This window comes from Cyanistes caeruleus, chromosome 14, assembly GCF_971803275.1.
Source record: "Cyanistes caeruleus chromosome 14, bCyaCae1.hap1.1, whole genome shotgun sequence".
NCBI classification, from domain to species: Eukaryota; Metazoa; Chordata; class Aves; order Passeriformes; family Paridae; genus Cyanistes; species Cyanistes caeruleus.
The window spans coordinates 6887040-6959128 of NC_141714.1; the positions used below are offsets into that span (position 1 = coordinate 6887040).

Below are 72089 nucleotides of genomic sequence, written 5' to 3' on the forward strand. Positions count from 1 at the left end.
GGCTGTTAGCTTGATTATATCTTAATATTGAACCATCCCTAAATTGCTGGTTAAATAAAGCCAGACAACACACAGATAAACCTCAGGGGTTTTTATTTATATAATGTATATAATTAAGATAACACAGAATCTGAAGGAGCTGTAAGAATACAAGTCTATGTAAATAATGAAATCAGATCTATGCAAATAACTGACCTGGGGCATGAAGAAGAAGTCTCTGGTTAATTTAAATGAACTGTTTGACTGGAGACACCTTTATTTGGAGAGTTTTAACGCTTCCTTAAACTTTCATGTATGAATCAACTTTATTTTAAACAAAATAAAAATCACAAAACTTTATTGATCTGACAATATTTTCACCCAAAACTCTTTAGAGTTGATCTGAATTTTAATTTTTCATTCCTTCCTCCTTACAAACCATTTATATGCTCTGGTATCTTACTCATTCACTGGAAAACTACATGCTGCTGGAATGAGAGGTGGAGTATCATGAGCTCAGTGTTTCTCACTCACATGAAAACACTGTGGACTGTAATGTGCACATGAGCTGAGTCAGTGCTCAAGGGTAGGACAGGGAAAATGTGATTTAGTCCCAGAGAGAAGCCTGGCTGACACAGACACAGCACTTGTAGGAAGGTCTTACCTGACCCTCAGTTGCAGAACCTGACAAGCGCAGCTGATGTATGCTGAGTAAAAGAGAATAATTTCAAAAATCATTATTTTGAGATTGCTTGGGATTGTAAAGTCTAGGATTTGTCTGCAGTACTAAAACTCAACAATGCACAAGCTGCATTGGCAGGATAGAAAAACAGGTAGCCTGATCTTTTTACTTATGAGACTACTCAGAAATCATGAATGCTTGATAGAATATGGAGCACTTATAATGTAAGTGCTGTATCAAACTGTTTCTTTGGGCAAAAATACCTTCTCAGTCTGAGACACTTGCCATATATTCATATGCTGCTACCTACAGAATCTCTCCTGGTTTTCTATTTTGTCCTTTTGCTGAAGTGGTGACCTTCAACACAGCTAAACAAGTCAAATCTCTTTATCTGAGAGTATTCCAACTTTGATACATCTACACATCCCAGGAATATGAGCCTTTCATGGGAAAAGTTAAGAAATATATTAGTCCATCATTGAAGAAGCCCTGAGGAATGGTTATTGTGTGAAAGTGTGTCTGCCATTTCTGATTTAGCAGTTAATTACCTATGTTTGGAAATTTTCAAAGGTTTACTGCCATAAAAGGCTACACCAGGTTGTTGGTTTTAAACTGCCTAGAAGGAAAATTCACAGTTTTAGAACTCATCCAGGCAATTATTTAGTTTCAATTGGTCAGGTAATAAGTAGCAGTAGTGATAACCAACACAGGCCACCCCCAGCACTGTGCCTCTGTGGTTCTGCTGTCTGTCTCTGCATGTGCTAAGTGATCTCTCTCCAAGGGCATGGAGCACTGCCTTGGCTTAGAGGAAGCTCAGCTAACCTTACTCCTTTTAGTAGGAGTGCTACAATCCTTCAGAAACCTGGGGAATCCCACTAACAAAATTCACTCTGAAGTCTTTTCTGGGTGCTCCAAAAACAGGCTGCTCACACAGGGAGGGAGAACCCAGAAATGTCCTTCCTCTGCCTCCCCCTTGACATCTAAGGGCTTATGAGGTAGAGGTCTGCATCTATCACTGCTGAAGGAATGGCAGGATTTATCCATTGCATCCTGAATGCAGTATTTATCTTAGTACAATTAACACTCTGTTCCTTGCAAGCACGTAGAAAAGAATAAAACAATGAACAACTCATCCTATCTGCCTCAGCCCCTCAAAGCAAACTTACACAGACAAAGGAGAGTTGCTTAGCTGTGCTTAGGGCAGCTGGAAGAAGTTGTGGGTTTTCTGTAAACAAAACCTGCCTCTGAAGAGAAGCAATGTTTGGATCACTAAATACTAAAGTGCAAAATATTTCTCATTCTCTGTAGGTACTCCACAAAAAAGAGTATTTTTCAATGAAAGAGATAGTGGATTAAAAAAAAAAAAAAAAAAAGATAAGGAATGAAAGAAGTAAAGTAAATAACGAAATTCCCATGCTTAACTTTTGCAGACAAAGATAAGCATCTGAGAGTTTTCAGGGATATATATTTTCTATGGGCTGTGTTAAAAAACATTAAATGCAGAGTCTTTTATGGTTATACCAATGTTTGGAAGAAGCACAAGGCATTATTTAAGAATAACTGGATTTGAGAGGCTTGTGAACATTGCTGATTGAGACACAAAGAAACATTGATATATTTTCCTTAGACTTTATTAGCTCTATTGCAGATGTGATGAACTTGCGATAGAGCAAAGGGAGATCTTTCATTTCTAGGAAAAAAATGTGTCTGTAATTTATAGCAGTTTTTCTCAAAAAGGTTGTAGATTTTTCTCAGGTTAAAATCCACTTTCCCTTCCATGGGAATTCTTTGGTGCTTCTGTGGTTTGGTGTGTGACTGTTTACACTTCTGTTCACTCTTCTGCTTTTTTGAGAGATGTAAACCTAATAATATTAATTTGCATTCAGGATATCTTTTTCCTACTTCCACAACCACCTACTGGAATCCTACGCAACAATGGTTTTCACTTTGGTGGGAAGATCACTGAGGCCCTAAATGAAAAATCAGAGATTTTGATTCCCCTATTCTTCATTCCTGTTCTAATAATCTTGTATCCTTAGCTTTTTAATTGCTTCTCAGTTCTGTTCCACACCATTGAAACTTCCTATAGAACTAATTTCAAAGTACATGAGGGCTGATCCCTGAGCTGAGATGCTGTTGCACCTCTGAATCATGCATTGTTTTAATTTATACAACAGAACTAGCTCTGTTAGGGATTAGGGGAGAGAATAGCAAACAAACAATGCATTTCATCTTTCCAAGGAGCCTGAATCTATATTAATTCATATTCTACATTAATGGAGCCTGCACCATTAATGAGTGGCAATTCCATACAGTGATTTTCTTGAATGTGCACATCACTAGCTCTTTCAGGTAACAAAACAGAAAAGGAAGGATCACACAGTGATGCTCATTAGCTCTTCTCAAAGCAAAATGCCTGTGGGACAAGCACTTGTGGAGGTGTTAACACCTGAAACTAAACAAGCACAGGTAGCTGGGCTTCCAGGTCAAGTCATGTCAAGTTCTGTCAGGGCAAGGTGCTGTAGCAGACATAAACTGAATTTCAAGGTGGAAAAATTGCTAAAAATTCCTAAAAGCCTGAAGTTTGTCTTACAGGAATAATTCCTTTTGTTCCTTTTTCCTAGCTTTTTACCATTCCAGTGGTGTTTCTCTGAATAATGTGTTTTAAAGAAATTTGTCGTGAGATAGTAAAAGTAGCACATATAGTCCAGGGGAAAAAGAAAAAAAAAAGTAAAAATAATAAGGCATGTCTTGCAGGACATTTAGTTATTTAGTTCCTGGAGGATCTAAGAAAGCAAGGAAATCATTTTCTCCTGATAAAGTATATTACAAAAACTTACAACACGCACTCAAAGTCCACTAAATTTAAAGTCTGAGAAGGAGAAATGAGTTTTAGAGGGTACAGGTAATACCTACCTAAACAAAATCTGCTTTTCAGCCTACCCAATTTGCTCCTGAGCTACTGAGAAAAAACCAAACCTAAACTTGTATTGTGCTGGCTACCAGGGCTTCTGTTCACAGACCAGACCTGCACACAGCAGAAATATTGGGAAGGCTCTGAGTGGGGTTGTATCTGCTTTGCTGCCATTTACCAGCTCCCAGGTAAAGCACTACACACTCCACAGTCTGCTTCTTCATGCCTGCTTGATTTCCATCCTGCAGTGGTGCTGTTTTTCACTGGACTCTTCCTCATGGGCACACAGTCATTGGACTCACACTGCTGAGACAGATGACTCCTTATGTTTATCTGAATGTCTTTTCCATTAAAAATGAAGGGAACATGTACTCACCTGTCTAAAATCTCTCAGTAAATATGGATTGTTATGAAAGTAACAGCTTTTCAGGATGTGTTGACAGCTGTGCATCAAACACCAGGAACAATGGAAGCACAGAGCTAACACAGTCTGTGGCCCAGCCTGGTGTGCAGTGAGGAGCCAGCACAGCACAGGTTTGGCACAGGTTGCATTAAATAAACAAGTTGGGTTGAATTCGATGTGTTGCCTCAGAATTGCTCCTTGACACAACTGCCCAACTACAGATACTCTCTAGCTGAGCTATGCTAGGAATTTCAATCCAAAGCCCAGTGTTATCAGGTAGATTCAGATTCATTTAGTTATACACAGAAAATCTATTGATACTGAGGAATCTGATCTCAGGTTTGCCTGGTTTTGATTTGCTCAAATCACACTCTGAGCAGTGTGGCCTGACCTAACAACTGACCCCACTTTCAGCAAGAGGTTGGATTAGATGAGTTGCTGAGATCCTTCCTGCCTGAAATACCTTGTGGTTCTATGCTACTGGGGTTTGAGGGATCAAAATTATTTATGAATTCCAGTTAAATTCAGTAAATAATTTTGCTTGGAAAACAGAAAAAAAACATTTTTCAGTTTATGTTAATACTAGATTTTTAAAATTGTATTTTTTTAAAACTTAAATTGCTTCACTCCTATATTTTCTAAATGACAGATCTTATTGCAAAACATATTCTTTCTATTTGCATGTTTTTCTCAGTGACATTCAGTAATTTCTTCAGGATGTTGCTTTATTGCTTTGAGTAAGGTCTTTGCATTTCACAGTAGCAACCTGAAACCAGCAGCTCTTCTCTCCCAGGCTGCTGAGAGAGAATGTAAAGGAAGCCCTTGTGACATGACAGAAGCAGCAAGATATTATTTTCTGTTTAAACTCTTAGGAAGTGCTTTGAATGAAACATAGATTGATCTTCTTAAGTTCAAAAAGCAATTCTTAGCTACATATCAACCCTGGAATGTTTTTTTCTGCCAGTCTGAGGTTAGCAGCAAACAACAAAAAATTAATAACATTTTTACAAAGCCTTATGCAACCTCATTGTCCTCTAAATAAAAACCCTGCTTTCTGTTTTGCTATTCAAAAGCATCTAAATTACTTTTCTGAGACTTGGAATTAATTCACCCTAGTTCAGCCTCAAATGATAGGATTTTAAGAAAACTAGAAGGATTCAAGTGAAAGAATGGACAAATACTTTATTGCAGATTTCTTGAAGACAAAAAATATACTTCCCAAATCAATGGGGCACTCAAGCTCCAAGCAAGAGCACACTCCTGACTGGCACATATATTAAAAACTGATAAATATTATCATTGAAATATCTGCTTGTGTTTTTAAGGTCTATAGCAGACTTGCATCTTTTCCTTATAATGGAAGAAAATATATGTTACAGAGATTCTTTTTGGTGTCTAAGTAAAAGTGTCCTAGGAATTGTTAGTGTGACTTATTCCTTATGAATTATCACTTAACAGAAGACTGTAGATTACTTAGAAAAAGATGGGAAAATACTCCAAATAATATCATAAATAGGTACCATCAAAGCTAGCTTTGGGTTTCTATCTTGTAGAGCTAATTACACAAGCAGATGTAAATCTTTAGTAAATTCTCTGAAATCTGATAGAACTATTCATCTTGGTATGATTTAGAAAAGTCCATTTCTTGAAGTACACATTTCTCCTTTTTTCACCTGGGGAAGTTTCTCACCTACATGTAGAAAGATGCTACTTTATTCTGAAAAAAATCTATTTTTTATTTGAAGATTTCTTTGGCAGAAGAGAAACTCAGTTGTAGATCTGCTCTTAGAATCCTCTGGGAAATAAAAGAACAGAATATGCTGAAGGGTGGTTGGGGGGAAGGAAAGGAAATGTCTTCAGATATGTGTCACTATATTATTCTGATCTATAGAACCTTTTCAGAGTCTAATGCAATGCAATTTATTTTAGGTGGCACAGCACCCCCAAAAGGCACAATTCTGAACTGAGAGTTGTCAAAACTGGGAGAAGAAGCATTAAGAGCCTAGCAGGGAACTGCTTCTGGCACGTGCTTATATAAAAATCCATTGGCTGTGAATAATACTGGCTTTGGAAGGTAGAGAGAAGTGTGCAATAAAAGTTGAAACACTGCAGTGATTTTTGGTGCTCTTTTCACACATCTCTGTGTGTAGTCATTTTAGGAGAAGACTGCAATTCATGTAAATAACTGTTGTAACAAATAAAAGGATTAATGCTACTAAACAGAGTTTTTCTGAATTCTAGAGGTGCCTAAATACCAAAGCCTGCTGGTATTAGGAAGGGAATTAGAAAGAGGTTCTTTTCAATAATCACCTAGCCCTTCAGTGAATAATCAGAAGGAGCAATGCACACTATTTAAAATTAATAGCCTTAGCTCTCTTTCCTTGGAAGAAACTAAAACGCAGCAGGAAAATCAGGATGATATGCAATTTGTATGCATAAAACCATGCACATAAAGGCTGGATAAACATCTTTAGCTTGGATCACCCTGAAGTCCACAATTCTCCTCCTGCCTTGGAAAAAAGAACTGCACATTTGTTACGCATGGTGTGCAGTCAATCTCTAGGACCTATTTAACTTCATATTTCTGAACACGTTGCTACTTTCTGCCTTCTAGGGCAAGCTCAAAAATTCATGCAGTAGAAGATATTTTGGATTTGCAGATAAGCAAGTCATTTAGTGCCTGAAACATCTCTGCATTATAGGTCAATAGGAACTCTTTAGTCAGCTTTTTCCATTTTCTGTGTACAGAGGAAATTTCAAAACATGTCACTCAGCCCAAGAAACGAGCTGATGTTCAGACTAGTTATTTTTGAACATGTGTCTTCACAAACAGAATATCTAACAGACTTCTTAATTTCCAATGCCACTCATTGGCTTTAAATCTACAGCACCATCTAGCAACAAGACCAGTTTTGCTGTCAGTCTTGCTACCTGCTATGTTGTACCACACTACCTACAACCTGCAGTACCTGATGTCAGCCTGTGTGTTTAAACCAGAAGCAGCTGCAATTATACTTTAAGCAAACTCAGGGGGTTTTGATCTAGTGGATGAGAATGGCTACACTGCATCTGTTTTCCTGCCTACCACACGTGAGCTGAGGAGCTCTCAGTTTTTATACGTCTCTGATTTGATTCCACACAAACAGGAAGTCCTGCATTTTTAACAAGGGTGTCGATGTAGAACTTAGAGCTACATGGCAAAACAGTAACAGTAGGTGAGTTCTAGCCCTCACTTTCCAGTATATACTTTAGGTTAGCCATGAGAGAGTCCTCTTGGACTGCTCAAATTAATATGCCCGTACTGTAATCATTGTGTCACTGCCAATAACTACCTGAAATTGGAGCCTAGGGTGTTGAGAGCACCTTAAAATTTTGACTCCACATGCCCCAAACTTGTCCTCATTATTCATTACAAACTTCAAAACAGAAACACAAACTTATCAGTGTCTTTGTCTACCTATGTCCTTCTGTTCAGAAAACACCAAGTACTGCCTGAGTGAACACAATGTGGAAAGCATTGTAGTTTGCAGTTTTCATTCTTTTCCATTTGTCTTTGCTTATGAAACTATTACTTCTACTCAACCATTTCCACCAGTACCATGCTTAGCCTCAAAGTCTCTAAATGCCTTGCTGTCTGAAACACTTTAAGTTCTACAACTGTGAATAGTGATAAAATATAAATAAAGATTTTTAAAAACGATAAAATAGTGATAAAAGATTTTCTATTGTCTGACTCCTTTAGCAGATCCTTTTTATTCCCCCCACGTTTTGTTGTAACTTAACAGACTTACATCAGAACTCCTTTCCAAGTTATGGCAGAAATTTAATAGATGCAGAAATCATGTAGTTTACATTGCATATGCCCTACACTCTTTCTCTAAAATCATTTTGCCTACTCCTATTGTTTGGAGCGAGGACAAGCTAACTTTACTATGCCAACCAAGTGAGCTCCCACTCTAGGCTCTCTCTGATGCAATAAGGCAGCACATGTAGGCAGAGGAAACTGCAGGGAATGTCTGAGAAGCTGGTTGCCAGAAAACAGAAAACAAAAAAATAAAGGCAATATATTTTGCAGATAAGTTTGAAATAACTCTGAAATAGAAAATAGAAAATCTAATAGAGAAGGAATTATGGAATGATAGTCCAAAGAAAGCATCAGAAATCAAGACCCTGACAAAGAGATCTGGGAAGTCAATATGTTAAACCTGAATTATTTGCTGAATACTTCATTTTCTTACAGAATTCTAGATGCAGTCCAGTAATGATAATTTCTATTTCTTTGATTTTTCCAATTATTTCATTTCTTTGGCTTTTACATTCTTTCTACCAAGCAGAGCTTGTTTTATCCTGAACTCATCTTTGTCTTTCATAAGCCACAAGATGCACTCAGAAAACCAAGTTGGTATTGGGTGCAGTGAGTTATTCTGGAGTTCCAGGCACAGCAAACGACCACCACCCACACCCACCCAGTCTCCTGTGTGCTCCACAGGAGTGACAGCAGCCTGAAGCCTTTGGGTGGGATCAAGCAGATCAACCAACACTGTCTTTAAAACCAATGAATTTCAGCTACAGATACAGTCTGCAAAGTGCAGTCTCAAACTTTATGGCTCTCAAAGCCAGCTGCAATGACAACTTACAATAAAAATAAAGAAATCTTGATTATTTCTTCCAATGGTAAAATCTAAAAATAAGTAATATAAAAAACCCAGGCTTTTTTAGTGTATGTAAAACTCCAACAACACAGGCTACCTGCAACAATGCTATTAACATAACCATTCTTATTAGCACACATTTACCACAGGAAACAAGATGTTATTGTTTCTAATCTCGAACATATTGAATAATATTTTCAACAAGATAATTCCAAACACATTTCCTGTTGTTGCTATTTTATTACATTTCCTACAGATAATGCTTACAAAATTATCTCACTTATTGTTATTAGTGTAGCCTCTGGCTTAGGAGACAAACTCTAATAAAACGAAAAATTCTATTTTACATTTTTAAGTCCTAGAAGGGATAAAACCTTCCTGTGTTTAGCCTGTATTATCAAAGCCCACAGTGGAAAATGACCAAAAATCCATAAATTAATCCAACTTCTAAAAAAAACTGCCAAACCTCCAAGTAACCTATCAAACAGGATGAAATACCTTCAGCAATGCTTCCAATGAAGTTATAATTATTCATAATTATAAATATAATTAATTATATATATGAAAATGCAAACTAATGTAAGCTGTTGTTTTATAGTACTGAGCAGAAAGAAAATTTAATCCTGTTTTCTAGCTGAAAAAGCTTTTCTTTTTCTCTTTGCACAAGAATAGCTAGTCAAGCAAGCAGTTCTGGGTGATGGCAAACAACAGTAACGCAAATGCTGGGAAAATTGTATTTTTAGTCTTCTGTGTAATAGCTGGAGAGTTAAAAATGAGTACTTATTATTCTTTTATTAAGACTATCATCTGATAAGCACCTATTTTCCAAGAGACCAAGAGTACAGGTTAGGAACAAGGCTTCATGTTTTGACAGACACACTGTTGTAAGTTTAATCAGTTTGGATAAGTTCTTAATGGTGATTAATTTGATATAGACCAAGCAGAGTGAAGTTTTCAGGGAGCTCAGATTTTTATAAACATATGTATTTCCCTAATAATAGCTACTGAAAAACATCCTACTGATTTTCTTCCATCTATATAGATTCATATCCTGAAAACAAAAACTCTCCCCCAAACCCTAACATCTAAGTTTTGTTATTTTTATGTGGTAAATTTGGAGTATTTTTCTATCTTTTTTTCCTTGGTGCCTTTCTAGTTTTCATCAAAATCACTGAGATTTGTTGTCATGTCTGTAGAGACCAAAGAAGATGTGTAGTTGTTGAGAGGAGTGAATGGTTTGCAGAGCATGAGCTTTAGGCTCTGAGAGAGCTGGAAATGTCTCTCACTGGTAGGAGGACCCACAATGTTAGTCTGATCACTGTTTACTTAATTTAGACTGGAAACAGACTTAAAAGACAGATTTCACTTGTGGTTCCTTCTCTGTCTTCCTAATGCTCTATGTAATTATTATCTAAACATAGACCCTCACTTTTGTCCTTGGATAATTTTTGGTCAGTTCTGATACACAATTTTGTCAACCACAGAGGCACAAACAGCCTCTCAATCACTTTTTTTCATTAAACAGAATTTCTGAATGACTTATTAATAACTCCTTTTCATGTTGGGAAGCTGTTAAAGTTAAAATCAAAGCAAGTGAACCCATCAGCAATAGCTAATTATTACATACCCAAGCAGTGCTGATGTTTGCCAGACCTGTTTCACACACAACATTGTTGGGTCTACTCTGCTCTGTTGGAATGCATGAAATAGAAACCTCTGAGCCCCTCAGAGAGAGAAAAGAATGCAAGGATTGAATTAATTTAATTATTAATTATAATAATTATAATATTATATTATATATTATTATATAATATATTGATATTATAATAATTATATTAATATTAGTATAATTAATATTAATATATTAATAAAATATATTAAGCCACAGACATGAAGTAGGAGTGTAAGGTTTAGTTTTAAGTAGAAATATATCTTAAGTGCCTTAAGAGACTGTGTTAGCTAGTAAAAAGCCCTAAAGCCTAGTTTAAAGCTCAGAAGTGTTACCTTTTACAAACTTAACTTTGCTCCAGCCATAAGGAAACCATAGTAAGAACACTGCTTGCATTTCTAGACAGAACAGAGAGAATCATTCATGTAAACAGATAAACCTATATGCATAGATTTGGGGTAAGAACTGACACTACTTTTGTACATAAGAATTAAGTTCAGGTTGATGTAGAAAGAGAGTTTTAGAATTGTGTTTTTAGCTGTTTGGATGATTTATGAATAAAATCCCCTTGTATACATAAGGAACTCTTCACCTTCGAGACTGATAAATTCATGCAATAAATAACTTTACAACAACCAACAACTGCTCTTGTATCTTTGAAGACCCAAGACCCAGGCAAAAACTTGACACTGCTCCTACTCAGGTAACAAACAAAACTGTTCTTGACTTTACTAGGAATCATTCTTAGTTGATATTTGTCTTACTGGAGTGCTTAATTAAGACAGACCTCAGGGATAAGTCAGAAGGATGCTGTGCTCAGGCTCCCCACGCCTGCTGTCCTCCAGCAGGACCACATTTGGTGATTTTTCCTGCTGTCTTCCCCAGTACTCTTTCAGGACATGGAGAAAGGAGAATGGGGAAACAGACTCTGCCAGTGCTCTTTTCAGTGAGTATCATGACTTTTTCACTCCATACAGCTTCACCATCAACAAACTATTGGCTTATACAGCTGCTTGACCACCAGTCAAGCAAGCCAATTCTTTTCATTTACAGAATCAGATTTTCATCTCTTTCAGTGGTATCTTCTCTTTGGCCTTTCATCCTCCTCTCAATTGCATCATCCAGAGTTCTTTCTGTCTTGTCTGTAAAACTCTTATGATCATTTTGGTAATAGAGTCATATTCCCTAATTCTTTAGCCCAGAGGCTGAGATTTATTTATTATCTGTCCAATAAATGAAAAATAGTTGAGAAACTACCTGATGAGCAATATTGTTTCATTTCCTCTCCTCAAATAACCGGAGTCCTTCTATTCTTCCTCGGGCTGTTGTAAAGCACAAAATAAGTTTCCAGTGGGCCAAAAGCTTTGACTACCTTCATTTTCTTCACTTTTATGAGTGACATAACTAAAGGCTTTGATGGATTTATTATAGGAAGTTTTTGGTTCTTATGAATTTTGGTAAAACAATTTGTGTTTACACCACTTGGAAGCTGTTTTACATGAAACTGCCATACTACTTCATTAAGACAAATTCCTTCAGGGAGTAGGATGCCTATCATCATAATGTCATATAAGAACAATGGGTTTCTTGTGATTCTGACTGATAATGCTTGTCTCTTCCTGGGAAATGTTAGACAGCCATTTCAGATACATTTTTCTTTTGTTCAAGAGATGCTTTTCTCAGCAGTTGGTTAACTGTGTCTTCTGTTATTTTATCCTTCCACGTTCAGCAGCTACTTTTCAGCAACACCTTACATCCCTATGAATCCTGTGTGGCAGAACCTGTGTCCAGACTCCAATCTTTCTTTGGTATAGCTTCCAACTCTGACATCTGCTGCAATGTGCTCAGCAGATGAGTTTTAACAAGGCACTGAAAGAGTCAATAAAGAAGAAAAATAGTGCCTCTTAAGCTTTATTTTTAACCTCAGATGTGGCATCTTAATATTTAATGAAAACCAGACATGGATATCACTTCTTGTTCCATCAAATAGCATGAATATCTGAACATGCCTGAAATGCAGAATTACTGCACTATTACAGAATCACAGAATAATTTATATTGGAAGGCATGTCTGAAGGTCATGAAGTGCAACTTTTTTCTTAGCTGGGCGGCTTAGATCCTGCAGACTGAAGCAGAAGATGGCAGGAGGAACCTTGACCTCACTGGAACAGCAGGAAAGCTCTGGGGTACTTGTGCTCTGCAAAGCCCTGCACCAAACTCACCTTGCCACAGGACTTTAGTATTGGTGGTGAGGTGTGGCTGGGGAGGCTAGAGTAAGAAAATAACCTGTGCTTCCTAGTGGTGACGTTTTGTATGACACCAACCCAAGCGTTTTTCTCTCAGACCAGGGCATGCCAAGCTGCCCATGCTCTCAGCAACACAAAATCAGCCCCTGCAGCTGTTGCAGAGGCACACCACCACTGCAAGAGGAACCCCATCTTTCACTCGCTGAAATCTGAAGTTTCCCTTCCACAGTTAAAACATTCCTTTCACTAGCTCCCAGGCTCAGCAATTTTTCTTATTCCAAGAGATTCAGAGAGCACTCATAAAATAAATACACTAGTCTTGTTTTCCATCTCTCTGAAAAATGTTACATGCACAAAATGAAAGCTGATGCATCGAGTGAATCACACCTCTTCAAAATGCAAATCAATAATCACAACTGACATCAAAACATTGGAGTTCTGCCAAATCTTTTGTAAAGGTGTGAATTGTTAATCTAACATTTAGTACAGGACTAGATGTTTTGACAATGATATTAACAAAAGCAGAAGATGTATAAGGGAGGAGACAAATGAGTTCTGACAAAACCCTACTTTGGCAACTTTCCTTTCAGTATCGTGATGGTTTTGCTGAAAATCTCATTTGATTTACTTAACTGATACATTATTGAAGTGGAGCTTTTCCAAGAGTACAGCAGCAAAGTTGTTCCTGTTGAATGAGAAAATTTAGTTGACTTTTCATTACGACCCAAGAGAGCAAAACCTCACTCTCCACTTTCAGTATATATTATTTTCTTTGAAAGGCTCTGAGAATGAAAAAGAACTCTAAGCTGAAAGGAACAGGACCATTAAATAAGTAAAACAAATAAATAAGTAAAATAGGTTTAGTCCAGTTAAATGGTTTACAAGGGAACTTCAGGATTTGACACATGTACTGCACAAGACTTTGACAGTCTTTTGAGGGCCTAAAAGTAACAGAAGAACACTCTAGGTCATGATATGTAAGAAAGCTCTCAAAATTAAAATACATTCAGCATTAAAAAAAAAATCTTTTATAAGAGTCTAAATTTACTATTAAGAAAAACAAAAATTAAAGGTATTATAGGTTCTTAGTGATTAATTTGTTTCAAGTATTTCTCCTGGGTTAGGAGAGTCCCAGGTGAGTCCCAAGGCGGTCCGGAGGCAGTGTTTAAGGAGCTAGCCTTGTTTCAGAAGCGCGGTGAAACGCAGTGAGCGCCCCAGGAGCCCGGGAGCGCCCCCAGCCCTGTCCTGGGGGGCCCTCGTGTGGCCGCAGGCCGGTAGTGCAGCGGCAGCCCCCGCGGGGACACAGCCGTGCCCCCCGCGGCTCAGGAGGGACACACACACACACACACACACACACCGGCTCCACACGGCGGGCTGCTTCAGAGACACGGGGAACGGAACAGGTGAAAGCATAGCTACGTCCAGGATATACGAATATACCTATGAAGGGTATGTCAAACGCTGTATTCCGAACTAGTCAAGAATAAAACGTTAGCTACTGGGACAAAAAGCTATGTCAGCCAAAAAAAAAGAAAAACAAACAAACAAACAAACAAATCCCCGAGCAAAACCAACTACAACAAAAAGCATGTTGCACGGTAATTTTTTCTTTTGCTTGGTTTTTGTTTTGTTTGTTTTTTTCATACAATTCATCTGTTGCCACAGAATAGGATTACAGCATTGTTTTCTATAACAACTTAGTGGGAAAAAACAGATCATTTAAGTTATATATGCTTCTAATAGGAAGTTAAATATCACAGTCTGTCAGAAGTATGACATTTCATATTGTATTTCCATAGCAGTTCCCATCAGGGTCAATACAAATAACGTTAAGGCCATATAAATGTACTGGCATATACAGCCTGTGAAATACAGACTTACTGCTTCTCGACATCACTGAGAATTCTGCTATGGATTAGAAAGAGTCTTGTGATATTTTCAGACTAATTTCAACTAAAAGTGCCGTATATTCAAGAAGATTAGCAGTCATCAACCTTCATAAATTACTTCAGACTGAAGCCTCCTGCTCCAGCACACAGCAAAACAAGGGCCTGATGGTCACCCAATGGATTTATGGTGAGTGCTAGAAAAACATGCCCGTGTTCTGTGTTACACACTCAGATAAATATTCTAGAAATGTCAATCTATTTGACTGAAAAATTTCTAGTTTAGATTGACTAGAAATGTAGACTCTCTAAACTCACCAGTTTCATCTTCCACATCGTTGTTGATTGTGTTGATTGTGCAGACTCAACTTAGGGAAATGAATACTTGAATGTATTACCAATCAAAATCAGACCAGGAAAATGAGAAGTAAAAAAATCCTAAAAACACCTTTCCCCCCACCCCTCTTTCCTACACTGGCTTTAACTTTATTCCAAATTCTCTACCGCCTGCCTCCAAAGATGCCAAGGAACAGGGAACAGGGGTTACGGTCAGGTCATCATTTAATATTTCTGTTGCTGGTCTACCATCAGGAGAACTTCCTCCCCTGCTCCAGCATGGGTTACCTCCTATGGGAGACAGCACTCCAAGAGCTTCTCCAACATGAGTCCTTCCCACAGGGTCAAGTATTGCAGGCACAGGCAGCCCCAGCGTGGGTCCTCTGTGGGGTCACAAGTCCTGCTGTCAAACATGCTCCAGCATGGGCTTCTCTCTCCATGGGGCCAGATCCCTGACACAAGCCTGCTCCAGCACAGTCTTCCCATGGGGTCACAGCCTCCTCTGGGCATCTCCCTGCTCTGGTGTGGGCTCCTCCCCGGACTGCAGCTGGATCCCTGCTCCCCATGGACCCCCAGGTGCTGCAAGGGCACACCTGCCTCTCCAAGGGTAGCACCAGGGGCTGCAGGGGAACCTCTGCTCTGGCACCTGGAGCACCTCCTGCCCCTCCTTCTGCACTGACCTGGGCGGCTGCAAGGTTGCTTCTCTCACATATTCTCACTTCTCTCTTCTCTTGGCCACAACTGGCCACAATCACTCCCACTCAGTATTTTTTTTTCCCTCCGCAAGTATTTTATCACAGAAGCATTATCATTCCTGATGGGCTTGGCCTTGGCACCAGTGTCAGGTCCATCCTGGATCCAGCTGTCATTGACTCTGTCAGACATGAGGGAAGATTCTGGCAGCTTCTCACCTGCCATGCCTGTGATCCCCTTCCTACACACATTACCAAGATCTGGCCCTGCAAACTCAGCACACTGATGAACACTGCCCTTTAACACATACACAGCGGCTGGCTGAAAACTCAGTGAAGACCCTTGTGGAATCCATCTAAGTGTGGCTAACCACAGCACAGCCATCTCCATCTGCACTGCTATCCCAGGTTCTGCTTACAGCTGCTGAATGTAGGGCTGCACTTATCTCTCCCTCCACTAGTCAAAAGAACCAAAAACAGTCAATTTGATGCCAGTGACTTTTGGATACAACTCCTAGTTCTATGAAGGAAAGCAACCCCAGGTAGATCAACTCCTAATGCACAAAAATCTCTCCTTTTCTAATCACAGCATCAATGCCTATACTCATGATCATAGAATATCAAGTTCATAGTTCTCAGAGATAAAAGGTCTTATTCAAAGGCTGTAAGTTCATACTAGAACTCCCTGACCTGAACTGAGGGCTGCTTGTGACCCAGCATGCATATTGCACACAGGGCCTTGGCAAGGGGGTGGTTATGGATGTGTCTGACCACCTGAAAACAACAGGGGTTGCATTCTAACCAGCTGTATCTCAAGTTTCCTGAGGGTTTTTTTTTCTGTTTAAATTAATTCATTTTCAAGACACACATAATTCAGGGAATCTTCTCACTTTCATCTCATGTTATTTGGTTAGTGATTAAAAAATTTAGCTGAGTAAACAGACATGCAGTTTTCCATATGAATGAGAGTGCTGTGTGTTAAAAAGAACTGTTTACAATACCAATATGCTTCTACAGAGGAAATAATGTGCAGGTTTAATATGATAAATGCATTTGTGGGGTTACAAGAGAAGTGGATGAAAACTTATGACAGGGATGTGAAACTGAATAATTAAGCAGCAAAATGCTATATGGTACATTTTCAAATTCACTGACGTGAAAAAGGAAATCTGCTACTGAGAGTTGTGGACCAACAACATGATATGCAGCCATTGTTCTGGAAGAATGTAGAAATTGCTATTAATTTTAAATTAGACCTGTTATTCCAACAAATAACATAACATGAAGCAAATAAGAAAGAGATTACCCACCAAGACAATTATTTCACAGAAGAGTTGAATAACAATATTGTTTTTTGAATAAGCAAACTGTGCTAGAGCTTGATCATTTAATAGGTACTATTTCAAAAACACACATTTTTAGAAAATTTTATCTGTGTAAGCTAAAAATTTTAATAATCCCCTGAAATTCAGATTCCAGTCTTTACTTCTTTGATTCTTCTCTGTGAAACTGAAAGGCTTCTGTACTGCAGGCACAAAGTAGTTTTAAATCCTCCAGCCTTCTTTCCATATCCAGGTCAGGAAGACACAGTATACCGTAGAAACTGAAAACCACTCATGGAAACATATATGTAAGCTAAACAAGAATCTGTGGCAAAAATGAACCTTGGATAGCTCCCTAATCCCAGGTTACTATACAGAAAACTACATATTCAGAGGCAGAGGTGAATTAATGGCTTATAAAAGAAACTGAGAAACAGTCAAGTTTCATTGAAGCTAGGCTTAAATAACTGAGACAGGAAATCAATAGACTCTTCTCACTAATATATTTTTACAAGGTTAAAGATTACCCACCATACTAATACATGTAATGAAGGATTTTTTGTTTTAATCATTTTGCAATATTCAGGTTTGTCTTTTTCTCATTGTTATGCTTTTCTTGCCTCTCCATGTGAACACTACCTCACAGAGTATTTTATTAGCATACCCAGAGAAAGTTCACATTAACTATTCAAAGAACTGAATGAAGGCATAGCATAATCCAATTTTTTGTCCACACACAGTAACACTTCAAATCACCCCTAGTTTAGTTCAGCTTGTCTTCAAGGGTTCTGGGAATACCCACTGCTCTACACCCTGACTGGGATATCTGTCACTTCTGTATATCATTTCAGTCAAGGACAAGCTACTAAAGCGCAATATTTTGGTTATATTTAACCTTCAGCTATTATTGATTATTCATAAAGCAATGCCTAAGAAGTTTTTCATCTTTGTAGCTCTATTAACTGTAACTGCTTCTTCCAAGTGCTGATCTCCTTATTATAACATCACCATTTCAGTGAGTTTATTGAAAAGCCTTTATCAATAATATCACGCAAACTATCCAGAAAAGAACATCTGACCGTCCTTAAAAGAGATAGTCCTCTGCCCTCTGAAACTTTTGGCTACACCTTTAAACTGACAGGACAACAGTCTGAATTGTTTCATCTAATTGAAACAACTCAGAATCCTATGTATCACACATGAATTTGAAGTCCTTTTGTCTCAGTATCACAATGTCAGAAATAAGATACATATATTGTGACTACCAGTCTTAAATGGAAATATGAAGGTCTAAGTATCATCTGTATGACACACTGCAGATCATAATGGAGGGGACAAGGAGTCAGCCAGGAGAGGCTCCCATGTGAGGCAATGTACAAGGAAAATCAGCAGACAGAAATTTGAAAAGTTGAGTTAAAATCTCAATGAATCTTGTCAAGACAGAAGCCCAAAATAGATGTGTAAGTAAGGAGGACTGTATAAAATTCCATTAAGGGACATTGATAGTTAATTGGATTATCATCTTTTTAAAATAATGTTTCATGAGTAACTCTTATCTGTAGTTCCTGACCATCCCTTTAGGTAAATCTCACTAGGTGAGGAAAATACTCAGCAGTTCCTGTCACCCTTACCCCAGTTTCTACTGGAAGAGTCTTTCACAGATCAGGATGTTGGGGAAGGCTCTGATGGTTGCTGCTGTTCTGAAAGGTTGGCACCAATAGCTACATTTTAAATTCTTAACTCCTTCAGTGTGTGAAATCAAGGCTGGCTGGACCTGGTGAAGGTCCATGAACAACCGGAACATCTAAGATACAAATCCTTGGAAAAAAGTATCAGTTAAATTGCTACCAATGATATAGAATTAAGGACTCTGATATGATTGACAAGTGCCATTTACCTGTGCTTTCTCTCGTTCAACTTTCATGACGAGATGGGAAGGGACCTTTTTCTTACATTCTCTATAAATATTTAAGAAGGTATTTAAGTGAATAAATTAGTGAATAAAAGTCAAAGTTGTTTTATTTTGCTTTTTAATTATTTTGATGATGAAAAGAGGTATTTTAAATCACAAGTGCCACAAATCCAGTCAGCACATCAGCCTGTAGGCACCAAGCTGCGCAGATCTGAGTAAGAAATAGAAGTACTGGATTTCCATTTTATCCTCAGGACCAGACCCAGGACTTGGAGCAGGTCAGTAGAGATTACCAGGAAATATGAAAGAATTCAAGAAGGTGCAGGGGTGGGGAATTTTATTTGAATTATAGAAGTCACTACACACATCAGGGTTGGAACTAGATATCCTTCAGGTCCCTTCCAACCCTAAACCTTCTTTGATTCTCTGATTATATATCAGTGTAATCCAATATTTCAATTAGATAACATTTTACCTTTAATAGTAAAAGACTGTAATGGAATTACTGATGTATTTTTATAGGGTCACCAAATTTGAAATAAAGACACATTGGAAAAGATCTAGTTTACTGGATGTCTATCTAAGAAATAGTCAATTTGTGAACACATTGGAGAAGGCATGGACAGTTCAGTCTGAAGATAGTTCAAAGTCAAAATAAAAGTGAAATAGGAAAAACATAAGTAATTTGAAAAGCAAGAGGAAAGGCTAGGATTAAATGAGCAGATAAACTAGGGAGTGTGCTCCAGAGATATATACATGCTCTCATTAAGTAGACAAGGATTAGAACATCTACCAGGCAGGTCAAAAAAATGTTAAATTTAAGCAATGGCAAGGAAAATTTAAGTTAAGCATTAGGGAAGATTATACAGTACAGCAGCTTTTATCTTAGGGAGAGTAGTGAAATCATCACTGGAAGACAGAGCTAAATTAGACACCCTTATATTCTATCTGCTTAGAGATAATTTGCCTTTATGACAAAAACCTATTTGATTAAAAATAATTATGACAAACAATGAATGAAAAAAAGAAAAAAACCAAACCAAACCAAACAAAAAAAAAAAAACAAACCAAACAAACAAAAAAAAAAAAAACAAAAAAAAAACCAGAAAAACCTCATCTAACTTTCAGAGTTAGATGAAACTTTCAGAGTTAGAGACATCATCACTCCTGGCAGACTGTTTAAATGTTGAGTTGAACCATTTATATAGTTTCCAGTTAAAAAAAAACCCAAGTATTTCTAACATGAACAAGTCACAACAGTGATCCTTTGTATCTAAATTTCTTCATGGAAACTCTGTAAGATCTAATCTCTGTCTGGTGGGGTTTTATCTATACAAAAAACTTGCCATTGCCCCTCCACTCCTCATCATTAAATTATTCTTTCTTCAGTTCCTCTTGGACCCTTTTCCATCCCCAAGCAGGTCAGTCCTGTGACTGCTTTTCTAATGAGTACATTGGGTGTAGAATTTCACCAGGACTAATAAGGAGAGCATCACACACATATTCAGAGAAATCACAGCCATAGTAATACATTGTGATTTTTGAGCATAAATGGGTAACAGGATTTTTTTCCTTTTTGATTCTTTGTAGTTATGTTAGAAAACATGAAGATGTTAATGTTTGTGCAGGTCTAATGTAAAGTTGAACAAGAAGCTTTTGTGCCAGTGCATTCCCAGTTGTAGATGTTCCATCTTATTGGACCTCTATATTCACCATCAGGTTCTACAGTGAACTGTAAGTGCAGCATCAAGTTGAAATGTCCATGAGGGTTTAAATGCAACTGAAGGCTGCAATCAATGATGTTGGAGATCTTTTCCAACATTATGGAATTTACATTACGTACGTAATTAAGTACGTGTTACACAGAGAACCCGCGTGTTGAGCAAAGGAACTGCTACAAGGCAAAGCAGAGGAATCGTCCCTTCAGCTCAGTACATCTGGTACTGAGACCCTTTGGGAGGTATTCAGGTCTTCACCAGAACCACCACTTCAGGAGCAGGACCACTCCTAATTCAGAGTCCAAATTCATAGAATCAGAATGTCCTGAGTTGGAAGAGACTCACATGGCTCATCAAATTCCTCGCCCTGCACAGGACAGCCCCAAAAACCCCACCCAGTGCCTGAGCATTGTACAAACGCTTCTAGAGCTGTGGCAGTCTCAGGGCTGTGACCACTGCACTAGAGAGCTGTTCAGTGCTCAATCACCCTCTGGGTGAAGAACCTTTTCTTGATATCCAACCTAAACCTCCCCGATGTAGCCTCAGGCCATTCCCTCGGATCTTGTCACTGGTCACCACGGAGAACAATGTCTGTCTGTCACGAGGAAGCTGCAGACTGCGATCGGGTCTCCCCGCAGTCTTCTCCAGGCTGAACAGACTAAGTGCCCTCAGCTGCTCCTAACACGGCTTCCCCGCAAGGCCCTTCACCATCCTCGTGGCCTCCTTTGGACAGGAGCTTTAGCTCTTGTACTGTGGTGCCCAAAACTGCACAAAGGACTGAAGCCGTGTGGTCAATTTACTTTTATTGTTAACTCCTGGCCATGGCCAAGCAGACAGAGCCCACTGCAAGGCTGAGCCTTCACCCCAGCCCCCCGGGGCAGCCCCTCACGGACCGATCCCGGCCTCCACGGATCCGGCCGCCATGTCCCCCTCCATCCCAGCAGCCCCCGCGCTGCTCGGCCCGTCATTCCCTTCTCTTCGCCCCGGGCCCCGCACGACCATCGCTCCCCGGGGCCGTTACTCGGCGCCGTTTAGAGCCTCAGCGTCGCCCGCACGGTCCCCGCCTGAGCGCGGCCCTGGGCCGGGCCGAGCACACGGACACCGGGACGCGGACACACACGAACACACACTCCCCGCCATACGGGCCTGGCTGAGGGTGGTGCGCGCCCCGATCAGCGCCGGTCAGGCCGCGTGATCTGATTGGCCAGCAGTGCCGGTCACTCAGGCGCGCGGCGCGGCACCACGCGACCCGATTGGCCAGCGGGGCGGCCACTCCGGTGCGCGCCGGGCGGGCTGGGAGGGAGAGGCGGGACGTCGGCCCCACAACTGCCGGGTTCCCGCGCACCCCGCGCCACTGCGGCTGCGCGCGCGCGGGGCCGTTACAGAGGCGGCGGCGGGTGGGCGAGCGAGCGGCGCGCGCCGGCCCCGGGGCCCGCTCCCGCCCCGCCCCTCCCGCGGTCACGTGACGAGGGCCCCGAGCGCTCGCGTGCGAACCGGGCGCCCCGCGCGCGCCCCCCGCGCGCCGCCCGCCGCCGTTTCGGTTTCATTTCCGGCGGCCTCGGGCCCGGAGCGGCGGCGCCGAACGGAGCCCCCGGCGCTGCCCACCTCTCCCGCCCAGGGCGGCCACACCCCCGGGCTCGGCGTGAACCGAGCCCCCCCGCCCCGCACACACACACCGCTCCTCCCCCGCCTGCGCCGGCACAGAGAAAGGGAAGGGAGGCGGCGCCGGGCCCGGGTCTCCCGCACCGCGCACAACATGGAGGAGCTGGTGGTGGAGGTGCGGGGCTCCAACGGGGCCTTCTACAAGGTACCGGGTGCTCGCGGCCGGGCCGGGCCCTAGGGGAGGAAGCGGGGACGGCAACGGGAGGAGGAGGCGGTGGCGGCTCCTCCTCCCTGCGCTGAGGGAGAGCGGAGGCCCTGGGGCAGGAAGGAGGAGGGAGAACCAGGCAGGGGTGGAGGCCGCGGCGGGTCCTTCGCGGTGGCCGCGGAGAGCGAGCCGGGGCCCGGGGCTGAGGGGACTCGAGGCCCGATGAGGAGGGAGAGCGGGGAGGCCTCGGGCCTTCCCCTTTGTGGGAAGGGGCGCCTGGGGCCGCCTTGTCCCGGCGCTGAGCGAGGATCAGAGCTAGGATGGGGCATTAATTGCTAAATCCTCAGCTTTTGTCGCTACTTAAGGAAAGTCTCTCTCGCTCTCCGGGTTTCCAGGAGAGCTGCACTGCATGAGCACGGCCTGCAAGGCGGGGAGGAGGGTTAGTGAGATAATACACATTCCTGATGAAATGCTGTGGTGGATTCTTGCTCCTAATACCATGGCAGGGGAAGCTGCCTAGCGATATTAAAGTAAGCATTGCTTGGCCAAATGTATTTGTGCTGAGTTGCTAAATACGTGTAGATATCAAATGTATTTCTTATTGAAATTACATAGTGGCATTGCATGTTGGTTTCCAAGCCCTTGTGCTTAACAAAGCCATCACTGAGTCTTGAACAGATGAGCACTGAATATGTTTTATTAATACCGTGTAGTATTGTGTGGCTTTGCATGAGTTGGACTGTATTAATCTGCTTATTAATAGGCTATAATTCGTAGTTTTAATAAAATAAAATTCGGATATGGTTGATTTGGGCCTACTGTCATGACCTATTATCAACATGCCAGGAGCAGCCACGGATGAGTTCCTGCAAGTTTAAATGGTTTAAATGTTCCTAGGACTTTAAAAATTGGGCCTAGTAATTGTGCGACATCCAATATTTATGTTAGCAATGAAGGACCGGGTAGAGTTTCACACTCACATGTTCCTGCGGTAAGCCAGGTAGATATCCAAATGATACAGTTCCAACATCTCTGAGTTTTTCTAAGAAAAAAGACCTCTTAAAAGCTTATTTTTAAATTATGTATGCTAGTATCCTATTCTGATATTTTTTTTTTTTTTTTTCAGAAAAAGTATGTGATAAAAATAAGTGGTAAATAAGCATCTTGTGAGCTCATAGTGCTGTAGTCGAAGTTCTAGATCTGTATATTGCTTCCTGGAATAAAATAATTAGCACTTTTTAAAATCAGTTTTACTTTTTTAAAGGAAGAGTATTTGGTCAGAAAGAAGCAGGAGTAAATACATTGCACAGTAGAACTTTTGATGAGGCTTTTATCTGAGTAGTTACACAATGATGTGAAAGAAGTGATGGTGATAATGTCATTCTTTTAGTGACAAATATTATCAAATAAACCTGGGAAAATTGAAAGCTTCTGAAATTTTATTTTTTATGTTCAAGTTTGACACCATGGGGCCCTGTATCTCCTGTGTGTAGGTGAAAGCTTCATTTGAGCATATGTGCATGGAAGCTTATTCATGATTTAGTGTACCCAAGTTCTAACACAGACATTTTTCCCAGCCAGTATGGTTATGTTTGTCCTTTAACTTTTAGAATTTTTGAGAGGATTTCTTTTTGTTTTGTCTTTACCACTATCCAAGAAAACTTGGTTAAATTGTCTAAAGGGAAAAATGGGCATATGGATTTATCTGTCTTCACCTGAATTACCTCTTTAGATGGAGCATCACACTTAAGATAAATGCACATAATTTTTTTTAAAGTGGGAGTTGTTTTACACCCTCACGCAAAAATTTTCTGTATAAACCAGCAATTTTCCCCTATTTTGAATTACTTGTATTCTAGCTAGAATATCACTCTGTTATAAAGTAATATACTTAATATTTTTCTTTGGAGTTTTATGGCCCATCTTATAGATTGGCAGTTCAGTTGCAAAAAATGAATGTTGAGCCAATGTAACAAGAAGTGTGTGGTGATGTCAAGTGTGAATTTAATTGCAGGACAGTTTTAATTTTTCACTTTAAAAGTTTCTTCAAGCAGTCTCCTGAGAAGTGGTTTGCAGCAGTAGTGTTTCAAGCAAACCAAAAGCAAAACAATTACTTTTTTCAATCTCATGATTTACTGATAACTGGTGAAGATTTCTTCTGCTTTGAATAATTCTGAATTAGTGAGTATATATAATTTTTTTTAAAAAAATACGCCTCTCTTGATACTAAGATATGGAAGGGGGAGGAGTATGAGGCTGCTATAGTCAGGATGGGACAAAGTGGCTCAAGCAGACACCTTATTGTGGCTTCAGCTTTTCATATCCTCCTTGTAGGTCTCTTGGAGGACCTGAGCATTTTTGTGTGTACCCAGCAGCATTTGGATCTTGACAGTACAAAACTGCCCACCTAAACCCTGCTAAGAGTAATTAACCAGTGTTTTCTGAGATATATCCAGAGGTTTCATGTACCACACAAAACACAGAAGATGGCTTGAGGGTGCCTTCATACCCAGCTGTAAGAGTTGAATTAAAATTTCATCCTGGTCAGGTGCACTGGAATACTGGAGTGTTTTGATGTGACTGCTATAGTGCAGGCTAGTTCTTTCTGAATGGAATTAAAATACTGCTTAGTGAATACTTTGTACTTTCATGATTTTTTTTTCCTCCTTGCCTAAGATGAGTTATTCCATGAAAAACACAGTGCAGTAAATGGGCATGATTCAGGGATAATTGACAATCTGCTACCTAGAGATGCTTAGTCATGACTTGCTATGTGGTTGGGCCCTGAATCCTTGGAAATAAAATGTTAGATTTCCTTACATATTTTATGAAGACTGGTCCAACAAACCACCAGGACTGTGAATCTAAGGGGAGGAAACTGCCTTTTTGCAGCTCACAGCCAAGTAACTAAATCTTGAAGTTGCACAGTATTAGGACATATCTTCTCATATGATTTCTTGTATAGGAGTAGTAAATTGTATTTTGAAGTTCTTGTCTTATTCACAGAGGACTAATAGACAGCCTTTGCTTAATCTCTTTGGGATTAGCTTTAGGTATTTCCCTCTAAAAGGGGACATGCTGGATGCCTTTCCAACATGGAATTGATTTTTCTTTTCCACTTTGGGAGTGATTCTCTCTTGTGTCTGCTAAAGATGGAAAGCATCCTGTTTATGAGGCAGTCAGTTTTGGAATGGTGTTTGTTGTTACATGTTGTCTGTAACCCAATCTTAGCCACTTCTTGCTCTGTAACCTTGTGGAAATCTTCCACTCTTTATCTCAGTAGTTTCAGTGCCTTGCTGTTGTTTGCTTGGTTTTATAGATAACTTCATTGAAGCTACAACTGATAAAATAATTCATCTTTCTTACTACTTTATCACTCAAGTCTCACTATTAGCAACTGTTCCTTGGCCCTCTGTATCCATTTTTTTTCTTTCACTGTTCCATGCAGACACCTTCAGCCAATATCTCCAGTCTCTTTGTACATTCATGAACCTGTCTGCTCAGTCCTTCTGAGGATGACCGCCTGTACCCTTTTTTTTCTTGTCTGGTGACCATTTCTGTGACTATTTTTCTTTCCCTATTCTGTTCCTTTATGTGTCCAGCCTTTCTCAGACTTGATTATCCACCGAGTTCCCTTTTGACATTCTCCTTCCAACAGGTATGAAATGTTACAGAACTGTTACACTAACCGTAGATGCACGTTTGTTATCAACATAGTTTTTTTATGTTAAAAAGCATATTTTCCCTACTTTCCCCCCTTAAAGTTAATTATCCTCATTTATTAAAATGATTGACAATGCTCACATCTGATGATGTGAGCAGATTTTTAAAAAATCAAAATTTCATGGCAGCTAAAGCCTTTATTTTTTTCCTTTGAAGTGTCTGTCATTCCATTTAGTATAAAAATAAAAAATATGCTGGTGTTTCCAATAATTCTTATTTATTTTTTTAACAAATAATTTGTAAAATTTAGACCATATATTCAGCATATAACCATTCTTAGAATGTGAATGCTTACATGTTTGAGAAATGCCATGCTGTAAACTTTTTTACTTAATTATATCTGAAGCATGGAGAGAATGAAATGGTTTATGTGACTCAGAGTCAAATTTGTTGTAGAAAACTTACCACATTTGATATTTTTTTTTCCACATTAGAGGACAAGAATCAACCTTTGCCATTATAAAATGTGTTTCTGTTCACAGACAATTTTTTGTGTACTCTTCCTTGGTATTTATGCTCTTAGCAATAGTAGTATCTCAGCTGCTTCAGTCTTTCACTGTCCTGTTACCTCATCTTGCTTCCATCCAGTTTCACTTTGTTTTTAAGTCATTTCATCTTCATGACCAAATTCATCAGAGCCACCCTTCTGTCCCTTAATGGGGGTGCATTTTAAACTTGCATATCTGCACATTTATGTTTGAATTTCCATGCTTACTTACACTCTTTGTCTAAAAAAGGCTGATGAATGATTATTGTATTTCTTGTGATACTTTTTGTGAGATCACAGCCTCTGCCTTGACTGTCATCTGGAGCTGGCTTGTCCTGTGTTTGTGAATTTGGATTATGATGTTAAAGTCTTCATTTCTCTTTAGCGTTGTGTGAAATTTCACAAGTATTACAAAAACAAGTCTACCAAACATTTCAGATAAGTATTAATTTTGGTTTTCCAAAGGCATTGCTGTTTAAATTTTTATTTTTTTTTTTAAGGAAAACTTAGAAATGTTTCAGACCTTTTCTGTTTGTACTTGGAAGTGTACAGTTTGAAATACATAGTGCTGGAAAATCCAAATACATTTTTGTACTACAGATCTGTTTAAATATTTATATTGGAGGAAAATTGACAAAGTGCTGTGGTTCAGACACTAGTAAACTGATGTGATAAGTACCTGGCATTTTTCTGTGTCACAAGTAATGGAAAAACAAGGAAAACCCTGTTTCTTTGGATAGATAGAATTAGACAACTAGATATTAAGGACTATATTAATAGTCATTAATATATTTTGCATGGTTGTTTCTAAGCATAAATGCACAGAGGTGTGCAGAAGTGTTTCATATATTGCATACTTGAAATTAGATATTTGACAAGGTGTTGTTCACTTTATAATTAACTAAAAATTTATTCCAATGATCTTCTGTAATTTTGCAAGACTATAAATTGAGACAAACCACAGTGTTATGACATCAATGTTTTTGGCCAGACATAAGTGAAAACCAGTATTTATCTGTTTCTGTAGTTGATTCTTCTGAACTCGATGTAATCTAAAGAAATTCAGATTTGTAATTTTCCCTGGCAGTGTGTGTATTGATGCTGCCTGTGTTAGGTCAACAGTTGACTTATGTTCCTGGTTTCCCTCCAGTTTCTGAGGTGTGACCAAAGCAGTGTGGAAGAACTGTTTAAGGAGAGCTGAAACAGGGCAGTTCAGTTCATTCCTCTTTCAGCCAGCTATCTCTCTCACATTTTACTGTTTCCAGATAACACAATTGCTAAACTCTTTGAAGGTCCAGGCTAGTCTTCAGCTTAACTTAGATTTATTATTTGTTGCACATCCTGGTTTAGTTATTAATGGTAGGTTTTAGCATTATTACCTTTAATGAGGTGTATTGCTGTTGTCCCTAGGATTCTGCTCAAGGTGGGTTGGATGTTAGGGGCTCTATCTCAAATCCAGAAAGAGATGGAAGATAGTCTTGCTCTTTGCTCCTGTGCTTTTGAATTTCTCTGCCATTTTATGTCATTTTTTTCAGAGTGCTGTTTAGGACACCTTTTGGTGTTTTCATCACCTCAGAGGTGATGACTTCGCCTAAAGTATCTTTCATACAGGGAAATATGATTTTTTTTGACATTTTATAAATATGAGAAAATTAAGTATCAATAGATTTTTTTTCTCAGGACATGGGTTGTGTTACTCTTAACTGTTTTTCTGAAGGGTATTAAGTGTTGCTGGTATCACTTCTGTTGAATTTGCTTTGTAAAATAATCTCTGCTTCTACATACTCAAGTATTACTATTAATCCTTGTCCACTCTGTGGCACGAAGGAGCCATACTTAATATCTGGTAGTGACTATAGTGTTTTTCTGATATTAAAGGCATCCATTTCAGCTGTATCTGTAAGAGTAGTACTTCTAAGTTGCACATTACAACTATTGGAAGAAATGTGGGTGAAGCCTTTGAAGGTGGTATGTGTAATGTTGTGAAATGAGCTGGGACTACCACTGTATTGTTCAAATGCATATCCAGTTGTGGAATCGTCTTACAGAATACACTGCAATACCAAACATAAGCTAAATGTTAGTATTCATAATAATCAACTGAGAGCTCTGTTGCCTCTATGTAAATACCATTTCTGTACTGCTATGAACATGATCTTGAGAAGTGGTCTTAAGTCTTCTTTATACCATGTCATTGAAAAACATCAGCTGTGCTTGTAATCTCCTTTGAAGAAATATGAAATTTTGAAATTCATAGTTACGCAAATTTGGAGACTTTTTTAAGTCTCCTTGGCTTGCTGGCAATAATAAAGTCTTGTTCTTAAGAGTATTGAGAGGTGAGCAAGGTGTAAAACAATTCTTTGCTCTTGTTACTGTGTCTTTCCTTCAACTTCTATTCATAGTGACATGGGTTGTGTTTCAATTATCAACTCAGATGGTTTCTTCCTAGTACTGAATGACTCTGAGTGATGACATTCATGTGCATGTACCACTTAATTTTAGTATAGCCACTCTGTATTAGTAGTTGGGTGTTGCTCTTCTTTGATACTAAGATACTGCTGCAAGTCAGGAAATCTTTTGGAATACTTTGTAAAGCAAAAATAACAAAATACTTTTTTAAAAACCATTTAGGCTCTATATAAAAGAGACTCTTATCTTCTTTTGAGGGATAAAATCTTGTCTTGTAAACTTGCAAAGACAGGAATAATAAAATGGAGGATAATAAAATGTTCTGTACTTCATTAACTAATTCTTCTGTAGAAGTGGTAGTTGCTGCTAAATTATTTTCAATTTACTGAGAATCCTTTTATCTACTAAGGTGGATCTCCATTAGTAGAACAAACTTCTCTATTCTTTTTGCTCATGGGCTTTTATCTACCTACCTTGCAATGATACTGTGTGTGGACTAATATTAATGGAATACTCAGCACTTCAGCAACTTGTTTCAGAAGTTCATAGAGGTACTTTAAAAACTAAAATAAAAAAACAAGAAAAACACAATCTTTTCATCCCTGGTTAACTTGTGACCTACATTGTTTCAGGCTGAGAAAAATATTTTCTTTGGTACATGCCAGAGTTCTTTGAGTACTGGTTTTTCATAGATGGGGAATGGGTCGGGGGGACGTTTGGGGCTTTAAGCTAAACATTGGTCAAGTCTAAATCAGTCAGTTGAGTGCATAAGGCAGGAGGAGTCCATGGTGCTGAATTCTAGTTCTGTCCTCTGCTTTCTGGTGTCATGGAGAGCACAACTGCTGTCCATCCCCCAAGAAAAAAGGGAAGGCAGGCCCCAGGGCATTTATCTAAACTTTGTGTTCTACAGACTTAGTGTGATGAAGTAAATATGGGGAAGATTCTCCTGAAATTGATAGAGATGAGTTTTGCTAGTGCAATGTTCAAATGTACTTTGGAGTAAAGAGAGAAGAGACAGGACTTAGAGGTTTTGTGGGTTTTGGTTTTGTTTGTTATCAACTACTGATGTTTAATTTCTATGCCTGTCTTTACATTAAATGTGATTATAAAATCAAACATTTTAAACTCTTGAACTATCTTGTCATTTCCTACTAACCTTTCCTGTTGCTTCTAAAAAGTAGAAATAATGTCTTCATAGCTGAGGCATTCTGTTTGTGTATCAGTGCATTGGCAGTCATGAACCCAAGGGGGTTATCAGCTTTCAGTATGTTTTATAGAAGACTGCTACAAAGTTAAAAAGGCTGACTGTAAAACATACTTTTGTTGTGAGATTCATCAATATTTGTGAAAAGGAGGTATTTTATAGGCTTAAATTATTTTTGAAAGTGTCTGTAAGCATACCATAATTATACTTTGTTTCCTCCACAGGCATTTGTAAAGGATGTACATGAAGATTCAATAACAGTTTCATTTGAAAACAAGTAAGTGTATTGCTGGTGTTGTACCTGTAAATGACGGAGTATCTACCTTGCATTTGATTGATCTAAATATGGCTCAGTATAGAGTAGTGTATATTAGATACACTAAACTTACTGCTGGCATGTTTTAAAGTTACTTATAGTATCTACTATTTTGTGACCTTTCTATATAAATGCTTTTAATGCTTTATATACTTTCAAGTGCAAAACCATAGTGGCTTGGGTTTTGCTGGGAAGATAATCATGTTGTTACTGAATTTACATGATGACAACCAATGTTTAAGTCAACAGTTGTGCCATTACTGACTCTTTCTCATGTGAATGTCTTGCCTTAGTTTTAGAAGGTTACATTATTACAAAATTTGTTGTACAGATAAGTGATGAATACCAATTTTCTGATCTAGAAACAAAATTTATCCAGTCTCCATTAAAGAAACTGAAAATTAAAACTGTGTTCAGACTGGATCCTGATCAAATTTTCATAATCTGAAGTAGAACCAAAGAAAAAGAAGATACAGGCTTGTTTTGAAGGAAGTGTCCAAATGTGTTTTGAAATGTTTTTTAATATGTGTTTCTAATGTTAGGTCTAAAAACCATACCTATAAATAGAAGAACTTCTACTAGAAGATTCGAAAGACTGCAGGTGACATCAGGGTTTAATTTAAGATGCTTAATGGTCATTGAGATGTGTTTTTTCTTAATATATGCACAAAAGCTCCACAGAATTTGAAACTGTAAAATTAATGGATTAAAAATGTTTGATTTCAGTTTACAAAGATGAAAATATTTAGACCATTCATTGTGTTTTTGTTTGTAGCTGGCAACCAGAGAGACAAATCCCATTCCATGATGTGAGGTTCCCACCACCTGCAGGCTATAATAAAGACATAAATGAAAGCGATGAAGTAGAGGTGTGTATGCTCCATTAATAGCTCTTGTCTTGAAAAGTGAGAGAACTTGCTGTGAAAAATGTCAGTCAAGCCACTGTAAGGTTTGCTTCCATGTTAGGTGATGTCACCTTTTTTGATTCCAAGTACTACAGAAAACATGAAGTCAGGCACGTCAGCAAACACATCACCAAACCCAGAGTTTGACAGTAGTAAACCATGCAAATTCCATGTACCACAAAAGGCCAGGTAAAATTCCATGTACCATAACCTCCATGCTGAATTGCAAATATGCTGATTTACAAACATGATCAGTGTTGCATTGGTTACAGATCAGTCCTTTTTAGGACTGTGAAATAGGTGATGAACTGTAGTTTTTAAGCTGTAAGGTAGTAATATCTTTATTACCAAAGCTTCAAGCTGAATCAGATAATTTGCATTATATGTGTGTATACATAAAAACATAGGCATATATGTGTATATGTAAATAATTAAATGTATGTACAGAGAGATTGACTTTAAGCAACATATTCCTAAAACCTTATTTTTATAATTATTAGACACACTATTTTTATTTATATTATCTATTAAATAATATGTTTATTATATATTTGTACTATAAATATGTTTTATATATAAAATTTATATATTTTAATATAAGTATATAATATTAACTATTATATACACTTATTTTTATAATGAAAGAAAGAGAACTGAAGATTTGCATTTTTCTTGCATGCTCTGTAAGTTTTTAATTTGAAAGATAAGAAAATGGCAAAACTTCTGTAATGTGGATGTGGCTGCTAGCTTGTGTGTGCTAAAGAGGTGTAGATGTGTGACCTCCCTCTCACCCACTGGTAGGACCTCATCAGACTTACACACAATTAGAAATACTGTTTATTAAATATTAACAGATGTGAAAGTCTGAATTATCTCTCTTTTGACTGCATGCAAGACTGAAGCAGCCAGTAGATTTGGCACTGTCTTTATTATTATTTATCTGTGCAGTCTTGCTGTTACATGCTTTATGTGCTATGCTCAGAGACTTTATGTACTAAGGTGTTTTGCTGGATTTTGTTCCTATGGAGTTCCTGATCATGTTAGTGTCAGCTTTTGTGATGTCTTTTAAGAATATAATGTATGTATTTTGTTCAGGTTTATTCCAGGGCAAATGAAAAAGAACCCTGCTGTTGGTGGTTGGCTAAAGTGAGAATGATAAAGGGTGAGGTAGGAGTATGCATATATACATATATATATAATATTTACTTACACTTTTTTTTTTTTCTGTTTATATATATTGATGTGCACTGTAGTTTGAACTAATCTCTCTTCATTTTTTAAGAGTTTCTTGATTAGGACAGTTTCAATTACCATTTACCTCAACCTAAGAAGTCATATTCGAATTGTACAGTTAACAAAATACCTTTTCCTTAATAGTGTAATGCTCACTCATGTCATAAAATATGTGGCTTGGATGATTTTATTATTTTTATATCAGTTCTACGTAATAGAATATGCAGCCTGTGATGCTACATACAACGAAATTGTCACAATTGAGCGTTTGAGATCTGTGAACCCAAATAAACCCGCAACAAAAGATACTTTTCATAAAATCAAACTGGCAGTTCCTGAAGATTTAAGGCAAATGTAAGTACAAGTGTTTCTTTATAACTTGTTTCAGAATGTGGGTAACTTCTTAAGCCTGAGACAAGGGAAATAAAGATGCTTTTTACTACTTTAAATTAACTTTTTGAGCTACAAGAATTTAAAAAATATGAATATTGATGTGGTCATACTTCAGAAATAGGATGATTTTTGAATTGCAGTTTAGTCCTGGAGGAAGAAATACTTTCTTCGAAATTTTAAGGTTTGTGTGTGGTACAGATTAAGATTTTTATTCTTAGAGCTGTTTAGTGAGGTGCACAGGTTAATTTGAATCCATTCTTGGTCAACTTTTATTATTTGATGATGGCACTGGGAGTAGTTGAACAATAATGAAACCTCCCAGAATATGGTACAAAGCCAACTAGCTTTCTCCTATACCATGGACATGTTGTTCTCATATAGATATAGCTCTAAAAGTCAGATTAATACTGACTCCCCTTGTTTACCTTCAGGTCACTTTCTGCTTTCCTTGAGATGCATGTTATTGCCTCAGTGTGGAATGAGTTAAAAATTCAGATTAGACTAAAACTTCCAGAAGTTAGTGTTACAGCATACACAAGTTCACTTGGTGGTGAGTGGACACAGGAAACCTGGAGAAGCCAAGCACAGCATGAGATGAGCATAAGGTCATTAGAATGCTGCAGGGGTTACAATGAAATCACACATTTTAATGGCTCATAAAGTGAAATTTTGAGTGTGCTGATTATAGTGATTATAGATTTTTTTATGTAGTTCTGTTTAACTTGTCATTTCACAGATGCACATACAGAAAATTTCTGAACTATTTCTTAACCTACTCATATGAAAACAAATGAAAGAAAAATGAGTAAAATAAATGATAACAGAATTAAATAACACCTGCTTTGAAAGAGAGAGCTTTGAAATCTTTATTTACATTCTTTGTAGTAAGGAATTACTCTTTTTGGCTGTTAACCATAAGTGCAGTGGTTACTATTTTTAACTTTGTTACATTTTTGTTCCAAGGTGTGCCAAAGAATCTGCACATAAGGACTTCAAAAAGGCAGTTGGAGCTTTTTCTGTAACATATGATTCTGAAAACCACCAGCTTATTATTTTGGTAAGTACAAATGTTTTACTGTGCTGTTGGCAGTGGTTTGTTTCAAGAGTCCTTGTGTAAAGCACTGTTCTGTTTATTAATAATTCAGTCAGTCAACGATGTAACCACAAAGCGGGCGAACATGCTGATTGATATGCACTTTCGGAGTCTTCGCACCAAGTTATCCCTGATACTGAGAAACGAAGAAGCCAGCAAGCAGCTGGAGGTATGTTGGTTATTTTCCCTGAAGTAATTTGAATGAAACAGATGAAAAAAAATCCCTCGTGTGTTTCTTAGCTGGTAGGACTTGCATTGAGGTGAAAGTAATGATGTACTGATAATAATCTAAGTGTTTATAAAGCAGATGGAAGTGTCATCCAACGAAAATGTTTACAATTATAGGGCCTATTCTTTTGAAGACTCATTTTTACCAGCAGGATTATGTGGGGGATTAAATACAAATGTGTAGACACACATACACGTGTATTTCTTTATTATTTTGAAGTATAAATAGCTAACCATTATGGCACAAATAATGCCACATATTTGGTAGCTTTAAAAATAGATGGGAGTGAATATGTCATTATACTGATAGGACTAGAACTGGATCTAGCAAAATAACACAGCAAAATTGAGATGGAAGGGGTGAAAACTGATGTTGGTAGAATGTATGAAGGAATAGATTTGTCTATAGATAAAATGTTAGGAAATAATCTTACAGCAGATACAGCTTCTGATACTCCTGTGACTGCTGAGTAGGTGTTGACTGGCAAGAAGCTTGAGTCATACTTGTCCATGGCTAAAAGAAAAGTAAAAGAGTAGGCTAGGAAATAAGGGGCTCTTTATACATCAAAATTAACATTTCTTTATTGCTTTTCTCCTATCTACAAATTGGAAAAAAGAGCAATATTTGTGAAAACTTTTTAGATTCACTGTCAAGAATCAGAGGTACCACTTAAACTACTGACACTTAGTTTGACACGGTGTATACCAGCAGTGTTTCTGGACAGAGAGGTTTCGTTCCCCCTTCCCAGGAGTTACATCTTTTTGAAGTGGGCTGTCATGTTCAGGCCTTGTATGGTATACTCTAGTGGGCATAGTCACTGTTAAAAGAAGTTCTCACTTCTGTTCTCTCTTTAGTATCTTGATTTCTGTGTTTCAAAGCTGAAATCCAAGTTTGTTTGGGTTTAGATTTTTCTCAAGATGAAGGATGGACCAATTTTCCATCATTGGTGTTCCTTGCTGAGCACTCCACTACAGCTCTTCAGTAATCATTCTTCTTTATCCTCCAGAACTGACAGTTGTGTGGGCAGTTTACCTCTTGAAGTGCAAAGTATTATTTTGGAGGTGGGAAGAACAACAGCCTCTTTAGAGCTAATTCCCTTTACATGCCCCCACAAATGCATGCACCAACAACTTTGTCATTGATTCCTTTCCCAAACTAATCTTGGATTCTTCTTGTCGTTGTAACACTGAATCTTTTTGCTGCTGTGAAATCTCAAACTTGATTTGATTCTCGCTAGAAAACCATTGTTGAACTTGAGTTTCTACTTAAGCAGTACTTAAATAAAGGTTGTGAGACAAAACTTGTGTGACAAAAGTTGGCTGGTATTTTTAATTTTGACGTTTGTGTTTCTTGTAGTTAGAATAAATATAAAATCAGTTTCATGCAAAGTTGAAAGGGAGAGCTTCAGATAATAAAAATCATACTCATGATTACTGTTGAGACACTGACATACCAGCAGACTGCATGTGTTCATCTGCAGAAAAAATATTTAGTGAGCATTTCAGGCTTTACTGTATTGTTAATAGTAGCTCATTATTTTCATCAAATAAACCTTTATGTGTGTCTCGTAGCCAATGAACTGCTAAAGTCTGCCACTTCTTTTCTTCTAGCAGTTATACCTATTTTGTTTTCTGAGTCATTTTCACTAGACCAGCTTCTTTTGTTCAATGGTGTTTTTTTGCTTCCTGTTTGTTGTACCTGTTTTGCATATTATCTTCTTGATTTGCATGGCTTCTCAAATGTGGTTTTTAGAGTATCAAGTTAAATAACCAGATACTTTTTGTTCATGAATTCTTTCCCAATGGGTGTGACTTAGCTGTTCTGGGTGTCTTTCACATGCTAAAAAGCCTGAATTTACAAGTGTTTTGCATTCTGGTTTGTATTTTACTGTATCCAAGTAGACTTCAATTATGGCTGATGTGTAGGTATTTATACATTACTTGCATGGATGTTTTTTCTTTTTAATGTATTAGAGTGAAGTAGAATACAGAATTTCTGATGTTTAAATAGAACACACTTAAATAGTAATAATTTGTAGAAAAGCTAATGATGTTTTGGTGCAGGCAGTAAAACTGGTTTGACTGTCAGAGCCAAAGTTTTCAGTGATGATGTAGCTTCAGCTTTTCCACGTGTCTTAGATAGTTAACAACTGATCATTGTCTTGGTCATCGTGTTCTCCCCTCTTACTTGGCTGTCTATAAAAGATGTTAATTGGTTAATCAGTATTTGGATTATCTGTTGAAATGTAGAAATGTGAGCAGTCAAAAACAACTTCTGCTTTCCAAGTTGTCTGTAGTGTAGCTGCTGGAGTGCTTGACAGTGCTCTCAGTGTATATGAAGTATTTCATAACACTTGGATACTTACACCACTATCTACTGTAAACAGTTCTTTGAAACGGTGATTTTGCACAGGATATTTTCCAACAGCTTTAAGCAGGAACAGGTCAGAAAGCAGTACCAGTTAAGCTGGAGCAGTATAGGGCTTGTTGTGAGCAATTCCTTGATGTTTTCTCAGCGTCAGTAGGGTCTCATTTTGGTAACATTAAACTGCTAATTTGAAGTGTGCTTATGTATGTCTTGACAGTAGTAACAGCTTTGATTGCAATGCAGAAACATGGACAGGATTATATATCTTGGCTTTTATCTTGTTTCTTCCTTGCAAAACACTCTTTCCTTCATAGATTATCACAGCTGGAAATTTTCTTTCTTCCCACAATGCATTAAAGTACTGTTCCTTTCCTGTGTTCTCTTATGCTAACATTTGTGAGTGCTCAGTACGACCCTTCTGTCCTGGTAGATATACGATTCCTGGATGAAATTGAACATATTTGTTCTCTGAATTCAAACAGGTTTTGTTTTGTCATGCATAGGCACAGATTCTTCATTTTTCTAAAGTGCAGCAGATATCCACAGTTGCTCTATTTTATATATAATTTTGTGTCAATGGTTGAGTTATTACAGTTTCACTCACCTGTTGAAATTGGTGCAGTCTTTTTTCTCAGAGATCATAAGACTTGCTTTAATAATCACCACAGTTACTATTTTACTACCTTATGAGTGCTGTCTTACCAAATAACACCTGATAGCTGTAGCTATTAAAGCATAATTCAAAATAGAGGTGTTTAACACAGCTAGAGTCCAGCCTTATGTTAATATTTAAAAGACTTCTGAAGGAAACTCCTTGGTGTTTTTTGAAGCTAAAATAAGTGCAGTTAAGGGGCTGATTAAATAAAAAATAGGCTAAGCACCTGATTGAGAAATAGGCTTGAAATTTTAGTTGATTTTTCTCTCCAGTGTACTGGAGAGACAATCAAAGTGAGCTGACATTAGATTTTTCTTCAGAGTTCTAGGCAACTTGCATCCCGGTTCCATGAACAGTTTGTAGTACGTGAAGACCTAATGGGTTTGGCCATTGGCACTCATGGTGCTAATATTCAGCAAGCCAGAAAAGTCCCTGGAGTGACTGCCATTGATCTTGATGAAGATACTTGTACATTCCATATTTATGGAGAGGTGAGTTCCCTTCTTTATCATTTCAGAAGATACCTGAAAGAAGTAAGCAAACAAAAAGCCTTGGGCAAATGAATCTTGTTTCTTACATATCTTTCTATTATTAGGATCAAGATGCGGTGAAAAAGGCAAGAAGTTATCTTGAATTTGCTGAAGATGTCATACAAGTTCCAAGGAATTTAGTAGGTATGTCAGTTCTGGAGGCTACCTCTGTGGTAGTAAGGAAGAGTGCCTTTTGAGAATTGCACTGAACTGGAAGCAAAGTGCTGATGTTGAAGTACACGGCAGAATAATTTCTGGATTGAGGCAGAGAATTACTTCCCTCAAACATGTCCAGAGATTAGTTCAGCTATACAGGAGATGCATCTGCAGTCTCATATTTTCCTAGTATATTTTGAATAATTTCTTTGACTTACATTTGTCTTTTTTCCCGGTCCATTTACAGTATGTTTAGAAGCAGCACTGTGGGATGAACTAGGAGTTAGGTATTAGTGATGAAGGAAATCTAAACTACTTCCATTGCCAAGCACTAAAGTCCTTAAGAACACATTTGGCCCTTGTATATGTGAAGAAATCTTTTAATGAACTCTTGATGCTACAAAGCAAAATAAAAATATGTGATTTCATTCAGGAGATAAGAGAGCAGAGAAAATGCTTTATGGTATAACATAGCCCTAAAAGCAAATGCTTTAATAGGTTGTCAGGGAGTATATGAAAGCTGGTGTTGAGGCAGTGTGAAATTCTGCAGTGGGACAAGTACTAAAAAATGTGCCAGCTCAGCTCTGGAACTGATTAAAAGCAGTAGTTTTCCCTTCCCTATTCCCTCCTGGTTTTACTGGTGATAAGTGAAAATGATAAGCTACCATCATTATTTTAATTTGAGGTTGTAAAGTCTGTTTCTCTTTAGAACTTGGCAATTATATATTTTTTGTTAGGTTTTTATTTCTGCTCTTTATTCTTGACCTGGATCCTTTAGAATGTAACTTTGGCTGAACCTTGTGTTATGTCTGAAATAAGCTATGTTTAATAATCTGGCTTTTAAAGTTCCTAGTAATTTCCTTTAAAAATGCAGAAGGCTTTTTTATATATATATAGTTGTAGATATAGATATATAGATATACTGATTTTTTTTAAGCTAAATAAAATTCAAACAACTGCCTTTTTCTACTAAAATATATTTTTAAAAATTCAAACTGAACAAAAAATCCAAACAAAGAAAAAATCCACTCAAGAGGTTACTTACTTTTTAAAGACTGTATGGACATTTTTATTTGAAAACATTTGTGTGTTGCCAAATCCTCACAAATACTTTGATTGGAGTAGCTGATGTAAGTTGTGGAGGTTGTGTGGCTTTTGTTTTATTTACTTTCTTAAATCACTATCGAGGCTTTTTTTACATTTATTAGTAGGGTACTGTTCCATTTGCCAGTAATATATGAAGAAATAAAGTACTCAGATAAAGTATTCAGAAGTCATTTTTGACACTCAGCCTTTGTCATTGAGGAGGAACTTATTGGCCATATTTTGTCTGTAAATGTCTTTTCTGTAAATGTCATGTCAGAAAACCTGAAATACAGAAATGAAAATTTCGCTTTGAATGATAGGAGCAATAGGAGTCTGTTGTGACAAGAAGAGACATTTAATTTCTTCTTTGTGGATAATTGTATCAGACAAACAGTAGCTGTTATGCACTTCGGGTTTTTTACCTCTGTTTTAGTGATGTGCCAATGAAAAAAGATCATGTTTTAAGTTTTCCAGCAGTTTGTTAAATAAAAATACTTTTTCTTGTTACGTGATGAAAACATCTGTGACATCACTCTTTTAAACTTCTCATGAAAGCTGTGATTCAAAGATGTAGCCCTCCCTCATCATGTCACAAGCAGCTTAGTTTTCCTGCCAGTTTGCAGACAGCACACTGTTTTGCTGAGATTGGAGAGAACTATTTTCGTTTTCCTCGTCTCACACTGGAATGTCTGCTTCAGAAGATACATGTCTGCATTACCGGTGTTGGAGTATAATTTATTTCCATTTTTAGCTTAGACTTTTTAGTGAATTATAAACTACTGGCAAAAATGTCTAAAAACCTCAGTTTCAGAGAATTTTAACATCTGTTTCAAACAGTAACTTTGGTAGTATTTAATCAACTAAAATTCTGTAAATGAAATAAGTTTTGTAAGTTTTTTGTCAGTTTTGTAACTACTTCTTTACACAAGAAGTAGTTACAGCAAATGTTAAGGCACTGTAAAAGGATTTTTGTTTGTTTTGATTTAATATATTAAATGCAAACAGAAATATATATAATTCACTGAAGTTATTTTAAACCTCCCAAAGCAAAGCCAGATAGGCATTCAAGGTACTGAGTATTTCTGTGATCAATGTGTTCTATTATGTCCACAAGCTTATGCAGACATTTTAGTTTGTGGCATGTTAGCTAAATCTTTGTAGTAGAGGATTTAAGGCATTTTGGACAAGTTCTTCATTGGTACTTAATACTTAAATAGTCTTGTCTAATTAGAGTACAGCAATACTCTCAGGTTTGGGGGAAAACCATAAAGGTGGAATGTTCTGTATGTTCTTTCTGTAGGAAAAGTAATAGGAAAAAACGGAAAACTGATTCAGGAGATAGTGGACAAATCTGGCGTTGTAAGAGTGAGAATTGAGGCTGAAAATGATAAAAATATTCCACAAGAAGAGGTATGTTTTCAGTTAATATAATTTTTCTTTTTGTTAATTGGTTGTATTCTACCTAATAATAAAATTCATTCTTCCTTGTATCTTTGTGTAGTGGTAAGATAAAATGTTGATTAATACGTGTTTTCTGATGGATTCTGTCTTTTCCTATTAATGCTGAGGGACATTTTTATGAAATTTGGCTTCTCTGTGTTAGAAAAATGCTTTGTGAAATTTTTTGGTGGTGCATCTTCTTTAGAGATTTTGTGTTGTTCCTGTTGGAAGCAATGACATATCCCAGCATGTGCTAGGCTATAAATACATATATATGAAACTTGCTGGGTTCATTCATTGATCTGCTTTGAGTTTGATTTCCTAGGTTTTTACCTGGTTTAATTTTTCATTAGCAATTTCTTCTTTTGAAATTAAAAACTTGAGCTTTATGTTAAATCTGTTTCTAAAAAATTTTACCTAGGTTCACAAGAGCCTGTAAATTGTAACCTAAAGAAAAAACAAGCATGAACATTGTGAAATTCCAGGTTTGCACAGGAAAGCTGCCAGCCTTGTAAAGGGCCTAAATGAAGTCTCAAACACTGTAATTTGAGGCACTTCTGTGTGGGGCTGCATTGAGGGGCAAGGTTGCAGTATGCAAAAAAATGTTCAGCATGAAGGTTTTACCATCTCGATGCAAAAAGACTCCCTGCAGTTTTCAGATTTGAAATGTGCTTAAGGAAAACTGAACAGCTATTCATTTACCTCAAAATCCAAGTGTGTACCAGCTAAGAACCTTTGCTGCTTTGGATAAGCTATAAAATAGGGTTTCTGGAACCTTTATGTTCTTGATTGAGTAGTTATTTTCTCTGCTCTTCCATCACTCTAAGACTTACTGAAAATCCACAATCCCAAATCCGTCTTTCTGTGCAGACTGGTTAAGCAATTAACTAAGGACTTTTTACTGTTTTACATCTGTCTGAAAAGGTAAATGGTTGATATTTAGACCTAAAGGTTTCACTGGTCTGTCATATTTAATTTCTAAAGATAAATACCTGCTACATAAAATTATTTTAATAAACAAGGGGGTGTTGCTATTGCTGCAGGCTAGAGAATCACAGAAGAGTAAAAGAGCTAGTACTCATGGAGGTAGGAAGTATGTCTGGCTTTTTTTTTTTTTAATTCTGATTTGAAAAAACTGATTTGCTTACATTTTTCTGTCCAAAATGCAGCTTTTAAGGATTATCTTGAAAGGTCTTTTTTACCTGTCAAGCTCTGCATTCATACTTCAGTTTTACCTGTTAATGATATTTCTAATGCTGGCATTGCTTGCACTGCTTTATGTGGTATTTGTGTCATGCCAGGTGCAATACAGAAACCTGAGATCAGATTTTAACAGGTAAGAGTTAGTAATTGTAAATTGAATGCAGCTTTATTTCAGCTATGAAATCCAAATAATCTTCCCATGTGTGACTTTGGATATTGCACCCCTTCTTCTTGTCGCAGAACAGTAGTTCCATTAAATTTTTATACAGCATTTGGTTCTTTTTATGTGACTGAGATGTTAGAATACTGCCCATTAGTTTTAAGTGCAGTTTTATACATCCCATAATTTTATAACAGGCTATCTTCAGGCTTTTCATATTTTAAAATGAGATAGCTACTGTTTGTTACAGTAATATATATTACTTTTATCTCTGAATTTATTTTGCACTTAAGGTCTGCTCAATATTCCCCACTGCAGCCAAGTTGATCATAATACTTTTGCTTTGAAGACAAAACTAAGGTTCATTAAATAAGCAGTTTGCTGCTTTTGTATGGCTGAAATTGCTTGATGTGGTTACCAGCTCATATTCTTAATAGGTGGCATTGTTTTACCTTGAATCCACTGCCAAAAGGAACAACAAGCCGTTTCCTTAAATGCCCTTTTAAGTCATTTGTCTTGTCATCATTTAATAATTGATAGTGTGAGCTAGTTAAAGCCAGTTTAGTAAAAATTTCACTGCTCTTTATCAGGCTGTATAAAATATTTATGAAACTTAAAATACCTCGGATAATAAAACATTTCAGTCAACAATGCCTATGGCTAAAGAATTTCCAATGCTCATGGAAGTCAGTTAAAATGTTGAGATTCCTTAGGACTAGAGGAATGTGTGTACATTATTTTTCCTGGTTACTTCATATTGATGTGTAATTTCTAATGTAATTTTTTTTCTGTAAAAGAAAGTGGCGGGGGGGGGGAAGAAAACCAAACGCAACTTTAAAAGTGGAGACAAACTATGGACTGGGCAACCTCGCCATAGTGTGCTTTTAATTTTTATGACATTTGTGTCTCAAATAATTACACTTCTGCAGCAAAACCTTCCTTTGGAATGCAGTTCTGTAGGGGGTGTGTGTACAGTGAAAATTAAAGGCTTCTTTAGAGGTAATGATGAGATAGCAAAACAATATTTGAGGTAATCAGTAGGTGTACCAGGCTCTGATCTGCATTGGCATGGACTTCAGCAGCTGAGTGTTGGAGATTCTCAGGTTAACATCTGCAGTCCTCAGTAAAGCTTCTTCTGCCCAGGTGATGCTGCAGCTGCTGGAGTAGTCAGGTTCACTCCTTGGGCCTGTGTGGACTGCACTCACACCTCTGAAATATTGCATGGACCTGTCATTGCATGTCAGATGTTTTGGTGTAGAGATTGTCACTGTATTGCTAAAGTTTACTTTGTTTTCCACACTCAGTGAGGCCCTTCTAGATAGATTTTTTTTTCACCTTCTTTTGCTGCCTAAGTTAATGTTTAGGTGTTTCGTCTCCCAGTGTCATAATTTCAGACTTTAGAATTTCCAGATTTATATTGTCCACGTATTTATTGAATCGCTTAATGGGCTTGAAGGTAGAAGAACTGTAAGTTAGAAATCATCACCTGAAGTACTAACTCCTTCTTGAATAGTTTTTGGCACTTTTTTACAACTGTAGATCTTCAGGAAGGATAAGGTTTTGTTTTGTGATACAATCTTAATTTTATTTACTTCTTTAAAAGATCAAAAGAAGACCAAAAGTAGCTGGTGTGAGAGAATGGATGTGGTCAGCAAAGATGGTATTATTTCGAAGGGAGGAAGCATAAAGTGTTCTAAATTGACTTTTTTTCACTTGTTCAGAAAAATAAATATTGGCATTGTGATGCAGATGATCCAAATCTGCTTATTTAAACTCTTTGCATAAACAGAATTAGACTATATATAGTCTAATATATATACAGACATAGTGAATATCAGAATTAAAATATACTGTTGTCTCACTTTTTCATTTTTGCTTGTTCATAGTGTAAGAATTGTTTTCAAGTTTTATAGTAATAAATAAATGGCTCTCTTAAAAATTCAATGCCTAGTCAATAACCAAAGCCTATTACTGTGTTACTGTGTTTTAGGGCATGGTACCATTTGTGTTTGTAGGAACCAAGGACAGCATCACTAATGCAACTGTTCTTCTGGATTATCATCTTAATTATTTAAAGGTGAGGATAATAATGCTGATTTACCACTGATTCTTTTTCTATCAGTACTTAGGATGGTAAGTGTGATGATGATCTGTTCTGTGGTGATGATGATGATGATCTGTTCAGGCCCTGGGGCTGTTGAAAAATTAGAATTATAACAGGTTTTCTGTCTAAAAATTTAATGTTTTTAATAAAAGAATAATTTGTCTGAAGAATGGCGTAACAGCTTTTTTCAGGATACAAATTACAAAAGAGTAAGAAAATTTTTTAAAAACTCTCTGTCAAAATGTGCTGCCAACTTTATATATAAGAGAGTAGTCAGTCCTTCATGCAACTGCAGAGCAAGCAGCCTTCCATGCAGAATCTTGTACATTTACATCTAGTGGACATTTTTTTTAATGCAGAAATGCTAAACTACTTTTTCTGTAATGAATTGACGTTTCATACCTTGGTATGTTTTGTAGGTAACTCAGCTTTTTATGTTATGTTTGCCTCTTGGCTCTGTAACTTCACCTGTAGTATGTGATGAGTGCTCTGTTGTATAAGGAGCAAAAAAAGCCCATCGCACATTGTTGCTTCTAGTTACTTTTGCCTGTGGTGGTTGTGGCCAGGTGCCCAATCTTCGATGGCAGGGCCTGATCTAAGAGTAGAGACAGCTTTGAGTTCATTTAATTAAATAAAATCTTGCATTTCTTTTGAAGCTTTGAGACCATTCATGATTTGATACATATCCATTCAGTGCAGTAGCTATCAGTGAATCTTTTAGAATGCTGAAATTTCTATACATTGTTAAACTTCTCAGTACAGGTAATCAAAGAAGTCAGGAGAAGAAGCAACTTAAGTTTTCTTACCAACTCTGTCACTTTATCTTTTAATCCTGCTTTTGTCAGTGTTCTGAAGCAGAGGTACAGGAGCTCTGCAGCTGTCACAAGGCAGAGGCAGAGAAGGACCAGATGAAAACCAATACTAAAAATCAGGTTCCTTTTTTGCATGCTCGCTATGATTTGAAAAGATCATTTGAAAAGATTCTGGTTTAAACTTCTTCAGCTGCCTAAAATGGGTACTTGCATGTGAGTCAGTACTTAAATAGGTATTGACGTGGTAGTAGTAGAAAGTGTTTAATAGCCCAGCAACTTTATTTTAGATTGATCAATTCATCGTCAACTATGGTCACTTTTCCTTAGTGCTCTCCATCATTCCTGAACAGAAGGTCACAAATCAGTGTCCATCAGTCTGTGTGATAACTACTGGATAGATTTATATCTCAGAGGTTTTATGTTGGCCTTCTCATCCCATTAAACATAAACACAATAAAATGTTGTTATCTTAGTGACCTGTTGCCTTATGATTCAGAATAATGTCCTCCAGTTCACTGACAAGAAGTGAGACAGACTTACTCCTCTAAGATTTTCATGTTTTTATGCCTCCAGGCAGAGATTATTAAGGAAACTTATTGTAAAAGATACATTAATAGTGGATCAACATCAAATGTACTGTATCAGCTCAGAGTCATGAATTTCTCTGCAAAAAGAAGAAAGCAGACTTGGCTGGAATGACTGTAGTGGATTTTCAGGATCTTGAGAGGAAAGAATACCAGGAGTCATGGCCCCAGACTGCAGGAAGGTGGACCTTGGCCTGTTCAGGGATCTGCTTGGTAGAATCCCATAGGATACATTCCTGGAAGAAAAACAGGTGTGGAAGAGCTGGCTCTTAAAGCATCACCTTCTCTGAGCTCAAGTGTAGTCCATCTTGATATGCAAGTGTTCACACAGAAGTAACAGTGGGCCTGCAGGGATCAACAAGGAACCCTGTGGCTAAATTAATATAGAAAAAAATGAGGCTACAAGGAGTAACATAACGAAGGTGACTCAGATGGAGTATAGAAACACAATTTGAGTGGGTAGGGATGAGTTTGGGAAAGCTGAAGTCTATCAGGAGTTGAATATGGCAGGGGATGTAAAGGAAAACAGGAAGTGCTTCTTGTGGGTATGTTGGTAGCAAAAGGAGTACCATAGGAAATACAGGCCTGCTGCTGGATGGAGGAGGGAATTTGCTCACAAACAGGAAGGATGAGGTACTGAATGTCATCCTCAGTTTTGGGGTTTTTTTATTTACAAGAATTGTCCTGAAGCACCAGCCCCCTCATACAAATGGAAGAGTCTGGAGCAAAAAGTCTTAGTCTTCCTAAAGGAAGGTGAGTTAGGGAACATCTTAAGGGAAGAGATACACACCAAGTCACTGATGGGGTGCATTTCTGAGTACCAAAGCACCTTGGCAAAGTCCTGGCTGGACTAGGTGACCTGCAGAGGATGCGGTGTCAGAATGAAACTTCTATCAACAGATTTCTCCCTAATTAAAGAAAAGGGGATTGCCACTCTGATTTGAGCTAGATAACATCTCAAACTGGCAAATGTATTCCATGAATATGTGTTGCTGTATCTTTTACCTAATTGTGTATGGTGAGGGTGCTGTGTGCTGGTGCCTCTATGTATGAGTTAGAGCACTTTTCTCTCTATGCTTTTATGCTTCTTCCTATTATTCCTCATACTGTTTGTTATCATTATGTACAGTTTAACAGCAGAGTGCCTTTTTATGAAACAATACTGTTACATCAGAATTTTTTAATAACTTTGATATTTGTTATGTGCAGCAGCGTAAAGAGCTTGTGTTCCAGTCTGAGTTCTTTTTCTTGATACGTGTTTTAAATAAACCTTAACTTGTCAACTATGCCACAGGAGGAATTGTGTTGGTAGCACACAGATTTTGAACATTTGAAAGACTTTCTGTTAAACAAGTTATTCTCAAAGCAGGGTTGCTGTTTGAATCGTTAAATAGATGATCAGTTGCAATACTTCAGTGCTTTTTCTTTCTGAGACCCTGCATGTGTGCACATGCAGATGGTTAAATAGTGGTTGTACATGACTTGCTGGGCTTGTGTTTGCATAGGAAGTAGACCAGCTGCGTTTGGAAAGATTGCAAATTGATGAGCAACTGCGACAGATCGGAGCTACTTCCAGGCCCCCCCCAAACCGTACAGATAAGGACAAAGGGTACATGACCGACGATGGGCCGGGCCTCGGCCGTGGCAGCCGCCCCTACAGAAACCGTGGGCACAGCCGGCGTGGACCAGGATATGCTTCAGGTAGGTACCTACAGGGAGACTTGACCTTCTCACAGTGGCCTTCTGGTCTCATGATTTCTTGGCAAAGACTGGACTTAGAGCTGTTAAAAATGCAGTTAACATTGAGCATTAATATTTGAAGATTATATAGAGCTTTATGCTGTAAGAAAATACTTCAAAGTGTAGTGCTTTCCTGTAATCTACACTGATTTCCATGCAGTTCCTGCTTCTTACAGCATGCTCCTGTCTTCCACATTATGGAACATACCTAGTTATTCCTTAACTCTTTAGGGCAAGGATTGTTATTTTATCTATGTTTTGAACAATTCCTGACAATGAAGTCTCAGTTTTTACTTAAGCCTGTGTGAGTCTATCCTAATATAAATATTTATAAGTGAGAACATTGTGTAGCTTAATTTACAGAAAAGCTATTTTCTTCATATTAAATTTAACTTCTATGTTTTTACTAGAAGACCATAGTCACCAAAATAATGTGTTACTCTTTGAAACCTTGGATAATTCATTACTGAATAGTTTTCCAGATTGTGCCTCTTCAGAGCAATCTATTACTTCATTATCCATTATGTAGGTCAGCTGTTTTTTGTCTTGACTGAATTGGCTGTAGTGTGAGCTTTATAAGAAAATCTTACCTTATGTTCTGCATAATACAAAATTAATGTTTTTTGTAATGTTTACTATTTTTAGAGGATGTGAACTCACTTTGCTAATCATATGGGTTATGGGGAGGAAAATGAGGAAAGAACCAGCTTTTGTCAATAAAGGTGATCTCTTAATTGGAAAAACTGCAATGGCCATTTATTTGATTTGATACATTTCTGGCATTTTGACTTTGTTCTCTGCTTTTGTAGTCTATTACAGGCTCTTTCACGGAATTTTTTTCTTTTCATAGATGAGTTGTAGTGGTGAGAGCAGACAGGACAGGTTAATTCAGAACTTTCAGTTGTAGAAATACGTAGGAGTCTAGTCTGTTACACTTAATGTTTTACTAGGCTTTTATTGCATTTTGTAGTATGTTCAGTAATCTGTTGATATACTGGTAACACAAATTTTATGCATGTGGCACACTTAATTATTTAGCCTTAAACACAGGACTAACTTTTATTAGTCTCTCTTGAATTTTGAAGAAGTAATATATATTGTGCACCTTTCTGTACTATGTATGTTATAGAGGTTGGGAGGCAAAAACATCCCAAGATTGTCTATTAAGAAAAAAAAGAAGAAAAAATTTATATACATTTTGCATTCTGCTATAGTAATTTCATGCTAAGCTACACTGGCATGTTTGGATTTTTTTCATCCTCTTGATAGGAACTAATTCTGAAGCATCAAATGCTTCTGAAACAGAGTCCGATCACAGAGATGAGCTGAGCGATTGGTCGGCAGCCCCAGCAGAGGAGGAGCGGGACAATTACCTGCGCAGGGGGGACGGGCGGAGGCGTGGCGGCAGCACCAGAGGCCAAGGCGGGAGGGGGCGTGGAGGATTCAAAGGTAAATGGAAACTCCTTTTGGAAACAGGTGTCAATGTGGGAATCCTAAAGCAAACTCCCTTCTGCCAGCTGCTTCTTCTCATCTGCTTCAGCTCCCCACCTGGTGGTCTCTCCTGGCTTCTCTTTGTCAGTCTTTTAAATGGAGTATTTTGTTTCAGATGTATTGAACATTGAGCAGAGGGGAAAAATTCTTTTTGGCCTACTTATTTTGGGGGAGTTTTCACTATCGTTTGTTTTCCTAAAATGCCTCTGGGCTCCAGTTTCTGGCCTGTGCCATCGTACATGGACATCAACGAATCAGATTCTAGTTTGTCAGTAGATAGAGAAAAATATTTTAAAATCTGAATTAGTCATTCAGCTGTCCATATTCACATCTTCTTGTATTTGATTTTCATGGAACAGTATAGTATTGTAATTTATGTGCTCAATGGAAAGGATCAGGCAAAAGTAAGATGGGAGAACTTTAAAAAGCTAAATATACATACTTGAACATACAATGTTTCATTATATTTATTTGTTTACGTATGATGTTTCATTATATTTTAAACTATGGTGGTTTTAAACATTGAGATTTCATCTGCATTATCACCTGAGAACATTTTCTTTAGTGATTCCTGGCCTGTAGTTTAAGAACTGCTGTTACATGTTGCTAATAATACTTGTTCATGCGAGAGAAAATTCTGAATTCCTGACTGTGCTTGTGTAAAAGTTAAGTGGCAGAAGATCAGGTCTTTGTTGAACAATTTAGTTGATGAATTCTTCTTCCAGGCAATGATGAACAGTCACGAACAGATAACCGTCAGCGTAACTCAAGAGAGGCAAAAGGGAGGACAGCAGACGGGTCTCTTGAGGTAACTCTTCTCATATAGGAAGTTTGTACTGCTAAAATTGTATTGTGTCATACAATAATGGTAGAGTCTTCAAGGTTGCGAGTGACACAGTAGCCTAGTGATTGCATCTTTGACTTCCTAATCACATCTGCAGAAATTGTGTTACAAAATGGTGCAGATGCTCAAACTGTAAATCTATCAAGTTGCATAGGGATGCAGTTTTGTAATGCTGTTTAGCTCTGTCTGGTGAAAAACTGGTGACGAGTCCCAGGGATTTACTAACCAGCTTGATTTCAGTCTCTGTTCTTACTAGTGCTTTAGTTTTAGCTTTTATTTCATAATGTTGTGTATTGTTGTCTGTCTTCTGTCTGAGGGAAGAAAAATCCTTAACACTATTTAGGGAGAGTGTGTTGTAGCCAGAATCCTCAGAGTAAGAAAGATTAAACTTCAGAAAAGACCTTCATTACTAAATGAAACATTTGCAGTTGAAGACTATTCAGTCTAGAAAGTAAGTTAAAAACACACATCAAGAAACTTTCCAAGTAACAGAAATATCTTGTAACTTTAAATATTTTTAAGTCTTTTTAAAGATATTTCTACATTTTTTTCAAATGTTTGTTTCATGAAATTGTCAAGCTGATACCTTAAGCATATATGTCATAGTTCCAATGGGACATAAAGACAACTCTTGGCTTGGATTTTAGAAAGCCTGATTAAGAAAGGGACAAAATGCAACAAGTGACCAGATGCTTAGTTTTTGAAATGGGAGTGCTGAACTTAAAGGTGTAGTAATCGAATATTCATCTGAAATGAAAATAATTAACTTGGCAAAACAAAAAATAAATAATGGCCATGTGAGTTTTATAATTAATTAGTAATTACCTTACAAAGTTTGAAGTAGGCAGTGAGAAATTGCGGTGCTGGAAAAAAAAAACCATAAGACACTTAAATCATGGGGGTTTTATCTTTTCCTCCAAGATTTGGATGAAGTGACACGTTACAAGAAAATAAGTACTTGCCTGTTGTTGAAATCTAGATGACGAAAGTTATAAAAATCTTGTTACATATCAAGGAATAAGCATTTGCCTCCATTACAAGCATAAAAACTTGCTTTCAACATGCTCTCTTGAAATTTTTTATGACCACTTAAAAAGGCTGCAGAAGTTTTTTGAGCGTATTAAGTGGATCTTTTTTTCTTCAGATTCAAAAAAGGTCTAAGTAGATTTTTTGAGATTCAAAAAAGCTGCCGTGAAATGACACTGTCTTTTGGGGGCTTTTTGTATGCGAAGTATAGGAAGTTGAATTACTAGAAGTTGAAATAATGTTACAGAGATCCATCTGGTATTAATTCAATTATTTTGTGCACAAACAAACTGAAAATTTTTCTCTTAACTTCCAAGGCTAGGTAGATGGGAGAGGATCTTTTGGGTCACAGGTATGTGGCATTCTTTAACAGAAAAGAATTTACACCCTCCCCTGCAGCTGGATGCAATTAACAAAGCCGTGAGGGGCTGGCACTATTTGCTCCTCCCAGGCGGCCAGGGTAGAGAACACCCAGGGGTGGAAGAAAGGAGGAGAATGCTTTATATAATTCTAAATTGTTCCAGATCAGAGTTGACTGCAATAATGAAAGGAGTGTCCACACTAAAACATTACAGAATACCTCGAGCGAAGGCAGCCGGCTGCGCGCGGGCAAGGAGCGGAACCCGAAGAAGGAGAAGGCAGACAGCGCAGACGCTCAACAGCCGCTGGTGAACGGAGTCCCCTAAACTGCATAACTCTGAAGTCATATTTCCTATACTGTTTCAGTAATTCCTATTCCATGTTAGAGAAACTTGTTAGGCCAAAGACAAATAGTAGGCAAGATGGCGCAGGGCATGAAATGAACATATGTTCTCTGTTAGCCTTTTTTAACATCAACAGTATGCAGTTGTTTTCAGAATAAGAAGTTATTCAAATATTTGCATAAAAATACCTGAACTTCCGAAAATCGCTTCCAAGTACATATTGCAGTTCAAACGATGAAAGATTCTTTTTTGTTTGTTTTAAAAATACTGAGCTGTGCATTGGTAAACTTTCTGTTCTGATGTACCATTTTAACACATCGGGTCAAATTCACTGCTCAATTTCAATTTTCAGAATAAATAGTGTTTGCAGTAATCAAATTGGCTTCTGTTTTCAATCTAACTTACCAGTTCTTCATGAAATGCTATGTCGTTTTATGTCCTGTGTCAGTTCACATTTTGGTCCACCTTTTTCAATATGTTGGTGGACCCTGAAATCTGTGTGATGTAACAATTGTCATTTTCATTAGCAAAAAAGTTGTATGATCTGTGCCTTTTTTATATCTTGGCAGGTAGGAATATTATATTTGGATGCAGAAATCAGGGAAGATGAGTTGGTAACACTAAATGTAAAATATATGTAGCAATCCTTGTCAGACGTTAGTACTTTATAGACAAGTGCATGCTTTCCATAATTTTTTCCTTACATAAACATTCAGTTAGGCAGTTATAAGAATAGGAAATTTATTTTGCACTGAAGATTTGGCAAATAGTGTTATTGAAAAAGGGGTGTAATTTTTTTCTTTGTAGGCAGTACAGAAGATTTTTTTTTTAAAAAAAAAAAACTAAAAAAAAATCTTTCCATTGTGGAAAACTAAAAAACTCATTGTTACAGAGGGAACAAGTGTAACATGTTCACAAGCTAGTAATGTGTGCCTGCTGTTTGGCCAGATGACCAGCCTAAAGTATTTATGGTTTTCATCCTCCCAGAATTTTTGAATTGCTTATTTTAATTTGGAGGCTGTTTCAGGAGAGGTAAGAAGAAAGTCACCACATGTCATGCCCTGGCAAGTACAGATACAGTAGTTGAAAATATTGAAAGTAAAACAAAAGTTCTTCATATTTTGAGCTGCAAGGTCCTAATTACCAGCCAATATGGAGGTGTCACAGAATTTGATCAAAGTACAGCTGTACACCTGGAAGGATGCTGGATGGAGGAGCTGTGCTTTCTTTCATTTCTGATACCACATTAAACTTACTGGGCACAACTGCATAAGGACCTTCATTTTAGTCCATTTTTGTTTAGATTACTCCAGAAGGAGAGCCACTGTTTATGTACAGAATTGTACAAATTTGACCTTGCCTCTGATGTATTTTGTGAGTTTTGTTTCTTTGCTTTCTTCATTCTTTTTTTTTCCTTGCATACAGGTGAGCATACTAAAACTGGCAACGAACTGCACATGATTTAACAAATATAAAAATGTCTTAAAAAGTATTGCCAAACATTAATGTTGATTTCTAGTTATTTATTTTGGGAATGTATAGTATTTGAAAACAGAAATTGGTACCTTGCACACATCATCTGTAAGCTGTTTGGTTTAAAATACTGTAGATAATTAACCAAGGTAGACTGACCTTGTAATGTAACTGCTCTTGGGCAATATTCTCTGTACATAATAGCTACAACAGATTGGATTTTATGTTGACATTTGTTTGGTTATAGTGCAATATATTTTGTATGCAAGCAGTTTCAATAAAGTTTGATCTTCCTCTGCTAACTGATGTTGATGCAATCCTTATGAATGATTGCTTTAAAAAATCTCAACTGATAAAAAGTATTTCTTTGTTTAGACTTTAACTGTAGCCATTGTTTATTTACACATTTTAGAAAAGTCTCAAATACTACCAGATTTCAAAAATGTGACACAAAATGCTCAAGAAGACAGTCTTCTCATGGAATGGTACAGTCTCCTCATGGAATGGTAGAGTACCTGTTGAGTGGTCACACTTCATGCACTCATTTCTCACAGTCAGTGGTTGAGTTCACAAAGGTGCTAACCCTGGTAATGTGAAATTACTAAACCACAGTCTGACTAATTGGCTGTATTTCATTTCCAAGTAGGTTTTGGGGTTATGGGCTTTTTCAGTATTTGTGTACTTAACATATATTCTTTTCAGTTCATATTTCAGTGATTTTAAATGTTTCTAAATTTCAACAAATTAACCTGTGAATCTAAATGTACACTTTTATTTTGAAAAGTCATGTTGTTACAAAACTTGAAAGTGCAACAAATGTTTGATGCTTGAGTTCAGGTCCGTCCTATTGGTAACTATTATAAAGTATGGTCTAATGAATTAAAACTATTTTTAAAATAAAGTTCTTTGAATGAGTGAGAGGTATTTGTGAATCATGCCAAAGTCCAAATTCAGTAAGGTTAAGCTCAAAGCCTATGAATTAACAAATGCTTAAAAAAATAGAAAGTTTGTGCTTCTGTTGTTTACTGAATGCATTTTTGTTAATGATGGTGGGGAGTTAAGATTTTCAGAGTTCTTATTAAAACTTTGTCAAGGAAAAAAAAATCTCTTCAGCTTTTTTTTAAGCAGATAAAAATCTCTTTATAACCACTTATGAGTTCAAGAAGATACTAGGTTTAGTTGCATAAATTCAGAAGTTATTTGAATCAGTTACTGATGACGTTTTTCAGCACTTCTTTGTCCCTAATACCAAATATTGTCTACCATGTCCAGGAAGGAAGGACCATGAGTATGGGACTGTGTAGATCCTGCTTCTTCCTACAAGCACTTGCTGTGAAGGGCAGCTTATTTTCCTGAACTGCAGTATGTTTCCCTGCAAAAACCTTCAATATTGAATCTTAAAGGGAAAACTTTAGCTTCCAGTGTGTATTCCTCTGTCATTTCAGGAGTCCTGCTGTACAGTTTGCTAAGTTCTCTGCTAATCTGCAAGAGAAGATGGGTGTCAAATATTTTTATCCTGTGTATTGTAGAAGGTCTTGTTTATTTCCAGAAGCAGCAAGACTTGCAGTGGAATACGCATGCTAAGGGACGGGGAAGATGCTGGCTCTGGTGGCTACTTAAAAGAATTTTTTAAATAGTGATAAGGCTGAGCTTATTTTCACAGTAGTGTGTACTAAGCTTGTTCATCATTCACTTGAATTTAGCAGATTTTTGTCCTAAAAGAAGTCAAAGTGTCTTTTCCAGACATTCACACCCATGAAAATTGGTGTGACTAGGATGTTTACACTGTTAAGGTATTAAGGCAGTTTAATATACGTTAGGAAAGGGGAGGTTAGACCTCCTGAGCTTGGTGTTCTGAATAGATTCCACTTTGATCACAAGGTTCTCCTTGCCAGATGTTCATTAGACTTAAGTGCAGTGTGGGTGTAACATCATATTTTTATACTGTGATTTACAGAAACAACTCTTTACTCTTTGGTAGTGTGCATCTTTGACAGGACTGTGAATCTTTCGCCTGCATCAGGGGATGAATCTGGTTTTCTACAAACAATTTTTTTAAAATGCATCACACGTCTGTCACTTGTGCTTTCACAGTTACAAAGGTCATTCATCTCAAACAGTTTGCTAGAAATGAGAGAAATAATTGCTGTTAAACCCAGATGAATCAGTTTGCCATAATTATTTTTTTTTTTTACATTGTTTAAAAATTACTTTACTATAGACTTTAAAGCAGTAATTTTTGTGTGCTTTGAATACTGTATGGAATAAGATTCTAAGAAAGAGCAACAATCAGATAATTTTGTGTATCTACTGAAAATTCAGTAGGAGAATGTTTACTTATGGTTTTGCACTGAATTTAGGAAACTGGTTTCCAATAAAAGCAGTTAATTTAAAGCAAAAAATGATCACATGAATGTAGTCTATAAATGCTAAGAATCTGACTTGCAGAAATGGTATAGCAAACATTAGGTGTGGTTTGGGGTTTGGATGTGCTTTTTGCCTGGTGCACTCAGGCTGAGCCTCAGGTGTAGACTACAGCTACAGCAAGGGAAATCAACACTCCTAAATGCACTAAAAGTGTTCCATTTAAAATGGGGGGGGGGGGGGGGGGGGGCAATTTTCTGTGATTCTTAAGCAGTCTGAAAAGTCCCATGTCAGAAATGTCTGGAGTGTTCCATGAGATAAATCAGCATGGAAAAACCTCACTATTATGTAAATCATATTCTTCAGAAAAGGAAGGCTTGGGGATTAGACATTTCCAAGTATCTCCTTATTGGTACTGCTGAGAGTGGCTGAGTCTAGTCTGGTTATAGATTGAAACAGTGAAACTGAGGATACTGTGTATTGCTGCTTGTTTTAGCAAGCTAGTGCTACATACAAATGAGGTTAAAGAGACACACCCTTTAAACTCATTTTGCAATTAGCTGAAATGAGGGAGAAAAAACAACTTGAAACTTGAACAGATAAGCTTTTTCAGGCTCGGTTATCAGTTCAGATGGCTGTTGTAGCAAACTGCAGCTGCTTTAGGCAGCTCATCTGTTAGGGGAACTGCTGATTTGACAGCATCTGCATTTACTTTAGGCTTCTGTGTATTTTAAAAACACTGCTCCCAGTCTATTCAGAGCCTTTCGTTAATTAAAGGAATGGAAGTGGTAGAATCCTAGAATGGTCTGGGTCAGAAGGGACCTTAAAGATAATCTAGTTCCAGCCTCTGCCTTGGGCAAGAACACCTTCCCATAGACTAAGTTGTCCAGAGCTCTGTTCAGCCTGGCCTAGAATCCTCCAGGCACAGAGCATCTACAGCTTCTCTGGGCAACCTATGCCAGTGCCTCAAAACCCTCAATGTAAAAAACTTCAACTTTATGTCTAGTCTAATTTGAACCTCTTCTTGTTTAAAACTGTTACTCTGCCCTATTGCACAGACACTGCTAAAAAGTCTTCCCTTCCCCATCTTTCTCATGTGGCCCCTTTAGTTACTGGGAGGGGCCCTAATGTGTCCCCAGAGCCATCTCCAGGCTGAACCACCCCAGGTCTCAGCTTGTCTTCAGAGCAGAGCTGTTCCAGGCCTCTGGTCACCTTCATGACCCTCTGGACAAGCTTGAAAAGGTTCCTATCCTTCATCTGGGGGGAGCTTGTGGTTTAACTCCAGCCAGCAACACCGGGTATCTGCCCACTGCCCTCTTCCCCCTCCACCCTCCCAGTGGGGATGGGAATCAGGAAACCTGAGCAAAAAGCATGGGTTGATACAAGAATAGTTTAATAATTGAAAAATAATAGACTATAATAATAGTAATTGTAATGAAAAGCTGCACAATACAATTGCTCAGTAGACTGACCAATGCCCAGCCCATCCCTGGGGCTGTGTTTGACATCTCTGCCAGATCCTGCAGTTTGTATACTGGGTGTGATGTGCCGTGGTGTGGAATGTCCCTTTGGGCAGCCCATGCCAGCTGTCCAAGCCATGCTCCCTCCTGGTTTCTGGTGCACCTGCTCCCTGCCAGAGCTTGGGAACTCAAAAGTCCTTGTCTGAGAGCAAGAACTGCTTAGCAACAATGAAACATCAGTGTGTTATCAGCATTATTCTCATCTTGAATCCAAGGCACACTACTGTGCCATCTACAAAGAAAAAAATTTAAATCTATCCCAGCTTAAATCAGGACAGATCTCCAGAGCTGGTTGCAGTACACCAGGTGGGGTCTCAAGAGAGTAGAGGGATAGAATCACCTCCCTTGACCTGCTGGGCTATGTTCCCTTTGATGAAACCCAGGTTTAAGAAAGATGCATGTCAGACTTGTGCTTTAAGTGTGCAAATATTTGGTGAAGCTGTACCTAATTAATGCATCTTTCATAGGTTAGTGAGAAGCTCTAATTTAAGCATTCAGTCTGAACTTTTTGATTTGAGAAGAGTGTATTTTGATCTCTTACCTATTATCTGGTCTGCACAATTAGGTGATGTTTCTGTATTGTACACTGGAGTATGACTGGTAAGAATATGAACTTATTTTTGACTTGGTGAATTAGAAGACTTGAGAGGCTTTCCAACAGTCTCAGCAGGGGACAGTTTCTCCCAAAACACACAGAGTTTTTTCTGGCCCCTCTGTTGCTCCATCTTGTTCCATGCACCTGAAATGGGGGTGGTGACTGTGACGTGCTTTGGTTCCACGGTTGTCGGGGCCAGTCTGCAGCTGCTGCACCTTGGGGAGCTGCACATGCGCTGCTCCAGCAGGGCTGAAGGAGACAGCAAAATAAGTAAGTAATGGGAAGAATAAGAGTTTTATCTTGTTTTCCTTCTCCCTTGTTTTCCCAATTTATCATGAATGGTATTAAATTTTAGTAAGTATTTTGGAAACATGGTTCCTGTCCTCTTAAGAAATAATTTCTCATTACCAAAGTAGTTTCCCCATGGGACAGAACATGTTAGTATGTTCCTCTATAGCACAGGCACTTCTAAGGGTGGGGAAGCTTTCCTCACTGAGCAGGAGTGCAGAAAGAGCTGACCCTTCAGAGGGCACTACCCATGTGAAATGCAGTCAGTCCTTTCCCTGTACAGCACTTCAGAAAATGGGTTTCTCCCCTCCTCAGTACTAACAAATTGTCTCTAGGTTTTAGCTGTCTTTACAACTAAGTGGTAATAATTGAAAAAAGACCTTTTTAAGGTAACACAAAGTGAAATACAGTATCTGGCAAAGCAGTCATCAAAGGCTGCTTGGGGTTACAAAACCCAGATTAAACCTGCCATTAAATTACTGTGAATCACATGGGGATTTCTAAAAGTATTTTTGTCCATAATACCATTTTGAATCACCTTTATAAAATGCTATCCAAAGCTCTTTATGTGCTCCAATTGTGAAAAGAGTGAAGAATTCAATGAGCTAAAATAGAATTCAGTTTTAAGCTTTCAAAAATTATTCATTCTTCATTCTTGGTTCTGTTCATTGAACTTGGATTAAAATTTTTAGCTAAAAAATATCTTTTTAAGTGACAGGAGTCCAGTTCTGGGACCCATCAGAGAGATAATTTTTTGGCTAGTCTCTATTATCAAGATGCTTTCCTTTAAACTCCCTTTTAATGAGTAATGTCTTCAAAATCATTATTGCCAATATATACACATATATTTTCAATGGGTTATGGCCTCTTTCTTGCAAAAAATGCAGTCCTGCTCTGTGCAGCAATCGTCAGGCTTGCTCTAATCCATAAATATGAAATTAAGTTCAATAATTTGTTTTATGCAGGACCTATACCTATTATTGCTCTTGGTTTTATTGCAGTAATGCTGCCTTTCAGCACTTATCGAGCATGGGTCTTCATGGTTCTGCTCCTGCTTTGTAGCGTCCATTCACGTGAGTATTGCAAGGTCAAAAACATTCTCAAAGAAGTGGCAAGTACTTTTACTAGCAAGCAGATTTTCTTGTCTTGGAAATGATTGGAAAATACTGAGACATATTACAAGCAATTACTTCACATTGGATTGATCCATTCTGAGACTTAAATAGAGCAATTTTTTTTTTCCTGCAGCTATAGTTTCTATTTCCTTTTGTACATCTGTACAAGAAATACATGCTGCTTGTTTCATCCTTGTCAGTGCAACTTGCTCTTATTTCACAGCTGATCGTAGATTTTTCTTTTTTCTCCACAATTATAGATTCTTCTAATTTTCCCCCACTTCAATATTTTTTTCATCATACTATTAAAGGTGTTCTTATAGTCTGTTTAGAATTGATGTATTTGCTTATTCCAGCGTATATTTCAAATTAACTAGAAAGGTTTTTGTCTGATTACTTGCAGTAATAGAACTTAAGTTTGGTCATCTGACATGTATAAAAGATCCATCCAAGCATGTTTGCATTTGATCCTTAATGCACTGAGAAACCAGACCTTGGAGCCTTTTCAACTCTTGGTGAAAGGCCAGCAATTGCTGTGTCCTTGTAAAAGGCTTCCAGAGTGGGTGTGAGCTCTAACAGGAATATATAAGTACAGCAATGGCCATTAAACCTATGTAAATGGCTTGTGTCTCTTTAAACCCTCACATAAGAGAGTAATGTGTAGGGCAGCCATGGTTTTCAGATAATTCTTACCAAACTGAATGTTGGAAACCTCATCTGATGAACTTCCCATGAAACCATTACAAAGTCTTTAAAGCCTTCTGTTCTACCTTGTTTACCAGTGGGGAGGGGGACCCCATGACATAACTGTCAATGTGAGCTTTGGTGGGCACATTTCTGTTACACAATAGTTTCAGATTTTCTGTTTTGACAGTACCTTCAATTCTCTCTACTCAATTATTTTTTTTTCCCCAAGGGAGTTTTGTGTGGCACAGAAGAGTCAAGTTGTGCCCCAGGACAATTTCCTAATTCCTTAATTTATGCTCCCAATGCTGCTAGCTGAATTATCCAAACTGCTGAAGCTGTTCAGTACCTTAGTTTCTGGTTAGGCTGTCATTGCACTTCTGTTCAGGGAAGTGGGACTCTGTGAACACTGTGAAAAGGCTTTCAGCAAACTCCATCACGGAAAGCTATTAAAATGGTGATGGTGCAAGTTTCTCTCGTGGAGAGAAAAAAGGCAAGCAGGTGGAGTACGGGGTCTCTTTTTTCCCCTCCTTGGGGAGTGGTTGATTGCCTGTGGAGTCCTACTGTGATTTGCACTTTTGTTGTAGTGAAAAAGAGATTTCTCAGGTTTACTGATTGTCACTGTTGGACACAAAATGATTCACACAGACGCAGCTCAAAGTGAGATGAAAGAAGAACAAGGTTTATTTGTTCTTTCAGTATGCATAGGTTTTTGACTATGACCAGGGATTGGATAGTTGGGTCACCACCTTCCCAACCACACTGGCCATGACAGACATCCATCAAAAGGCATGTCTTTAATGGAATGTGTAAACACCTATGTTTATAGTTACTTTCCTGGGAAAGTGGCTAGAAATTATGAAAACAATATCAAAAGGCCTGATTCTCAGGGTGACAACCGATCCCATATTTTTTTAGGATAAGGTAAATGAAAGGTGATTGGGCTGTCCCAAAGTAAGAAATCAGTAGTTTTTGTGTAAACACTGCTGTACCTCTATATTTAGGGATGTTCTGCTCTTTTCTATGCAACTGAAGAAGGTCAGTGTCTGAAATAAGAAGCTGAGATAGATGCATGTTTGGTTGTGCCTGATAAAGGTGTCTTTCACCACAAAAGCTGAAAGTTCTGTTTGTGTGCATAGGAGAAATACAACTATAGATGCAGAAAAGCGTTTTCATGTAACCTGTACTTCATAGGTGAGCAGCAGGGCTTTTTATCCTTGACAGTTTCCACCTGAATGGATTCTTTAATTTAAATTTTACAGCTTTGGTTCTTTACTCATTGTGGTTCATGAAGCAATTTAAAGCAATATAAGTGCATACAACAGAAAGACATCTGTGCTTAACCTTGCTAGCCATCAGTAGACACAGTTCCTGATGACTGTAAATGCCTTCCTAATGAATGATAATCAGTATGAAAATGTCATTGCTTTAATTAATTACAGATAGTTTTGATGGTAATGAGCTAATCATTATGAACTTTCAGTTCTTGCAGTACCAATTCAGCCTGGTTCAGAACAGAGTGCAGAGGCAAGCAGCAAACCTAACATGACAGTGAAGGGTGTATTTGAATCTTTCTTAAGCTTCTTCAGACCAATGAGTAAGTGTCACTTCACCACTGCACCATTGTTTCTCTCTTCCTTTCCCACTTCTGCCTCACTTCCAATCCACCCTCGCTCTCCTACCTGTCAGCATTTCATGTGTTTAAAACCCTCGGTCCAATACTGTAAAACTCCCTAGAGCTCTTGAAAATATGATTTGTGCCAAAGTGCCTCTTTGGGACAATCACAGATTTATTTGCATTGCTACCCTTCTGCAAAACCCTCTATTACCATTGATGTGACTATGCTAGAAATGCTGAAATTATGCTGAAAGTTTGACATAGGATCCACCATGCCTAGCTTTGTTGTATCTCTACTAGTTTTTCAGTCTCCCCACGTACACATAGAGAGAAAGAATTTGGTGCAGCCTAAATGAGAGAAGGATTTTGCACCATACTTCTACTGGCTAAGGCCTGTTAGATTAGACTGATCCACTCACCTTTGGACTGCTGAAGTTAAATTGCAAGTACTACATTATTTCATAAAATTATTGAGATGGAAATCACAGTGCTGACTTGCTAATATCAAAAAGCAAAACAATATGAGTACAGAAAAATCTTGTTCTATGCAAAAACTGCCAGCCTGGTTCCATAGCCAGACCATAGACCAATAGGAAGGAGAGGGAGAAATGCTGCTTTTCACTTGGTATATTTCTGCATTAATATCAGTGTGCCTCCACCACTGTTGTTCACATGTAGCCCTAAGTAGGATACTTAGGACTGATGAAGATCCTGATCCTGACTTTAGTGAACTGAATTTGGCTACCAGTAATGTCTCTGATAAATGTGAGACTGACAATACAGCCAGTCCTGGGGGAGTTGTTGGACCCAAATGATGTTTTGCAGCTGCTGTGTAACATAAGGGATGAGATATGATGTTTTATAGGAATTAAATATACAGAGACATCTACTGTTTATAACTATCTTACACATTTAAGGCATTTGCACAGAGTATCTCATGATTATCAATAAATCTGCTATAAAATAGGAAATCTCAAGAATTCCTTAGATGTGTTGTTCATCAACTGCCTTGGATATCATGTGGGGGTTTTCCTAGCAGCTGATTTCCAGCTGATAGTAGAAACAAATAATAAGTGCCAAACAGATGGTTAGCTGCAATATAATCATTCAGGAAAAAAAAGCCTTAAATTTCTGCTGGTTTTTACTTAGAAACAGAACAGTTAGAAAATTTAGTTTGTCTTTTCCACTTACTTGACAAACCTAAGTACAAGAAATTGTCACAACGGTGTTTAGATTCAGGCTTGTAATAGATCCTTACAGAAACAAAACAGATTACAAAAGTTTTACTGTGATGTGATTTAGCTTTTTTTTGGTAATTTCAGTATAAAAATTGGTTAGGTTTTGGGAAAGAACTTACATGAACATCAATGCTATTGTTTTCTGGCAGATTTAATCAATCAAAATATGCTAGAGACACCAAATTGATGACTTCCTTCTGTTTCACATTGCTCCCAGGATAGACATCTAAATTTGTTTTGGTTTTTTTTTCCTTTTTTAAAGCTTGCCGCCTCAGCAATGAGCGACTTTTAACTCCTTGTCCTTTAGAAGGCCTGAACATGTCTGAATGCTCAAAAATTTACTGCTGTCCTTTCAAAATTGGCCAGGATGAGCAGTGCTACATGCCAGTGAGAGATGGTGAGTGTGCTGCTCTGGGCTACTGCCTCAGAACAAACCCTGTGCCTGACCACACAGTACAGTTCTCATTGATGTTTGTACCTTTAGCTTTCCAGGACACCCCTCTCTTCAGAGTGACTGTAAGCTTGCATGTATTTCTAGATCTATACTAATAGAGGAAACAATTAAGTGATAGAAAATTTTCTGGATATTATCAAGCCCAGCACAAGCAAAGAACAAGTGCCATACAAATAAATATTAGTCACATATGTCAGTACAAAGAAAGAAGTAAAGGTTTTGTTTGTTGAAAGTAGGGGTTAATCCAAAGTAGTGACTCCACAAAAGTGCAATGAAGAAAAAGTGAAGGAACTGGATGTATTTTAAATAGTGAAGAGGAGGCTAATTGGTTGTTTAATAGCTACTGAAGCCTGTTTAGGGAGGGTTACTAAGATGGGAGTTACAAATTCTTCCTGGAAGAATCACATGATTTAACAAGTGTGAATTGCCACTAACCCATGTTTAAGAAATTTTGCTCAGACATTAGCAGGAAAAAAGTTCATTAGAAAGGGGATGGAGTCCCCAACCTTGGAGGTTTTCAAGTCTTAGAGGTTTTCACAAGACACAACTCAATTTATCTCATATTGGTAGGAGCCTTGCTTCCAGAGGATGATTCATCTATGTGATCTGCAGAAGTCTCTTCCAGCCAAAATGTCAGTGGTTCTGTGTTATGAAATTTCAGCCTTAACATTGCATTTTACCTCCTTTTTATCCTTCGAGCATCAACTTAGTGGCATGATTTTTTTTTTTTCTCATATGAATGCATGGTTGTCTTTGCCCTACTGAAATGGTTGTATTGAATCCTAATTTTTATCATCAATTTTTCCTGTTTGTATAGCTTTCTAGAAACAGTTGTTGCTTTTCATGGTGAAGTTGCTTCAATAAACTGAAGAAAAGCAAATAATTTAGGGGTGTTTTATTAGAGACAGAATTACTGGGTGTGGAAGGGACCTCTCACAACCATATAGTTCATCCTCCCTTTTCTACGAGCATTAGCTACAATGGGCTTTTCAGGGGCTGTGTCCAGTCAAATTTTGAATTTGTCTAAGGACAAGCAACCAACAATGTAGGGAGAGTTTTCAGACACAAGCAATCTTGCCAAACACAGGTGTTAAGTTAGTAAAAAGAAACCATAATCTAGAACTTAATGATTTAGTTCTTCCTGGTGTAATTCAGTATACCCCCACTGACTTCAGAGGTGCTATCCCAACTTTTAGGATGAGCTGACTTAATAGAGATGTGAAACCCCAAGATTCCTTGTCAGCTAACATGAATTCACTTTCTCTTGTTTGTGCTTCTTCAGGAGCAAGCTGAGGTCAAAATAGGACTTGGAAATTTTTCTTGTGCTTGAACAGTTCCACATTCCAGTGCTGGGGCAGCTGTAGTGCCAGCTAAAAAATTTTTGACTGAAGAAAGTTTTATCCAGTGTGATGCCATCAGAATATGTTTGTTAGTTAGGAACATATGACAGAAATTAAAGATTTTAATAATATACAGTCCCAGCTTAGGCCTTTATATTTTGTATAAAAGACACTTCACTACAGCAAGAAGAAAAGCTGCAGAGCGAAAATGATAGTGAAGCAAGTATTAAAATTAAATATGCTTATTCAGCTGTGACTGCTTGATTCCTTACTCCAGTTAGGCTTTTATTGTTTATATCAAGGGCTGACTGTTTTACAGAATTATTTGTTCATAGATTAATGAGCTCCTTGAATGCTCCTGGATGTATAGCATATGTCCAAAGAAAATGCAAACACTTACTGTTTGCCTTGTAGCAATCTGTTGACAAAATAGAAGCACTTAGCAGATATTAGACTCTTAGCAGTTTGTCAGCTGGTCACAGGCTGCATACTGAATGGCTCTTGTTGGGAAATTTGTCTTGAATTTCACTGGGAATAAAATGAGGCCTTAAGAAAATGCTACAAAAGTTATGAACTGAAGTATATGAATAGAATTCATTTGAAAGATTTTGTCTCCACTCTTAAAGCAGTTTCTAAGGGGCTTTGATGGTTTTTTTAAACTATTCTTTTTTACCCAAACTCAACTGTGCCCCATGCCCTGGGCTCACTTAAACCCTGGTTGCCTCTGAAACTAAATGAAACGGTTGTGCTTTTTGAACTCAAATGAAATTTGAGACTAGTTTTTCTCATCTGAACTAATTTCTAACACTTTTTTGCCATTGTGCTTCAGAATCATAGAATCCTTTAGGTTAGAAAAGACCCTCGTGATCAGTGTGAGTCCAACTTTAAATTCATGGCAGTTTTCCTTGGCATTTATTAAAGTCTTTAGGTGTGAGTGTGTCTTAAGTTGTGAGTACTGTCAGAGCTTTGCTGACAAAACATCTGCCTAAGCTAAGTGGCAACATGGCTGTTACTTCATGGCAGCAAAATATCTGTCTTAGGTGCTTATTCTGTCACCTGACCCTTAGTGTCTGGATCAGAATTATTCAGAACTAATGCAAACTTCTGCTGGCTCTACAGATGTGCAGCTGGCCATTCGAGTGATTTTGCTTACCGGAGGAGGATTTTTGATTTTGGGATTGCTACCAATCTGTTGCTGTGCCTTTTTACAGAGAAGGTAAGTGTTAGAACGAGACCAGACCAAATTCATGGAGTACTGTTTCTAAATGCTGAAAATGTGGAGAACTGACATCTTTTAACTAGGTGAGGGGAAACTGGGGGAAAAAAGGGCAAGAAACTAATGTTCAAACATAAAACATGAGTCTGTTTTGAAGTTACATAAAGCAAAGAGTTAATTTGGCTAAAAGAAAAAAAGGTTATTTAATGCCCCAGTACTCTTTCTAAAGACCTGGGTATAAAAGACTTGGACTTAATCTTACTTCACTTGCTTGGGAAGTTGCACATAAAACTCAAAAGCAGATTCCATCCAGGACAGACCTAGAGTTATCCTTGTAAGACAAGGAAGGGAAGAACAAATTATGAGGCCTGAATAGAGTAAGAGAGATGGGCTATGAATTGGGAATTAATTATCCCTAATGTTTCTAACATGCTGTGTGGGGGTTTAATGTATAGGGCCCTTTACAGCCTGCAAGTTCTATGCAAGCAGTTTAGTGTCTGATAGTGTGAAGAGTTTCAGCATGTGTATGTGTTCTCAGAATCCAGGGAAAATGTAAACTCCACAACATCAAGGTCATCAAACTGATGGAATTAATTAACATAACTATGCTTTATTCTGCTTAGGTAGTAGTTCATATTGAATGGCTGGTGCTACAACCTGGTTAATATGAGAGAATTGTCTTTTTAGTGAAGATTTTTTCCTCTAAGTGTTAAGCTTTTGCTCTTCTAAGATATAGTAGTCTGTGTGGGATCATATATGTGCATGTATACACACACACATAGACTTTACTAATGAGGCTGCTTGGCAGATGGCTGTTTGCTGTGGAGTTCCACATTTTGACAAAACCTGCTGTGTAAATCTCCACATTGCATCTTACACTGTGATCAACAGCTGATGCTCAGCATACAGATAGCTGCACTGAGTCATCAGTGACTCTGAAAGCAGGAGGCAAAAAATCAACATGAAATTATCATAAATTTTCTGGAAAATGAATTAATATGTGTTCGTTTTGTGAGAATTCACATTAATGTTTAAATGATCATTTCTTTGTTTTTTCATAGCCAGTGAAACTAGAAATTTTGCTCTTCTGCTATGACTTGGTTTTTTGCTTTGTTTTGTAATGCAATAACTAACCAGATGCTAAATTATTTAAATTTCCAACATCACATATTTAAGCTCGAGGAAGGGTGCAATCCTATCACACTGTAACTTTGAGTTTTATCAGTTTGAGAAACATTCCTTTAATAAGCCAGAAACCTCTCTGGATAGAAATTCTTTTGTTTTCAACATTATACAGTCATTGTTGAGAGAGTCCTATGTACAATGCCAAATCTGTACTGCACCTGGTGCGCACAAAAGTAAAAATTGGTCTCTAGAGTTATCAAAAAAAAATAAGAGGATTTTTGCTGATGAAATTTTTGGGATAATTGTTTAACTCCACTGTGCCTCTTGTAGAGCAAATTGCAAAGTTTCTATACCATGGCCAGACAAAAAAAATGTAGGAACATGAAATTTATGTAAAGTTGATATAGGGAGCTGAGTAGTCCTCTCCTTGCCACATTTGATCAATTCTAGTTGATCTAATTTCCCAAGCCAGTGAGGCTTTGTTACTTTCCACATCCCCATGGACAAACTGTGTTTGCTTCCTTCCAATGGTGTTTTTCCTGCAGGAAGCGGAATCTACGCATCTGTTCCCTGCCAATTGGCAATTTCCTTTGTATCCTGGGGATCCTGGCAATTTCCACAGTATCTCCTGTCTGTCTAGAACTGTGCTGTGATGGTTTTGCTATGTCCATAACTGTGCCAATCTATCTTACTCCTCTCGGTTTTGTTAGTCTTCTTTAAGAACCACATGCAACAACAGGGAGGTTAAAACACTAAAGGTTAGAAAAATGCACTTAAATAGCACTTATTTTGAATAATATTGTGTAGATATTAAAAATAGAATAGAAAAGTCTTCATTCCTGCCCAATCCCTAGTACAGCTGTGGTAAAAAGCCCACAGAATTTTGTTGACTTGTTACTGGGGAAATTTCTGGTCATGGTTGCATTGTCTCCCCATCCTTGCCTGCTGGGATACAAGCAGCCCTGTGCAGGAGCTCCTCTCTCAAGAGCAGCTGGGCAGAGAGGGGTGTCCCAGGCCTGTGTGTGCCTTGTGTGGACTGGGCAGTGCTGGGTAAATGGTGCAGATTGATGATCTTAAAGGTGTTTTCTATCCAGAATGATTCTGTGATTCTGTACGGATCAAAAGGTGAAATTCATGAAGAAAATGTAAGAAATGGGAAAAGCATTGAAATGCTTCCTTAATCTTTCTTCTGGTGATGAATCTTATGATGGCCCCTGAAATCAGCTTTAGTTTTTTGAGTTTTTCACTGGAGCTAGGACTTAATGGCTGAAGTCTAGGTGACCTTCTCTAAATTCCTACTTTGGAAGTCAACCAATTGCAGCTGTTTTAATATGTTGCAGTCCATGTATCAATCCTTTACAAAAGATAAGCAAAAAAGTTCAGAAAATTGCACGGGAAAAAAGAGCATGTGATGAAAAGACTCATGATGAAGAGATTCATCGCCACTTACTGGACTGACGTAAGAAAGAACCAAAATAATGAAAAAAAGAAGGTAAAGTGTCTTTGGGGTATTCTTTTGTTCTAAATTTAAGGTTGTTCTGTTGAGTCTGTGTAGAATACTGAAGATATCCTCTGCCAAATACCTGCTGCCTGCCAGTGCAGTAGACATTGTCCAAAGGCACTGCTTATCTGGGATCACCTTCAGTTTCTGTTGTGAGAGAGGTAATGGGTTTGCAAGAATTTGATTGTTGTCCTGGACTGCCAGCTGACAGCAGAGCCATGGACAGTCTGAGGTTAAAGCCCTTTGCCATTTCAGTGTTCTTTATCTCATGTGCAAATTGTAGCATGAGAAAGTGGAAACGCAATGGGTTTGCTGCTTTCAGGAGAGACAGATCTATTTACAGGCACTGAAAAGACTGCCCTTCTCTATGGAGAGGGAAGGTTTGTAGCTGAGGCATTCCCATAGCTGCACACCTTGGCATTCTTGGCATTCTTCTCAATGCTGAAGAGCAATTGACTACTGAAATAAATGTAATTTGAGAGTGAAATGGTATGTATTTCATGTGACCATGTCAAACTATAGCCTACTAAAGGTCACAATGAAATAAAAATGTGTCAGGGAGGTCATTAGACAATAAATATTTCAGGGAAAGTATTGATTTGGCCGAAATGTAAAGATGTCCCTAAATCAAGTTATACTCATGTTTGGGATTTTTATTCTCCCTTAGGCATATAGGAACATCCACCTGATCCTGAAGATCAAGCAGAAGACACCAGGATTATTTGACTATCTCCTAGAAAATGACATGTTTTATTTTAACATTGAAGTAATACAAAGTTGTTAACCCTTGATAGTATTATTGATTTTGCAGTAAAAGTTTTTTTCATTCTAGTTTCTTGCACTCATTCCTGTATCCTGTACCAAAAAAACCTGGTAACACCAAAAGGCAAACTGCCTTCAGCAACCCCTGAATAGTAAAGCCAGTGTTCTTTTCATACAGTAGTATCCCTGTAGAGGGATATCAAGATAGCAGTTATGTGTCCATCTCAATTTAGGGGTCAGTCTTGGATTAAGGGAGTGTTGTGGAGCATTAAATTTGTATTGAGAAGAAGCTTGCTCTGATTCCATATTGGATGGCCCCACAGCACAGTAGTGCTACTCTTGCTGAGGAGAACAGATAATTTTTTATGAGACTATACAGGATTTGTGAAATCTGTTGTTGGGCAATTGCTTTAAAGATATGCTTGGCAAAAATACAAAGTACTTAAGGAAATTGCAAGAGTGCTATCTCTGGAGTTGTTCTCTCCACTGGGTATCACTGTACGACACAACTTTTTTTGATCTTAGGATGACTTATCTCCCAAAATTCCAAAATGCAATTTCTTTCCGTTTCTCTGTAGTGTAACAAAAATAAAAGAAACAAATGTGTAACACTTTGCAACAGCTGAGTGCAGAGTGAGGACCTAAAAGAATGTCAGTAGAAGTTAGTATCACCCATAATAATGCAATCAATTGTCATATTTCTTCGGAGCTGTGAAGTTTATGTAGCAGAATTTCCAAGAGCTACAGCTGGCAAGAATGGAGCTTTGGTCCTAAGTTGGAGTGATATTATGAGTGATTCTTAGAAACTGTGTACTTTCAGAATTCCCTGTTTAAAACATTTTTCTTAGTTTCCTAAGTCCTAAAAAGAGGATCACTTAAAATGCAAGTGTAATGTGGGTGGAATATGCATATGGACAATCTCATGAAGTTGCTTGCTGATGATCAGGTGCAGGAGTTTAAAGCCTGACACTGCAACCATTGCCAGAAGCATTGTCTTACAGATGATTTTGTTAGAATTTTGCAAATAAAAGTATTACATTATTTTCGATGTGGAGCAACAGAACAGTGGAAACTGAATAGGGCACTGGTTTCTAAACCTGATGTGTATTTGCTCTTTTCTGATACTATTTTTATGGAAGGTGAGGTATATATGTAGACATTTTGACAAAGAAAAAAAGTTTCCTGCATCAATTTTGAGGCACTGTCACAGCTGAACTGTGCATGTGACAAATCGGAGAAATCCGCATGGCTGGTGATTATGGACAGCAAGTTGTGCTCCAGAGAAAGTTAGGCTTTCATGTGGTGCTTCATGATTTTGATTTGATGGGCAATAAATTCCTCCAGTTTCCATTCATTGGCGGCACAACTGGTTTCAGTGTCACATAAATCCTGACAAAGGGACACACTCTGATAAAACAGCTGTATTTAAGGGTGAGCAATCAGTGCCTCTGCAGTAACTGTATCTGGCAGCACCAGAACAAGAGGAGCGTAAGCAAAATGTTCTATTATAGGAGGAGGTGAGATGTAAAAGTCACAGCCAGGGTTGTGTCCCACTTTGTCCAGAGCACAGTGCACAGGCATGGGGTCTGGCCTTTTCCATGCAGCAGCTTTGTTGAAAAGCTGGAAGTTCTGCTTTTCAGTTGGAGAAGACAGAAGTTCTGATTTTACATTTTAATTTCTCTATTAGCTTGACGATGCATTGAATTAATAGCTTTCAAGCCATGGCTATTACTTAAATAACTGTTCTCTGTGCCTAAGATGTCATAATAGCTATTTCATTACTATTGAAGGTCAAGATTGCCACCTTAGGGTCAAAGCACAGATATTTTATTCACAGGCCTGTGTGTGATGCCAGCTGTACTGACAATGTCACCAAAAGGTGGATGCTTTAATCAGCTGATTGGCTGCCTGCTTACACTGAATATTCAGATCCCTTGCATAAAATTTTTTTGTTTGCTTGTTTTTGTGCTCTTGGACATAATCATATCACAGAACAATTTCAACACTGAGGTTACCTCACATCTAACTGAAACATGACTTTTTCCCAGTGCCTAGGCTGCTGATTGTATCATGTCTATCAAGCTGCGTTTTACTGAGCCAAACTCAATTTTCCTTTGTCTCTTCTATCCCTTCTAAGAACTCGATGAGGGTTCAGGTCAGCTACAAGAGGTCACATTCATTTTTGCCAGGCTCCTCACAGTACCTCTCTGGCTAGAAAAGAAGCTGCTGAAAGCTGGGTGTGGTTCCTAAGTCTGCAGAAAAACCTTCCCGGCCCAGGGAGAGGGAGGGACATCTTCAGTATTAAATAAAATCAAGGACCACAAGATGGTGCTGCAGGAAAACATTTTTCCCACCAAGGTTTTGGTTTCTGGAGAACTTTATTGATTTCTGTCTTTTACAGGGTGGTTCATCAAGTCACAAAAAAGCAGACGGTGTACAATAGAGAAATGGTCACTCAGTAAAAAAGACAACATAATACAGCATATGATGACAAGGCTTTAGAAGACTTACAAGATATACAAACCATTGCTTATGGCTTTAGCTCTGCTCTCTCTCCTATTGAGCTGATAGAGAGTGAAACAAAAAATCTCTCAGTGGAACATCCTTCTTTATCTTCACAAAGATTAAATAAATACAAGGCTAAACAACTTGGCCCAATGCTTGATAGATGTGTCCAGGAGTGGATCCCACCCAGAAGTGGGAGCAGTGATAGGGCTTCAACAGCAGGACAGCTCTTTCATCACATCACCCAGAGCCTGCACCACGTCTAACGGCAAAGGATTTGGCTTACTTTCTGTTCCCTCTGAAACCTGACCCACACCTTTAGCCACACTCCCTGAGATGAAAAGTTACCATGTTTTTTTGAAAGCTTTAAGCGATATGAAATGACTGCATTACATTGTGGGTGATTGTGGCAATACCTACCTCTGACCTTTGGAAAGCTTTCAAAGTCATGAGAATTGAACTTAAAAAATAAATACAAAGGAATGAGAGAATAGGTTTGAACTCTAAAGCTCAAAAATCCAAGGCCAAATACAGAATTGTATTTAAGCAAAATCTCTTTGACTGGGGAACTTGTATTTTTGAAGCCTTGAACTTCAGTTCTGAGGCCTATTTTACCCAGATGAGATCCATGCAATGCCAGATGGTGCAGGTATAGGACAAGAATGTACTTCATTACTCAACAAATATTTTCCCAGCTCATTTCCATGTAAGGGATGTAATTTTTAAATATTATGTTTGCTATGATCTTGCTGACCCAAGCTTGGATGCACAGCTAAGATGAAGTGTAAAGGTCTCCCTGGAAAAGGTATTTTATGTTCTCCTGTAAGGTCCCAGTGGAGCAACTGATTCTGTGTAACTCAATTTTGCTTCTGGTGTTTGTGCTCCGAAACTTTTTTTGTCCTAACAAAACACTGGGAAAAAATGGTTTCTGCCAGATGAAGGAGGAAAACTGTCCACAGCTGTGCTGCTTTAACCCTCTATGTTTCACTGTACAGCTTTCAAGGCCCTTGACAAAAGCCATGCTTCTTACCAGACTGCTTCCTCACAGAATTCACTATCCTGCATGTATCTCCCATCCCAGCGGATAAATTTCTGAGCACACGTGTGTGTTTTGTTCTGTGTCCAGGTAAGTGCAATAGAGCTTCACTCTGCAGCATCTGTTTCTCTGTAGCATCAACC

The 72089-nt window shown here is 38.0% G+C and overlaps 2 protein-coding genes across 28 annotated transcripts; both read left to right on the plus strand.

Moving 5' to 3' along the window:
- The first annotated feature begins 21400 nt into the window (after nt 1–21400).
- Nucleotides 21401–52887, plus strand: FMR1 (fragile X messenger ribonucleoprotein 1). 25 transcript variants are annotated; one of them, XM_086850323.1, is made up of 17 exons: nt 22256–22357; nt 22614–22748; nt 30266–30318; nt 31133–31226; nt 32358–32429; nt 32701–32849; nt 33320–33493; nt 33852–33945; nt 34034–34150; nt 37553–37723; nt 37828–37906; nt 40305–40414; nt 43798–43884; nt 46813–47008; nt 48353–48496; nt 49264–49346; nt 50984–52887. In XM_086850323.1, the coding sequence occupies exons 2-17, from the start codon at nt 22683–22685 to the stop codon at nt 51092–51094; spliced, it is 1800 nt and encodes a 599-aa protein (XP_086706449.1). In that variant the 5' UTR covers nt 22256–22357; nt 22614–22682; the 3' UTR covers nt 51095–52887. The 25 variants fall into 25 exon arrangements, with proteins under 25 accessions (XP_086706448.1, XP_086706458.1, XP_086706453.1 ...); XM_086850320.1 differs by having other exon boundaries at nt 22268–22357; nt 48317–48496; XM_086850322.1 differs by lacking the exons at nt 22256–22357; nt 22614–22748 and adding an exon at nt 21401–22218 and having other exon boundaries at nt 48317–48496.
- Nucleotides 52888–54772: 1885 nt separating this feature from the next.
- Nucleotides 54773–70878, plus strand: FMR1NB (FMR1 neighbor). 3 transcript variants are annotated; one of them, XM_086850339.1, is made up of 7 exons: nt 54773–57334; nt 58354–58425; nt 60635–60748; nt 62270–62404; nt 64921–65017; nt 67483–67634; nt 70807–70878. In XM_086850339.1, exons 1-6 carry the CDS (start codon nt 57214–57216, stop codon nt 67598–67600), a joined length of 657 nt encoding a protein of 218 aa, XP_086706465.1. In that variant the 5' UTR covers nt 54773–57213; the 3' UTR covers nt 67601–67634; nt 70807–70878. The 3 variants fall into 3 exon arrangements, with proteins under 3 accessions (XP_086706465.1, XP_023781628.2, XP_086706466.1); XM_023925860.2 differs by lacking the exon at nt 70807–70878 and adding an exon at nt 68311–68474; XM_086850340.1 differs by lacking the exon at nt 70807–70878 and having other exon boundaries at nt 67464–67632.
- Nucleotides 70879–72089: the final 1211 nt, after the last annotated feature.

Bases quoted from the DNA above. Each gene is read 5' to 3' on its own strand.
- FMR1NB (XM_086850339.1), top strand. From the start codon at position 57,214: ATGGGGGTGGTGACTGTGACGTGCTTTGGTTCCACGGTTGTCGGGGCC. The intron at 58,426-60,634 runs GTGAGTATTGCA...ATGAACTTTCAG, and splicing joins GCTTTGTAGCGTCCATTCAC to TTCTTGCAGTACCAATTCAG. The intron at 60,749-62,269 runs GTAAGTGTCACT...CCTTTTTTAAAG, and splicing joins AAGCTTCTTCAGACCAATGA to CTTGCCGCCTCAGCAATGAG.
- FMR1 (XM_086850317.1), top strand. From the start codon at position 22,683: ATGAAATGCTGTGGTGGATTCTTGCTCCTAATACCATGGCAGGGGAAG. The intron at 22,749-30,265 runs GTAAGCATTGCT...TTTCCTCCACAG, and splicing joins AGCTGCCTAGCGATATTAAA to GCATTTGTAAAGGATGTACA. The intron at 32,430-32,700 runs GTAGGAGTATGC...TTTTTATATCAG, and splicing joins TGAGAATGATAAAGGGTGAG to TTCTACGTAATAGAATATGC.